The sequence below is a fragment of the Pseudomyrmex gracilis genome, unplaced genomic scaffold, assembly GCF_002006095.1.
Source record: "Pseudomyrmex gracilis isolate BER0280 unplaced genomic scaffold, ASM200609v1 scaffold_5, whole genome shotgun sequence".
In the NCBI taxonomy this organism is placed as follows: Eukaryota; Metazoa; Arthropoda; class Insecta; order Hymenoptera; family Formicidae; genus Pseudomyrmex; species Pseudomyrmex gracilis.
Genome location: NW_018020589.1, coordinates 634640 through 706728, shown reverse-complemented (window position 1 = coordinate 706728; position 72089 = coordinate 634640). Strand labels below are relative to the sequence as shown.

The window sequence follows — 72089 nt, the reverse complement described above, 5'->3', positions numbered from 1 at the left end:
AAGATCGCTACTGCGAAACCGTAATTATTGTGTATCGGATTTTACGATCGTAAAGAGGGACGCGCGCGTCGCGCATTTCAAATCGCCGATTACAACGCGCTCCTCGTCGCGTTACGAGGATGAGACCGCGGCGAATAAATATGACGAATTGAAACGTCGCGTCGTCGAGAACCGGCGGAAATGGTTTCATTTCGATTCCGCGGGCATTTAACGGCGATCGTCGTCCGTTCGTCGTCAGTTGTCTCCTGTAATTGGGAACACTCTTCTCTCCCTCCCCTCCCCCTTGGGACTTGTCTCATCGTGACAACTCAGTTTCTTCTCGTTTCTCAACGCCTCATTCATTTTAATACGCGACGCGCGAGCACCGCGCGCCGCGGCATTCAAAGTTCTCTCTTCCCTTCTTTCGAGATATGCCCTCTCGAGGTCGTTCTTTACCGTAATTTTTAATAAACGCGCGCCGCTTGCATTGTGCGTCCACATCTCGCGCGCGAGAGATGACGGTGCACGCCGCGCGCGCACGGATATACATATTCACGCCCGTCATTAAAATTCTCCACAGGTTTTCCGACCGAAAATTTTATCGCGCCGGCTGTTGGCTGCAAATAATAGCGTGTCACTCAACGACGCGACGCCCCAAAAAGAATTTCACGCGCGTGCTGAGCTCGGCGAGAGAAGCTCTCATCTCGAAAAATGGTTTTTTTTTTTTTTCATTTTTCTGTTATATTATACACTCGGTATATTGGCTAAAAATAAAACGCTTTTGCTGCGGCAAACGCTTAACGATCGGAAGTTTATTAATCAGTTTACAATGGCCACCCGAGCCGGTAACATAGCGACGCGTATTTCCGCGTCAGAGCAAACTGTGCGGTCGTGTTGAGCGCGTTTCCAGCAGGCTGGCGGTTTAACTATCGATATTTAAAAATACGTTTGTAATTTGTTTGTATTGGTACGAGACTCAAGGCGGTACTCAAGGGTCGTTCGCGAAGGAGCAGAAGTAACGCAGGTACACACAAACCCCGCGGTACGGGTCGTCGGTTTCCGCGTTCGGAGCAGACGAACCGCTCCGGGCATGGTCGAGCGAGGTCTCGGTATCCGATTACGTGTATATGAATGTCGGTATCTCTCTTCTCTGACCGATGCCATCGTGAGAGGGTCTCTCGCGCATACCGCGGAAGACGGCCGCGCAATATCTGCCTCTCTCTGCGCGTGTGTAAACTTTTAACATCCCCAAGCATTAAAATTCCACAGTTCTGATTAGAGAGTTTCCGCTTTATTTTGAGAATAGACTGGGAGTTTCTTGTGGAGTTTTGTAAAAATAAAAAGCGCGTTAAACACACCGGAACACTACTCGGAACTCTGATGACAATTTTTCGTCCTCGGAAGAATTAAGAAATTTCATTGTCGGGGGTGCTATAACTTCGCGCGCGTTCCCAGTGGCTTGCTGATTTTTTTGCCGCAGCAAGAGAAAAAATAGTTTCCTTTCTCAGCGATCGGAGCAAAACTCCGATGTGTGTACGCGCGTAAATCTCGACCCTTGAGCGTCGTCGTTCCGCGAACGTCGCCGGGAAATCGCGTGCGTGCTCGCATAATAGCACGATGCCGCGCGGATTCAGGAAATTCAATGCCCGACACGCTGATCTGGCTCTTTCAAAGTGGCGCGCTGGTACAAAGATGTTTAACTAAGGGTCTATCGGGACGATGCCTTTTACTTATTCTAAGTAGACGGGTATCGAATGTCACTCTGGCGAGCTGATGGTATAGGCACTACCGATTTCCCCTTTCGATGTACACCTATTATAGTTTACGGCGGTCATCAAGAAACATTGCGGACGTGTACAGAAGAAAGTGACAGTAAGCAGCAATTTCGAAAAGTAAAATAATAATTTAAAATAATAATATTTTGATTGAAATATTATTTTTTTAAGTATAGAAAAACATTGCGAAAGAAGTAAACGAATGAAATTGCGAGCGCTAGATGACACATTTCCTCGCGAGGTTATTTAATATACCGTACGCGGCGCTTTAATCTCGCGACGGAGATATGTCGGCCATTCCACTTATCCGCGGTTAAAATATTTCGTTGCACTCTATTGACAGCGCGTTCCGTTTGAATACAAGCGTTACACACGTATGTACCACACGCGCTGCACACGGCTCGGTAATGACGGACGATCGGGACGCCCGCGGGAAAAAAGAGGAAGAGTTGCGCGCTACTCCATTGTAGCGCCTACATATGCGCGATACCGAGGCGAGCAAGCAGATTTGCCCGGTGGTGGAAGGATGTGTCCGTTATGATGATTATCGTGCGTCTCGGACGCGGTTAATCCCGACGACACGGCGACGACGACGACGACGAGAACGTCCTCTTGTGCTCGCGCGCTTCTTTCCACGGTTTCTATGCAAATGTTTCTCAGACGTGTTACACTTTGCCCGGTATACTTTCGCGAATACCGTTTGAGAATTGATGTCGGACGAATCTGTCGCCGCGCGACCTTAGGGGCGGCACCATTGTGTTATGATAACGTCAGGACAATCGCATCGCACACCTGGTGATTAAAGTGAGAGTTGAATATAAAACGCGATGCGGTTGCGTGCGTGTGATATTGATAACAACTGTATATAGTACGTTATTAGAGTTTGAGAGATATAACTTGTGTACACAATGTGTGCGTTGCGCAAAGTAACGCGAAATACGAGGTGGTGGGTTATTTCAAGGACAACGTACGATTCGCGCGGAGACTATGTTTAAGGATTTCAAAGAAATTGTAGAAACCAAGGCCGCAATCTCGGCAGAAGCCATAGATCAAGGTGTCTCAAAATAACCGTGAAAAAATCGAGATTGGAAATTCCAAGCGCGTAAATGTGCACGAAACTCACTTCTTGCCGGCAAAATTGAAGGTAATAAATATCTCTCTCTCCGCGGTGGGAGACACTGGTGCGCGTCTCGTGCAGATTAGACGCCGGGACGCGCAAAAGCGGCCTAGTCACGCGACCGCAGGTTCGCCGAGTTTTCGCGACGAAATGTTTCTTGAACGAAATAAGTTAACGGCTCGCAGCGCGTTTGGCGCGTTTCCTCATTCCTCGTTTCCTACTCGCGTTCCTCGCGATATTACGTTCGGGTCGTTAAGTTCTCGCCGTGTGTTCGTCCGCGTTCGCGGGGCTCGTGCGCCTCTCCGTTCCTTTTCTTTCTTCTTCGTGGACCGCGCGAAAGAAAATGAACGAGCCGGAGAAAATCGACGGCTTAATACACAGCGCGCCTGGATGAAAGACCGCTCGTTAAATTGACGTTCCTCGCGCGCTGATCGGCCTGAAACTTTACGATCTATTCCATCCCTCGCTCGCTCGCTCTCTCTTTCTCTCTTTTTTCTCTTTTTCTTCAAGTTTTTCTCCTTATTTTATCGCCCGCTCGATTTTGCGTTAGGTTCCGCTAGGTATTACGATACCGGAGGACTAGTTGCATCACTTCCGTTTCGATTTTAACTCGCAATTACACTAACTGTACGTTCTCGGTTAAAAACTTCGTTGTGGTCTCACGAAATCACAAAAACGGAATTAATCATTTATTCTGAGATTTTATTATATAATTACATTGTTTGTGGCTGATTTTGTGTTAAAAAAATTGAGAATTTACTTATGAAAGCAAAGAAAGAGATATCTTATTGTGAATTACTCTTCCTATTTGTATTATTTAAAAAAAAAAAAAAAAAAAAAACAATACACCGAAATAGAAGAAAGCAATTCTGCAGACACTGGTGAGCCATTGTGTGAATAAACCATCGTTACAATTCAAGTACCGTAAGCAACATATCGATATTTCGATGTGCTCGTGCACCGAACTATCGTAAACCTCTTCAGTCCGTCCGCGACCTAGCAGCCTCTCGGTGAATTGCTGTGTACGGTAACAAATGGGTATCGCGGAGTCATAACGTAGCGGGAATTCGTATGATCTGGACCGTTACCGGAAATGTAGCGCGGCTGTACGGATCGAGGCGACCCGGGGTTATCGGATTACCGACTGCGCCCGACTCGGGAACGCGGCATAACGATCCTTGACTAATTGCCGCTTCTCGGCGACCGAAGATAACGAATTGCATTGGCAATTAAAGCGAGCGTTTGTATCTTCACTTGCCGCCGCCGCCGCCGGAGAATAATATTTTAATACACGACAAAAAATATTGTTTATTTGCAACAACAAAATTGATGGATGTTCGAGTTTATAAATCGTTTACTTTCCTGTCGCTGTCTGATCGCCAGACGAGTTTTTTGCGATTAAATAACTCGAAGACAAAATTCAACGATTTAACAAAAAAAGAGACGCGAAAACTATTCGACCTATTGTAAAAAACACGCTGCACGGTGATGTCTTGTGACTTGTAGATGCTCTATAAAGAACACGCAAGGTAAATGATAAACCTAACAGCGTAACAATGACGCTACAGAATTATGCAGCACTGAAAACTGGAAGGAGGTCGAGTTAAAAGCAACGTCGGTGTGTGTGTGGGTCACGAGGTTCGACGTAATGTCGTCACAGTACACAAACCCATTTCGTCGATCGCTCTTTCGACCTCGCGTTCTCTACATCTCGAACGTGTGTGCACACTTGTGCACACACGCGCGCGCCGCCGTGCAAATTCTTCGACAAACACGGCGCGACCTCCGCACGATACGATTGATTCCCTCCGCACACGCGAGTCTCTCCGATTCTTTTCGTTTCGCGGATTCTCTCGCACGAATAGGACCCGGCTGGAAAGTTGCCACTCTTCGGCCTGCTCCACTAAACAGAAAGGGAATAATCGAGGAATGAGGACACGTGGCCACGTGGAAGAGAAGAGGGTCTTAGACCAAGATAATAGTGTTTTGAAGATTTTAGTTGTGAGAATGATAGTATAGCGCCGTGCGTTCGAAGAAACGAGTTTGTCTCGCACCAAATTTTTTTATTTTTATTTTCCACTGAAAGTAAAAATAAAATTAACACACACGGGGGAACGCATGGAACACGTACGAAAATGCAAGTTTTCAAACAAGCTCTGGTGATTAAAGCGTAGCTCGTTGTTCGCGTGGCGAACTTGAAAGTCACGTTCGGAACGGTCGCGCATAATTGCCGAGTTTCTCCGGTTTCCTTCGCACGCGGCGCCTTAATTGTTGTCCTCCGGCCGATGTCGCCATTGTTACGTTTCTAATCGGTCGCTGAGCAGGGAAATTCCCAGAGAGAGATCTGTCTCTCTCTCTTTCTCTCTTCTCTCTCTCCCGTGCGCGTCTCTGTTCTTACATTGTCTGAAAAAAGAAAACAAAAAAAACCCGCGCGCGCGCGATTACCGGGCATTTAGGGAAATGCGCTTTGTGTAATTGAGTATAGTGCTAAGCGCAACGTGTTTAAATGTGTCTCCGTACTTTCGGTCTGGAATTTCGCACGCGCTGTCGCAACACGCATTCCACGCGCCACATACTCAACTCGCGCGAAATCCTCGCAAATTTTTCATCATTCGTAATTACACAATAAATAGAAAGTCGCGCAAATAAACTTCGTCTTCGCAAACAAGAATATATTAAACATTTAATGACTTCTGCGTAAAAATCGCGCGAATGTGAAAAAATTCTCGAAAATTTGGAATACACGTCAAATACACTCAACATTCGTCGCAGTCTCGACTCGAGACGGAAAGAGAATTAGAGAACGCGCTAATTGATAAACAAATTTTTCGCGAAGATTCGAAACGCGACACTCGTCGCTAGATCGTCACGGGATGCAATGAGATGACGCGGAAAGTCAACGGCCTTGCGGGAGAGAAGAAGAGAGACCTCGCCTATGTTTGTCCGACACACGCGCGCGCTAATTACCGTCTTCGCGCGTCTCCGTGAGTCTTGGTCTAATCTCGCGTTCGCCGAATCGACTTATTTCTCGCGCGAAGATAAATGCGCGTCGCGCAAACAAACGAGAGAGGAAGCGTTTTGAAGCATGAGAGAGACGACGCGATTAAGGGCAGTCTCTAATTAATTGTCAAGATGAATGACGGTGGGCCGGTAATTATCGGACTGCGATTATTAGCCGGTTCTCTCATCAGGGCGAACTAAACAACAACAACCGCCGCGTAAGGACGAGGGCATTCACGACCGCGAGCGCTCATGCGAGGAAGGATTAACTTCTTAGAAGAGAGCGTGGTCACACACAACACACACTCGGCGCTTAGGATTACGGCAAAAAAAGACACACACCTGGTATTCAGCTATGAGTATTTTCTTCGGTATCTCCGCGGCCACTGTTACTAATCATCGTTTTGCGCACAACCGCCGCAAAGGAAATGATGGATTCTCTTCTTCTGAAATAATGGACGGGTCCTTTCTTGAAACAACCCGTTTAAAAGTTGAAGGTCGAAAATAAAGTTAGATCGAAAATTATAGCCCTGGTCGTTTCAAGGATGCGCATAATAAGCGCGCAATCGCGTATATTCTTGAATTATATTTCGTATTTGATCACACCGTTGCTGCGGCATCGTCGCTCGGCGATACTAGCTCTTCCGAGTAAGCGATAAAGAAAATCCGAGGTGAAAAGAAACCTAATGAAAAAAATTATTCCGCATCTGAATTAAACGATCCCCGCACACGCGTTCTCCCGCGAGAGGAGAACTCTGCACATCTTCGCGAACGATCGACGAGAGTCCGAGGCAATTACGCGTAATTTCAGCATCGCGCAGTTGCATCCCGATCGACGTAAAAGATTCGACGAAAAGACGAGCGGCGGAGATCCAAATTAAACGGCGCAGGGAAGACCCGCAGGGTCTTTTTCGAGAACGATATAGGATAGAAAAAGAGAAGCGGTCTCGATAATACTAAACCTGCGAGAGATCACCTTTCGGCCATTCGCGAGAAAAATCGGAGAGATGTGCGGATTGACCAGAGATCAATCTCTCGCGTGTGTCAGTCAAGTGTCGAGTAGTAATTGAATCTAAAATAAGCGATATAAAAGGATTAACAAAAAAAATCTGTAATTTCGACGTGAAAATGATCGAACGTCAATTTGGATCGCGAATATAAATTTTTTATAAATTGCCGATACTCTTTTGGATCTCGTTATATGTTTTGCGGAACATATAAAACTTGAAAAAAAAAATTAGATAAAATAAAACTTTATTCATCAAGAATACAATAACACATTTTATGTAAAAATGTATTATTGTGTGTCCGCCGGTCAAGGCAAACACAACGCGATGAGTTTCGATCACTTTTGTATACACACATGCAACGAGAAGCGTTGAAGCGTCGAGTAGTTTATAATCTTTCTATTTTCTAACGGGCGGTACGTGCGCGAAGGACGCGCGCATATCCGCCCGAAGGAGGGAAAGCTGCGGCGATTGGGGGCCTCGTAAAGACAGTGAAATTCGTCGTAAAACTGTCAATTATCGGCCGGCGACCTTTAACAGTCGGCTCGGCAATTATCACTTTGAAACGCGCGCGTAACAAACGCAGACGACGACGCCGTCTGTTTCTCTTTCACCGATTTTCGAAAGTCGCCGCTCGCCGTCGACTTCCCGGCGACGATGTCCGACGTCGCGGCTTTCGCAACCGTTTAATATTAATGGAGTTTGCAGCGCGCGAGATTATCGCATCGTTGCATGCACCTCCTCGCTGCCGAGATTGCCTCGATCACGCATCGGATCCGGTGAAATTTCCATTTTGGCTCTCTGGAATTTAAACGACGAGAGAGAAGTCGAGAGGGAGCTCATCCGTACATGTGAAAAGCGTTTCGAAATTCTCTCGCGATATCGTCGAAGTATCTCGATCGATGTGTTAAAAACGCGATCGTTTGTTTACTCGACTATTTTTCTAATTCCACATCGCGCTGAAAAGTTTAACCTGTAGTAGGATTTAAAAAATCCCGATTAATAGGCTTCCGGTAAATAAGCGCTGATGATTTGCCGACAGCAAAAAGTCCCGATTAATTCCCATCGATCGACAAACTGCTTCATCACACGAGCCATCTATTTTCAAGCGGTCGCTCGGTTAAGTGTTTAATAGTATTTTCTCGAGTTTACGATTTTTTCTCATTTCCATTAAAGCGCAATAGAGGCCGCGGTTATGGTTACGATTATGAAACGCAGACGCATCTCGGCGCGGAGAAACTCACATAACGTTCGTCCGTTAAAGCAGCACGTGCCTATCCACCGTCGTAATGCATCTAATAGCGCTTCCTATTAAGATACAAATCGCTCATTTACTCGAGGCTACTTTTTAGGAGACGAGTCTTCGTCTTCGTCGTCGTCGTCTCGCGCAATGTCGTTGAGGGAACGTCCCGTGTGAAAGTTTCCAAGCGAGATATCGACGCACGTACGGCAGCTCGCGCTTGTCTCCTGCGCAGATATGGCCGCTGGACATCCTGCGGTAAAATGTACCTCCTGGGCATCCTTCCTAGCTAGGCGACTTGCTAGGCAAGGCGACGTATTCTACTCCGATAAACTGCCTTTCACACGCGAGAATGTAAAGCGACCGTATACCTATAAACAAATGGACGACGTAGAAGCGACTTAGAATCGAAATCGATTAGCGCTCAATCCCATTCAGCCGGACCGTCGATCGCTATCTAATTGACAGCGCGATTTCGAAAAGAAAAAAAGTAATTAAAACACATTAATCAGCACGATAGAATAATTTGATGAAGTCTTCACTTTTCAACTGCGTGCGAACGTCGTTTTCGCAATTACAATCGATTTATTTGGTTTATAATTCGACGGGTAAGTGTGGATCTATTTGTTTTTTTGTAATAAAAAATAACAATATTATTTTTTAGAAACAAAATATCTCTGTACGAAAATTGGATGCGTGGTTCGAGTAAATTTTTTTTTGTTACAAATTCTCGCAACCTCTCGCTATTGTTATCGTTTTATTTTGGAAAACTTGCTTGAATTTGATTGCACACGCGCAATCGCTTTACGTCGGATAAATTCGCCGACGCGCTCGATTCGGCGGAATACTTGCTCGCAAAAAGATCTGTACACGCGGTTCGCGCGCGTAGGCGAGAATCTCGCCGCGTAGGACACACGTCGCGCGTGGGCAATTCCTCTCGCCGTCGCGCAGCCTTGGCTACCTACAACTCTCGCACCGGTAGTGATCAACAACATTCTTTTTTTTTTTAATACGTGTCAAGTCTCGATATCGGTATGCGGTGGCGTGGTGTTTTGCCGCCTCAAATCTCTTGTATAAAGGCTATTTCACTTTCGACCGCGTTACTTTGCGTTTCGAAACGACTCAAAAGATACACACAAACACGCGTTTCCACGTGTTCGATAGCGTAATATTAAAAAAAAAAAAAAAACAAAAAACAAAAGAAACTTTTTTATGATCTTTTTAAGTCTGCACCTTACTTGACGTACATACGGAGTATTTGTGCGTCCAGCGCAAGTTTCGCAAAGCGGCGATTTGCACGCGAGAGAAACTTTATGCAGACAACCTGACGCCTTCACAATCGCGCGCGCGCGCTCATAAAAATGCAAAAGTTTTTCAAACTTTATTGTCGCGAAGAAAGAAAATCGCACTGATTGACCTCAAAGAGAGACGCCGGTACGGGACAAACACGCGCGAGGTGGGTGAAGTTGCGCGCGTTCATTGTGCAATCAAAATTTATGCCACGTTTCGCCGTGGAAGGCGCGCGACGAAAATGGTCGCGGGATGATGTTTTTGCTCGTTGATGCATAAACGTTATCTAAGAATCTGGTAGTAGTGTGCCGTTTGTCGCTCGTAAAGCGAGTGTACGCGAATATACGCACGGTTCTCTCTCGGAGCAGTGCCTCTCAAACGCAGTTATCTCCGCATTATCTTTCGGAATAAATATAATATCACGAATATATATCGCGGAAATTGAATTTGTCGAAAGTATACGTATATACGTTTGAATTTATTTATCTCGCAACAACTGGCAATTCAGTATAAATTTCCTCATCGCTCGCTAAGGGAATAACCGGAACGAACGATTATAGGAAGCGATATCCGTTCGTATCGCGCGATCAAAAATTAATTGAAGAATTATTTAATTTACCGCTCTCCCCCTTTTCCTCCCTCTCCCTCCATCTGACCCGATTTCTCCCGCGGTGATCGGTGCTATCGACACGCACGATTATCAATTCACATCGCGTCCCGCTATCGCGCGAACTCTCATTAACGCCTCATCACGCTTTACGCCTCGCACTAAAACTTCATTAAAATCGCATCTTAATAATTAGAAATTAATGAGAGCAGTCAGCGAGAAAATCAATTTGTGTTATTTATATCGCTAATTGTGTGTGTGTGTGTGTGTGTGTGTGTGTCTCGAGTTTTTACGGTCAGAATTCTCGAACGTTTTATATGCCGTGGAAAACGCGGTATAATCCGATCTTTGCGGTTGATTGTCGCAAAAGTCGTCTGAGTGTTCCTCTCCGAGATTACGAGAGCGAGCACTCCCCGGTCGGTTTGATCGCCGGCTATCGGCACGCACGGAACGCAATAAAACCCTATCGCTTAAAACCGGGCGGCTCACAGGCGGAACGACGATATTTTCTAACGTGCTTCTAACGGATGCGACGCGAAGATTTTGCCTTGCGTGACGCCCCGCACGTGAAACTCTCTCGCGAAGAGGCTTGACTCACTCGTAGGGATGGTCATGTTGCATGTTCACGCTCCAGTTACAGGCCCGGTCAAATATGTATTTCGCGAAGAAAATCCACGCGTATCGCGCTGCGATATCGAGTTTTATCCACGCGGCAAGCGGCGGCGGCGATCATCTTTCGAGATTTACGCCGCGCTTTAATCATATAGTTTAATTACTCCGTTACCGGATGTGTATAATTAGCCGAGTATGTGTAATACGATTAAAAAAAAAAAAAAGAAAGTATCTTATATTACGTTATATCTAAGTTGCTATTCCCGGTTGGAATTATCGCGAAAGGTTTCAATTAGATTTCGATAGAATCGCTGCACACACACAGCGATAACATACCGCATGCGAATAATATATATTTCTCTCTCTCTCTCTCTCTCTCTCTTTTTTTTTATTTAGAATCTCGTTTGAAATCTTCAAATTTAATTTACGCTGATTTCTCATGTCTTGAGATCCCCCATATGTTTGTAATCGCAACATTGTGAAATGTGTCAGAAATGTCATTACGCTCGCCAGTCGTACGCGCCGCGCGTGATTTCTAATCGCATGTATGCAACACGCGCGCTCGATCGTCACTCGTCTGTGGGAGAAATTCACGTCCTCGCGTCCGTGTCGATAATAACCTCCTGTCGGCTTATCAGCGATTTTTACACGCGTTATTGATCGTTCCTAATTCGACCGGACGACAATCGACCGAAACACCTCCCTGACGAATCGCCGCCGATGCCGTAATCGTCTTGTGTAGAAAGTTCCCGTACGGGAAACGAGACAACTCGGACGAACCAGTCTCTCTCTCTCTCTCTCTCTCTCTCTGAACTTTCTGATGAACTTTCCAATTCCACCTTGATTTCTGGCTAGTCACACGCTAATTAATTTTATCTAATCGCAAAAATAAACATAGAAAATAAATTTACACAACATTTAAGGTAGTTTTATTTTTAGACTCTTGTTTGCCTTTTGATTTCGTTACGTCAAAGTATTGCGGGTGATGTGAGTTCGCACGCAATAGCTTGGAATTTCGAGCGATCTATTTTAATTGACGCGCGCGCGCGTACAGCAACGAGCTGCTTCTTCCGTGACGCTTATCGTTAGTCGTTAAAACGTATACACTCGATAATTGAAGCCGTCTCCTTCGTTCTCATTCTAAACACGCTGCTTTTAATTATCGATCGCGCTTCCGGCACTCCATATCTCGCCTGTCGATACTCGACGATCGTCGACGACTGTCGAGCTACTTTTTTCGCCGATTCCTTCGTATACCGCGATCAGTTTCTTCCATCATTTTACGATCACTTTTTTCGAGACACACGTGGCAGGTGTTACTTATGTCTCTTGGTTCTCGATGTTACAGACCGTCTATCTGCCAAGTCTCAAATTAAATTCCGCTCTGTGAAGCACTCAATTGAAAATTAATTATGGGAGACAATGGTCTGTCACCCATTAATGTTTTACTGATGTAGGTTTACATTCTTCCAGAATTAATTAACACAAAACTATATTCTATTAAAAAACCTATGTTCTATATTTAAAAACAAATTCTTATATTTTATATATAACACAATTACTTAATTATATCTTACACATCAAAAATCGCGATTGAAATTATCCAAAAAAATAAATTAAATTAAATTAATTGCGTATTTGAACAATAAATGAGTATCGTGTACATGTATGGGACAAGCAACCATGTTTTACACAAGTGCTGTACTGAATTGTGCGACAAGATGTTTCATCCGACCCGATCGATCAGAGTCGCAACTTTCTACGTTGCGACGCGCCACAACGACGGAATGCGCCTGCAGCGTTGTGTACCGAAGGTGCTTGTCCACCTACTTTCGATCTAAAGCACGTCGCACGTGAATTCATCGGCCGTCTCTCTGTGTACCTGTGCGCAAAGAAAAATTTCGGTCATCGAAACACGCTGGGTGGGACTCGTGACGGGAGGGACGATGATTCCCGCGGGGTTCCACTCTCACCGTGCCGATCTCGGTGTTTCTCGAAAAGGACTTTCTTTTTCGCACGAGGTCCGCGACCTGAATCCACCCGACGAATATATATACCTATATCTTTTTTTGCTCGTGCTTTTTCATCTCGCTCCTTGATCAAACGCGACGCGCAAGTGGCCGCTTCATTTTTGCGCCATTAATTAAATTTGAAACAACCTCTGCGATATCGTCTCTGTAAACTCACAGGTGGATATTACGTGAGTTTGATCGATGAGGACGGGTAACTTCGAGCGATGCGCGATCGAAAGTTAAGTTAATACGCAACTTAGAAAGTAGCCGACTTCTCCCGTGAGGTTGCATTAATATTGCAAATAATAATAAATTTCGAAGATCTCTTGAAAAAGTTTAGATCAGAAAAAGGGCTTTTTTATAACGACACGTTTATCAAGAATTCTCAGAAAAATCTCTCTCATCGCGTGATACAAAAAGCGCGTTTGTCTTAACTGCGAATTACTGACGGGTGAATTCGCGACGATATCGTGTGGTGGCGAGAAATATCGAAAGCCCGTATTTTCGGTCACCGCTGTAGTTCTGCAATTTTTGTCGAGAGGCGAAAAAAAAACGCGGAATATATACCGCGAGATTACCGGGCGAGTTGCGTTAACGGGCGGAAAGTTGTTTTTTCACATACATCCTCGATCGTTTCGCATGCATTTAAAGCGCGACGTAAATGCGCCCGCCGGAAGGATCGACGTTACCGCAGGCGGCACCTAAGGCAGGACGGTCTCACGACGTTCTCCTTCTCCTTCCTCTCAACTCGTGACACGTAAAGGGGCAATTACTAGCGCAGGATGCGTGGACACGCATTTCGCATGCAAACACGCCGCTGCCAGTAATTAAACGATCGCCCGGCGAGCGTTTCGAAGATGAGCGCGCACGAGCGCTCTTCTAACCGGCCGTCGTCGTTTGCGCTGCTGCTCCACAACTCGTGGAACACGATGAAACAAAGTTGCACTTAAATGATTAGTCCGAGGCACGATCGTATGCGATTAAGTCGCGCGATCATGCATCTCGAACACGTCCCAAAGAAATCGATACGACGGGGTTTCAGCGAACGTGCGTTGCATTGAAAAAAATTGAAATTCCCGAATTAGAAATGCAAGGATCGAAAGGGAGAAAGGGAAGCGAAGTAAAATTCTGAAGGAATCCTGATCTGAAAATCAAATGAGTAAAATTTGAATTTCTAATATCCAGTTTTTTTTCTGAATCTTCGTTTTTCTTTTTGTTGGATCTTGTTTTTTTTTTTTTTTTTTTTTAATAAAATCTATTACAATGAAAAAAGATTAAAAAACAAAATTTATTGATTCCGCAATATTTTTCTTTGTACTTACGAGAAACAAAAAACGTCCAAACATTTGTGTGTTAATTGATCGATAATGATATCACGGGAAAACGTTTTTCCTAGAGCAAATCACGTTGCGCATTCATCAGATTTCTTTTCGTTTCTCAGTTTCGAACGTTCCCCCCCATCTCTCGGGCGCTACTCGATCTTCGTTTCCGAAGATATACTTGCGGGCCCGTAATTACCGGATGCCTTTTGCGCCTATTTGGCCGGCGCACTCTGTAATCTCGTACGTATTACGCCGGCACGATGATCGCGATCGCGGACGCGCGTACACGGCACCTGCGCGTCTTATCGCCGACAGATGGTCTAACGTTACGATTCCTGATTAATTAAAGCTGCCGAGAAGTCAGCGGTCGTCGCCGTCGCCGCCGCCGCCGCCGCCACCGCCGCGCGCTCTTTAATGAGCTCAAGCACTTCTCGATACGTACCCGATTCAGTAGCTATGACCACGTGCGATATATATTACTCGCGCACCTATGGCCGTGCTTAATAACTCGTTCTTGTGTCTTTCCCCGTTTCCCTCTTTCTTTCATCCTTTCCTCTTCCTTCATTCTAATGCCGGGCTCCTATCTTTCTCTTCTTCCTGTTTCGTCCCGTTGTTTTATTTTTTCGCTCAGTTCTCTCCGCATAGCTCCCTTCTTCCGACAAGGAAATCTCCCGCAAGAGAGAGAGAGAGAGAGAGGAGAGGAGAGGAGAGGAGAGGGAACGGCATCCGAGGGATCTCAGCGTCAATTAAGCAAGAGTTGCGAGACAGGCCTAGACGTTATACCTACTCGCACAATCTGCATTTATCTCTGCGAGCGAGTTACAAGAGCCGTTTGCTATCTACCGCGCCGTGGTATTATATACGTGCGGCGGGGAGGAAAAGTCAGACCCCGTGAGTTAGACACCGCGCTCGTCTCTTTCTCTCTCTCTCTCTCTTTCTTTTCTCTCATCGTCCGAACTCGTCCCGTCCGAGAACAGAAGTCTCCACGGCGAAAAGAGCGAGAAGCGAGACTCGTTAATGCTCGCTGGAGGAAAATTAGTCTCGCGCCACGAAAGTGCGACAATTTCGTTGGGAAATCTGTGTGGGTTTCTGTCGTGACCGCGCGGTTAACTTTGCGAGCAACCGAGCGGTTGATGATGCCACAGCTCGAAATTACATCCGCGTTGTTAATGTTGCGAAATACTGACGAGGTCAGGTTTTGATAGTGCGTTTAATTGCCGGGTAACCACCGAAAATGTGATTTAAAAACACGCGCACTCAGAGTAGGTCTTTATTATTGAAAAGAAATAAAATTGAGAATAAAAAATTATCATTTAAACTTTAATAAATTTCACAAACACGATCTTTGCATCTTCTGTGCAAATTTATTTTCGAAGCGTGTCGCGTAATTTGCGCTGCCGGAGTCTTTGCTAAAGCGGCGGAAAAAAAAATTCTCTCCGGCGCAAAGGGATGGTCGTATACCGGTTCCGAGTATGCCGGGCACGAGAGGGGTGCTTGCTCACGGGGGGTCAGAGGTCATACAGACGAGTCGAAAGTCGACTCTCGCCGCGACTCCGGCAACACGGCGTTTTTTCACCCCCTGCGCCGCCCTGCTGGTGCGTCCATTGTGCGTTCCATCCGATCATTATTACCGCGATCGATCCGCGGATCTAGTCAGGGAACGCTGCTCGCTCGCTCGCTCGCTTGCTCGCTTGCTCGCTGATATATGGCAAGATCGGGGGTGAGATAATATCTGCGGCACACGGGTTGCGTCGGTCGCTACTACGACCGGTCGCGCGGCATGTGGATTTCCACGGCGCGTCGCGGCGGCGTTATTACTTTCGAGCAAAATGTGAAAGTCGCGCCATTGTACAATGGCGTTCTTTCCATGTATGCGCGTCTTTGTGTTTTCCCACCGTGCGAGCAAACGAATATCGCGATTTTTCGCCGGTCCGCCTCGACGGCGAAACGTCGTTTCGCCATCGTCCCGCTCGTTAAATCAATACACATACACCAACCGCGCGAGTCCAGATGCGAAACGCGCACGCGAGAACTACATTTTACGTGGGATATTGTGTAAAACGATGTGTTGCTCGCTACCTCACCGTGGGTCTTGTGAGAAAAGAACGGTCGAGTCGCAAGTTCTTTGCGCGAAACGACTGCGCGAGATATCGTCACGCGTTATTATCTTTTGTATATCCGAACACAATGTACATTTGTTTTTCAAAAAATCTCACAATAAAAAAAAAAAGAAAAAGAAGTTTCTACAATTTCATGACTTTATAGATCATTGTTGGCTTTTTTTTTTCCATACTGTTCTCTCTACTCCGTTCGAATACACACACATGCCTCGCAATAACGTCTTGTACGTGCAAGTGCATGATACGCTGGTAAACTTTAACAGAATCGCGACGCTTTCGATGGGGAAAAAAAAAAAAAAAAATTAGCACGTCGTGTAACGAGGAGACGTATGTACACGAGAGATTATTTAGACTCGGCTTTTATTACACCGGGGATAAGCTCTCGTTGTCTCGCGCACAGTCCCGCGACCGGTACCGGTTGTGTCCCTCTTGAGCCCGAGGGCGCAACGGTTAAATTCCAGCGGGCGTTCTCGCGTGGCGGAATGTCTCCCTGCGAGAGAGATCCCCGAGCGCAGGAAGAGCCGCGGGGGCTCCTTAACCGGGAAAGGAAAGAACGCGAGAGGAAAGAAGAGAGAGAAGGGGGGAGGGGGGCTTGTCTGAGTGAGACCTTCCGGGAAATTGGATTGGCATTTTGTTCTTTACGAGCGTTCGCGAGAGCCGCCGCGGTTCTACAAGGTAGAGAAACGTTCCTGTGTTCGGAGGACGAAGCGGTTGATACGCGGGGCGGGACATCGCTCCGCCGCTGGCAAAACACACATTTCTGTAACCCCCTCCCCCGAGTGAGAAGATTCGATTTAACTTTGATTTATTTGAATCCGGTTCTTCGAAAATTGCATAACAGCAAAATTGTGGCGAAATGATGGCTTTAAATAATAAAAAGAAGATTCAGGTTTTCGAAGTATTTTTTTATATACTTTTTCCGAAGCAGGTTTACTACTTCAGAACATTCTGAACAAAACTGCAATTGTTCAAAGTGTCGACCATTACCTTTTGACTGAAAAAAATATCGAAACGTGTTGAAAGACAAAGTATTGCCGCGTCCCGTGAGAAATGACGGGAGGGAAGAGACACATTGCGATTGGAAAAAAAAAATTTATATCTATAATACGCGCGCTCTCTCATTTCGCGCGAATCCAAGGAATGTAATAACAACTCTCGATTATCCATTTCCGATCCGGACGAGCTCCCGGGCTTTATCCGGGCGTATCGATTCGTATCTCCGATCCAGATGCGATCCAACGTGCGGCAAATGATACTTCCGTTCCGAGTGCGGAACGAGCGCGAGACCAATCTCTAATGACAGATCGCGCGAGCGGCGATTCTGCTCTCGCGGCAGATTCGGACTCGCGATGTTTCCGATTCCTATACGCCGCGCCGGTTGTCTCTCTCCCAGTCAGCGTGGCATAAATCGCGCATTCGACGAGAGAGAGAGAGAGGACGAGACGACTCTCTTCGACTTAGCGTCGAAGAAATAAATAACCGTGAAAAACAAAAAAAGAACGAAGGAAAAGAACGAGACGAAAACCACCCAGCGCGCGCGATCCGATCCGATCGGATTGTCGGATCGCGTGGATTTTTGTTCGGCGCGTGCAAGCAGGAAGCGCATGATTTGTGCCGACAATCGCGACACGTGGGCGTATGTATATCGGCCGGGAATACAGCCCGGGTTTCGATTCGAGTTCCTCCTGCGCGATAGCGGCCAGCTGCCCGCCTCTCAGCCTGCTTCTATCCTAGACGAGCGAGCGAGCGAGTGAGCGAGCGTCGAGCTATCGCGAACGAGAGACGGCAGACGGAGAATCGTTCTTCCTATCCTTCCAAGTTCGATGACTCTCGGCGATGATCATCGCGAGGAGGCAAACGTCCTCCTCCCTCCTGCCCTCCCGCTTCCCGCTCGCTGTGGCTGTGGGTCCCTTCGCGCTTCGTCGCCCCCCTGCACTCTTCTTCCTCCTCCTTCTCTTCCTTCATCCTCCTTCTCCTCCTCTGCCGCGTTGCTCCCTTCTCTCCTCTTACTCTTTTCCCCGCGTATACCCTACGCTCGAGTTATCATAACCGCCGCCATCCGTCATGCATCACTTGCCACTTTGTGCCCCGGAGAATCCTCTCGCCGCGGCACGACAATCGCGCGCGAATCGACCGGGGGAATCGACGCCGGCGACGGACGCCGAGCGAGCGAGCGCGAGGGTATTCGCCGGGTGGTTAACAAATTTCTCTCAATCGCTCATATCCCGAGAACAAATTCGTTTATTTAAATAAACTACGTTGACTTGTAAGCTTGATGTTTAAAACATTAAGCGGTTTGTTTGCATAAAGCTATGGTTTTCGTTTTTTTTATCAATTTCTCTTAATTAACTTTTTGAATTAATATGACTTTTCAATTTTTGTTTTATTGCCGTTTAGAGGATCGAGTCACGTGCGTATCAACAACAAACGACTATGAAGCACGTGGATTTCAGACTATTACATTGTCGGAAGTGAAACTGTGAGAAACGCGGTCTGCGTTTTTTCCTCCTCCGCGATATCGATCAATCGGGTCCCCGCCGTTGTTTCACCGCGCGTGTGGAAGTGAAACGTTCCTCAGAATCGAGCTCGTGCTTTTCCGTTCCGGAAAACGCGAATCATATAGACGCGCGCGGACGTGCTCATATATACGTACACACATACCTACATTACGTATACGATGCATACATGACAGCTGAACTATCGCTTACGCTTGGTATTCATGATGGTCAATCGGTCATTTCATACCAATTCTAATTTGAATCCTTTTCATCGGAGCTGTCGCCTTTTGTACGATACGTCGGCGAACAATGTTATTCGAAAGCGATATATCTCTCCGCGAGCGGATAATTTCGCTCATTCACACGCGAGATTTTTCGTCTTCAATAACTCTCTCGCGTGCGCCCGAGCGGCCGCGCGTCGTCGTTCGCTCGACGATGCTTTTATTTTTCACCGATCCGAAGAAAAGGAAAACCAGTTTTTCACGCGCGCTATCGCTTGCCTCCGTACCGTTGAATGCGAGAGACGCGTTAATAGGAGCGCGCGCGCTTTCTCTCTCTCTCTCTCTCTCTCTCTCTCTCTCTCTCTCTCTCTGCTCGTTTTGCGCCGTTTACCTTAACGACTTTTCACGTCGTCCCGCGCGACTTTTCTCGAGCGCATTTCGCAGTGGGTAGCGGTACTACCGGTCGCGCGATCGACGCGGATGTCGGGTCGCGTGTGTGCAGGTTGGGCACCTGCTCCCGGCACCGCCGGGTGAATGGGGAGAGGAACTTATACTTTAGAAAGACGCGTTCTCTCGAATCCCCCCTCCCCCTCCCCTTCCCGCCCGTTCGCCCTCTCTGTTTCTCTTTCCCGGCGTCCCGACACGACTGACACGAGGTTAAGCCACGTCTAACTGTAAGATAACCGGCCTGCCCGGATCGTCGGCCGGACTCTCGCGTGCGTTTGAATCTTCTCTTTTTTTTTTTCACCCCCTTGCCCTCGTACACGCTCCTCGTTCGTCAATGGCCGGGGCGAAGCGTCCTTCACGAAGTGTTGGAAAATTATATTTCTCATGTGTCTTCCTCTTCTTTGTCTCTTGAATCCTTTGACAAATTTTTATTGTTTTCCTTTCCTAAGTTAAAAAAAAAAAAAAAAATGGTTAAAGACTCTTTTAGAGGAAATTTTAATCCGTTAAATAAGTGCTGTATACTTTGATATATACTTTGTCAGTGATTTCCGAGGGAAATCGATTTGAAAGAACTCCGATATCACGATCGGATATCACCTCTTGACTGTTAATCTTCGCGCGGACCATGTGAATCGATTCTTGCGGAAATTCGATATTTTCTTTCACAGAGAAAGTTTATATCACGTCGTTATTAAGTGAAATTGATGGTATTTTGCATGCTGTGCTTGTCGGAGGGAAGCAAGAGAAAAAACGAGTATAGAACTGATTTTTTTTACACTTAATATCCGTGCGTGCGATTTTGCGTTAATGGTATCGATCGGTTGTTGTGGGATTGGCCTATAAAATATACTTTTCGCGAAGACAATATTAATTAGATGTATCGCTAATGCAAGCTAAGTTATTATGCAAAAGTAGCTTTATCGAAGAGTATTTAAAGCGGACTTTGCAAATTGATCTCTCTCATTAACGTTTAATTACGTTCTTATGCAAAGCGTTTCGCGAGTTAGTATGCGCAGGCGTACTTTTGACGCTGGCGGTTTGAGGGAAATTGCAAGCGGGTTTGCAAATTGACCCTCTTAATTGACCGTCATCTTACAAAGTATTTAAATCTCTGCATTATATGAATATTTACATCCAGTTGTTTCATTTTTCAGCATTTGATGTTACTTATTTGTCTCTCGAGATGCTCCTTTCATATTTATCATTTTATTCAAATTCCATTTTCTTATAATTAGCGATTATATATATTGATGGGGGGGAGGAGGAGGGGCGGGTATTATATTATATCTTTTTAATAAAATTTTTTACGCAAACTCATTGCGAGTCACAACAAATCTGTTTAACTATAATTATTTTCCCTTGAAAGTGGATAATATTATACTTTATATACAAAGTTTCGTATTGCTCGCGTATAAAAGTCCTAATTCCCGAGTTTATGTGAGGATACGTTCACCTTGGCGGATCCAATTAGCGTCCTCCTCAGTATCGTCCAATGGGATTTTCAACGAACGCGTTTTATAATTGGTCTCTCTCGCTCTTCGCGATACTTTCAGATGCAAGATGAATGGCGAATCGTGCAATCCATAGAGACGCCAGGCCGGCATTGAAATGGGCAACAACGGCAGCAGCTCCCATCAATACTGCGCGTCGTCCAACGGCCCGTCGCAGGAGATCGGCGGCCGCGGGTGGACGCAGTCCTTCCCGCGGGAGTTCGCGAGGCATCATCCCCAGCAGCCGGCGGGACACAAGGTCCTGCCTGAGCCGCCCAATCAGCGGCTGCGCGCAACCAATAATGGAAGCATCATTCACAACGGGGGAACCATAAGCGGCCGCAGACCGCCGGCCCTCACGCTTCCGCACGATCTTAATAAGGTAAGGATTCGCGGCGGCGGCTTTTCGAGTCGCGCTGATGACGTGGCGTGCCACGCTTCGCGAGCCGATCCCGCTGCACTTGCGCTGATTCGGAGAATGAAGATATCCCGGAACAGTTTAAGAAGTGCGTAACTTCAGGCTGGCCGCAAGAAGTTCGTCGCGTTTGAAGGCTTGTATTTTAAATGAGGATGAAGTTAAGTTCCAAGAAAGTTTTTTTTTAATTGAACGTACAAAATCTGGTTTCCACTTAGAACACAACGTTTTTTCGTTATTAAGTTGCTCGAACGTTTTTTCTATAAATTTTTATTAACAACAAGTAAATTAGTATACGTGAAATGCGCGCGTTGACGAAATTAATAGCACGCGCGATGTCTAATTTTTATATGTAAAAACCTCAAGATTCCTTTCGTATTAAATTTAATCGTTGCAACTATCAAATGTGTACACGGAAGAGGAGATAATTTTTTTTTCTGCTCCGAATCTTCGACGTGAAAGTTCGTAGCCCATAAAATCACCGCGTTGTACCCGAAAAAGAACGAATTTTTCATTCCGGTTCGCTCTTCCTGAATATCAGACAGTCAGTTCTCGTTCTGTCCGCGTAGAGTTTCCGTCGTCTAGAATTCTCACACGCGCGCGTTCGTGCGTAATTTGTGCGCACAATTTCTTTTTTTTTTTTTGGACCGGTTGCTATGTCAGTAACGTAACCCGGTTAAGAGGGTATTTCGCAGCGAGGCTTTTCGTTGCGAATTCGCGAAATGTATCACGCGGCCTTCATCGAACTTAGCATCGTTGCCGACGTTTCGCACACAAAGACGCCGCTATTTTCTCATCCGCCTGCTTTGTCACAGAGTGCTTCGTTCTCCGCTTGTCACACGAATCAGAAGGAAGTCGCGCGCGCGCGCGCGCGCAATTCTATACTAAATCACGCACAACGAGATGTTCTGAAGAACAAACGTAACGCACTTCACCCGTGTGCCACCTTTATGTAATACTTACGAGACAAAAAAAATTCCTTCAACCGTTACGCATATATAATTCGAACTCAGCTTAATGAGTTCTCCATTGTGAGAAACAAATGTAGATACAAAACAATAAAACGCGCAGATAAATTTTGCTCGCCTCACGCGCGTGCGAAACAGACCGTGTAAATGATAATAATAAATAAAAAACATTATTCAAACGCCGGCCGAGTGTGTGCGTGCGTGTGTGTGCGTGTGTGCGCAGCAGAATTGAAATTGGCTTGGTTTTCAAAGCGCGTTCTTTTCTTCAAATCTTTCAGCAAGGAATATTCCGCAGCCGCAGTACTTCGGCATCGAATATCGGCGCGTCGCGCAGCCGCAAGCTCGGTCATCATTGTTGCCATCACCGCAACGAGTCGAGTTGCTGCATGGAGAACGAGATGCAGGAGATCAAAAGGTTCGGCAGCGAGCCGGACCTGCGGTACTCGCCGATGGCACGGGAGGCGGCGGCGCGTTGCAACGGGAAACAGCAGCATCAGCACGCGATCACGGAACAGCGGCATTGCGGAAGCGGGCATTATCCCGAGCGGGACTGCAGGGAGCGCGAGAGCCGATACAAGGGCAGGAAGAAATACAAGGCGCCGGCGCCGCCGTCGAACGGCGTCATCGACGGGTCGTCTCCGGACTCGTACAAGTGAGAACGCCGACAAAACGCTTCGCTGTGAATTCACAGCGTTTTTTGTCGTCGATGCTTGAGCGCGTTTTTTTTTTTTATATATTTCACAAATTTCTCTTAGATAAAATAATTAACATCTCAAAAAATGTTTGAAACAAAGATATGATATAAATGCAAAAGTGTTTAAGTAGAAGATTATTAAAAGTAGAAGCTACTTCGGTGAACGCTTATTTAAAAAAAATTTTTTTTATAAAAGATGTATATTTTTTTTTTGTATTTAACATCAAGACTGTTTCTGTTGAGACTATTTCTCTGATGGCGATTCGAAGCGTCGGTATCACGGTCTCGACGTAAAGGAACGATTGTTGTACCTGCCCGCAGGTACACGGAATCGGGTCAGGATCGCCGCGGCGAGGGAGAGATTCAGCCACCTCCGAGGCGATCGCGGCTCTTCAAAACGCGAGCGGAGACAAAGAGGGCGCAGGTCAACTGGATCTCGTCGTCGCAGACCCACGGCGTCGCGGATCGTTGCGAGAACGGCGGGTTGGAGAACGAGCGGAGATGGCGGGGCGAGGACAGCCGTGCCGCCAACAAGGAAAACAGGCTTGTCTGGCGCGATCAGAGCAGCCGTCTCCATCAGGATCGCTGGTATCGGGACGAGTACAGGCGCTCGCGAATCTTCGACGGCAAGAACACGTTGCAACGAAGCATGAGCAGTCCGGAATTTCAGGCGGAACTGATGCAGGTCGCCCGAAAGGTACGTAACAAGCTCAACTGCGGCGGCAGATCGGGATCAGCAAATTTGGAACGCGGCAGCGATACCGATCGGTGCGTCAAGGAGCCGAAAATCGAGGAGACGAAGAGGCCGGAAAAACGAGCGGCGAGGAACGAAGTGAGTTCTCCGGAACGCGCGATCGAAGGTAGGATCGTCGAAGAGAGGCGGCTGATCGACCGCTGTAATCGAACGGAGAACAAGCTGAACGGACATGAAGATCACAAGGGTAACACCCGCAATTCCGGAAGAACTAAGGACTATGTAGACGAAAGGCAAGCAGAAGTGACATCGGGCGGTAAAAGACGTATCGTTGAGAAATCGACGACGCTCGACGAGACGGCACACTCGAGGGATCCTTTGCGGAAAAGTTCGAAGGATCGCTTGGACGCGGTGGGACAGTCTTCGGCGGAGAGGCTATCCTTGGAGAAACAACGCAGGGACCTCCTCGAGGACTATCAGCGAGCGAAGAGCGTGAGCAAGAGCCGGAAGTACGAGAACGCGACGGACCCGGCGAGAACCAGATCGGAGAGCCCGGTGAGGCCCTGCGTGAGAGATCCTCGGGGCCAAGCTTCCGGGAGGGAGAGCACGCCCGAGCGAACGAGCGAGGCCAAAGAGAGAGAGAAGGAGAGGGATCCCGATCGTAGATGGCGGAAAAACGAAGCGGCCAGAACAACCGACAACACGCTGAACGAGGAGAAGAGACGGGCCTGCGAACCTGTTCCTCCCGCGACAGCCGAGAAGGACGCGAAACCCAAAGAGAAGCTTGCGAGGAAACCAGAAGTCAAGGAAGTCCCGCGCGAGAAAAATTGGCACGTGTAAGTTGCTCTCTCTCTCTTTCTCTCTCTCTCTCTCCTTTTCTCTCATCTCCCGAGATCGATTTATCTTGCGAATATGCGCGCGAACACGCGTTCAGCAATTCCGTTAATTATTTCCTTTATCAATGAATGTCACGTGCATGCGGAGATAGAAGTAATAAGCGAGCGAGAGACTCATTTCTCGATGTTAAGAGATGACTAATTAGCATTCTCCGCTCTCGATCACCGAGCTCTACGTTTGAGTTGTTGTTCTCGATCGTTTCTCCAGATTGCCATCGCAGGAAAAATCCGCACCCAAGACGTTCTACTTCGGCATGGATGAAGCGTTGTCAAACGAGTCGCGGAATTGCGTGGATCAGCATATGGAGCAGATCCAGTCCAGGCTGCACTCGAAAGAAGTCAATGGATCGATCGATTGCTTGGATTATACGGACGATGTGAGTAAAATTTTTATAATAAAATTTTTGCAATTGTTTTTTCTCTTTTTAACATAATTATTTATTATAAAAACTGAATATACATGTAAGTAACTTTTGTGGAACAACTGACGTAACCCTTCAGGGTAAGAACGGACCGGAAGATATTTCGTTAAAATTGAGACCTACGTTACCTAAGAAACAACTAGAAATCCCGCGATTCTCACCATCGGCAGCGTGGAGATTGTTATCAGCGCTGGAAGCACCTGGACCAACCATGAGCACGGCAAGCGAGGAAGTTCCGGTAAGTAAAGATCTTCAAATGATAACTCAATAAGAAATACACAAAAAATACATATATAACTAAAGAACAAACGGATTGTTTGAGACTTTTTCCGTTAAGTTAACGTCTAATGGCAGGTGATGTTCGAGGAGCGTATCGAACGTCTGTCGAGGCCGCCTCCGCCGCTCATCGCGCTCGGTCCGCGCAGCTCGCACGACAAGTCCGGCGACTCTGGCATTTCTGGCGACGCCGGCGCGGCCAATGATGACTCGCTCGACGTCAGCACTAACACCAACAACAGATTGAAGACGCCGGCAACCAGGCCGACGTGGACGCCGCAGCAAGATCTAGGTGAGGAATCCAGCAGCGACGCCGGTGTGGACTCACCGCCGCCGATGCCGGCGCCGATCAAATTCCCACCTAGAGCGCACGTATTCTCGCTATCACTGCCACGTGATGACAATCGCATGTATTTGTACAATTCGGATCCGAAAAACAAGGAAGGTTCGACTTTCAATTCGCTACAGAAGCTGAAGAGATCGGTATCGGGCGCTTTGGGACTTGGACTTTTAGATTTAGAAAGAAAACGTACTCGCGACGTTCTGGACGATAACTGGATGTTGTCGACAAGTGCGCCGACTTCGCTGCAACACACGCAGATCACGGACGCGACGCGATCCTCGCCACCCGGCTGGAAGCCCGGTTTTGATGACGAAGACGACGACGACGAGGAACTAGAAGAGGACTCGGAGGATCGCGGCGACTTTCCTGTAATTATGAAACCGCCGTCGTTCTCGTATCTCGCTTCCGGTGGCCATGTTATGTATCTGCCCGAGTCGAACGACTCCCAGTATCAGTCGCAGAATTTGACCTACAAGAGCAACGTAACCGCAGATCATGAAAAGAACTCCAATATCAATTCCGGGCCAAAGTATCGCAAGAATAATATAGACGAAATCAGAAAATCAAACAAAGACATCGAGAAAACAAATAAACATTCCAAAGACTCGGCTATTCTGAAAGACAAGTCGTTCGCGAGCGACGGAAAGGTAAACAATAGATTTTCCAAGTCGTGCGAGAACATCTCCGAGATGAAACAACGAAGCGCTTCGCCGACCGGAGTTCAACAGAATCTGCAGGACAAAGAGGTCGCGTCGGAGGTGAAGCCGTTGCTGAAGAATAACTCGAAAGGCCGGAGATTTACGTTTCAGAGCACCGTGCGACAAATCGAGAGACGCAGATTGGCGGAGAAACTGTCGCGGGAAGCGGAAGCCAAGGAGAGACAAAGGAAGGGCGAGTTGGAGGCGATGCGTAAAGTTGAGGAAGAGTTTCAACGAAAACGAGCCCGGGAGAAAGCAAACATTAGGCAACAACTTCGCTTGTACAACATGGACGAAAACTTGAGGTAATGATCCTGAATTATGTCAAAGAATCGCAGTCACAAATTCATCTCATCTTTAATTGTTTCCTAAGGCTCCCGACATCGCGAAATCCATTTGTCACTTGTTCGTTCTAATTGCAGTAGTTTGCCACCTGCGTGGGATAGTTCGCAGTTGTCTCGCGCGGATCCGGACGGCGCGCCGTCGTCTTCGGCGTCGTCACCGACGTCGGTCCCACCGGCGAAGCTAACGACTATACGGAAGAGCAGCGTCAGCAGCGACGAGTATCTGCGCAAAAAAGGACCCAGCGCGGAAGCCAGACAGCAGCAACATCAACAACAACCGAGAGAATACAAAGATTATCGGCCAAAATATTACGACTGGGTGCCCGCAGATTCGTCGTCGCATTTGGATTACAAACAGACCACCGTGCATCCCAAAGTGGTCTGCGACATTCCCAAGAGCTCACCCGTCTTTGTGGACGCGCATATAAATGCCAACAAAACCGCGAATCTCAATTCCACGCCTAGATCCGACAATTACAGGTAAACAACAAAATTTGTAATTAACTCTTTGCATTGATTAACTCTTTGATTTGTTTTCACGGAAAATTGGTTTTTTATTTTCTAAAAATACAAATTTGTCTCTTTCGGCAATCTAAATGATTTTTATATTTAAAAAATGAGTTTTAATCCTAAGAGAAAAAGAAAAAAAAAGAACGAAAGATCCAAATGTTATTTCATCAGTCCTCTTCAAGTATAACACATTCTCATATGCTACACTCTCTAGACTTGTGCCTAATGTTACTTTTCATATTGACCGTCGACCGAAAGAAAGTGAGAAGTCGATGTACGCTACGCAAGGGTTAAGAAGGGTAAAGGTCTTCTTCGCGTCGCGCAATATGTGCGCGCGCGTACGAGAGACATCATTCCGCGGAGTCTTTGAATTCACTTTCACTCACGTGCCATGTTAGGCCGCGCTGTTACCCGCGATTGCGAGACGAAACCGCTAATGGCAAATAATCCCCGCATTCTGTTACCTAACAGGAAAGATTTTGCTCACGGAGCCGTGGCGGCGAGATCCTCCTTAGCGAGCAGCGACAGCGAGCTATCGCAACCGAACACAAGACCGCATTCCAGGCAAACAGGCGGCAAAAGCAAGCCCCTACGTTCTAGGTACGTTCGATATAATCTGACTCCCTTGATTTCCGCTTGAGGTAACGATTTCCTAAGAATGTCCCAAAATAATATAGCGACGCGCACGCGTGCGAATATTTTCAACTGGATGGTTTTTTGCAATGAATCTAAAACTTCTGCCCTATATCGAGGCGAGCTTGTTAAATATAAATTTTGCTTGAATCTCAAGTTTAATTTTATTAAAAAAAATAAATAAATAAAAATAAAACAAAAACAAATTAATAAAATAATTAAAATCACATTTATTTTTTAAGTATTTTTTTTTTTTACATTTAAAAAGATTTTATTTTAAATTTACAAATCCGATTTCCGCGCTCGCCTCGATATTACACAGAACTCAGTAGTATTCGATCTTATATTTAAGACCGTCTTAAGTGCATCTTAAAATGCTGCGCGGATCGTTTTACTGCCTACAGTTGCATTCGAAGATGAACTTAAGACGGTTTTAAATATGAGATTCGACTATATGAATATCAGCCGTAGCGCGAACACCATAGACCATTATCGCGATACATTCGACGGCAGTAGCTTATATCTCGCGTTGCCAGTTAATAAACACGAGTATTAATGTCAACGTTTACAGAAAACGTGTAGTGGTAATTAAATCTACTAATCGCATCTGTAGGCAAGAACTCGCGCAGTATCGTGCGACTATACTAATTTTTGGCTTTTTGATTTTTTATCATGCGCAGGTCTTAAGGTGGGCGTAAAAAGTACGTAGTCTTAACACCTCTAGTCATCTAACAACGCTTCATTAAATCAAGCCAAGCAAAAGTACGTTCGCGCGCTTCTAACTACGTATTGGGCGAGTATAACGTTTAATAGGTGGCGAGAGAGAGAGAGAGAGCGTTTGTGAGCGGGTAAACCGACGCGTCACAATTGTCAAACGCGCGTGTTACGTCACGTTACGTTTGAGAGAAATATTGTCGCTCCGCGATACTGCGCCTTGGTTTATCTTCCGACGCGTTGAACGTCCTCCAAGTCTTCAGGCGTGTCTATATAAGGACTATGCTAATATTTTACTAGATCCGCTCTCGCGGAGAATAGATGTTTGCCTTGACGTTCAGCGCGTTGACAAATACAGCAGAGGCGTCACGTGTTTCTCGAGCGATCGCAAAATATTGATTCTTTGTCGACGAAGGTGGTTTTTATTCAAAAAAAAAAAAAAATAAATAAAATAAAATAAATAAAAGAGAAAAAGAATTAACGTGTTTAAAAAATTCAATTTCTGAATAATGGAAAAGTGAATTTTAAATCACACACTTTGTCGTTTAACATTTTCTTGACTGCTTGTTGCTGCGAGCACACGGTGACGAAATTGGTCGCGTGGTGTTCTCTGCTGGCTGCCTAAAGTAGGAAGAAACGGGGGAGGGATGATGTCGAAACCGAGCGAAAAGAGTAAGAAACGGTTAACTAGGTCGGCTAGTCCAGCGCGCAGCGAGGAAGTCGTCAGTACGGAGGACGAGAACCCGGTGGAGCCGATCAAGCAGGAGCGAAACCTTACGAACGGTTTCTTATTGAACGGAGTGCAGCCTTTCGTGAGGGAGAAGAGCTATCGACCGATTTCGTTCAATCCCCAATCACCTCCGCCCATTCCAAGTTAGAAGTTCCGTTTCGTGGATCGTGAGAGAAGATACTTTAGATTTTAATGAGAAAGAACTTACGCGCAACAAAAATTCCAATTCGCACTTTTCACACATCTTTCGGTGTATGTAAAAACGCAAGATGTGTATCATCGAATTTGCATATTTGCGAATTTCCGCAAGTGCCACGTTCTACATATTTATTCGGTGACCGAAAAAATTATGAAAATTATTTAAAGAAAAAAAAACATTGACATTCGGTGTGTACATTGACTGAACACACACGCGCTTAAAAGCCAACGCGCATACTCGAAAAACTTTTATAAATAGAGATGTTTTTTCTATAAACGCGATTTACAAAGAAAATAGTACATATATATATATATACACATGCAATTTAGAAAAAATATATTCTTCGAGAAACAAATTCGTGTACTCTAAACTAAATGAATGTATATAACACTTGTAATAGCGCGTGTACAAGATTTTTCACGCAGTGTTAGTATGTACGTGAAACTAATGTTCATAGTAATAACTTTACGATGTGTAACAAGTAACACGATCTAACTCCTAACCAAATGTGTTCCATTATATATGACTCTTGGTACGTTCACATATTTACTATTTATACATGTCGTCATAAGTGATTAACAAAAGAGACAACAAAAAAAAAGCGGAATCAAAGAATCGTAAGCTTAACAACATGCGCGATGTCGTTTCATAAACTTACTTTACGAAACCGCGTCGCGTCGACAATAAAAAAAAACAAAAAAACAAAAAAACTATCGGGTATAACGCATTACTCAACAGGTTTAGGGCAAAGTATGTATTTTGTAATTATGTACAGATAACAATTGCAGGCGACTGCAAATATTTGCTCATGTAATGTAATCAAACAAACGTTGTTATTGACTGTGTGAGTTTCTTTTCTTTACCCTTTTCCCAAGAATCCCCTCATCGAACGAGCTGAAGTTGCGCACAGGCCAAGTTGAAACGAACAAGCTTGCAACCATCGATGTTTTTTTTTCTGTGTCTCTGTCGAGAAAATCCACTTTATTTTATGTGAATTATTTTACTTAAATTTACGTGAAGTATTTTACAAAAGATTTGTTTGCACAATTGTTATATTTTTTTTTTATTAACACTGTTGCGCTATTTTGTTTCAGAATTACATGTTATTAGAATTGTCCAGATTTTATTTGCATTTGACTTGAAATCAATCGCATAATTTGAGATTATTTTTTGTTTGAATGTTGGGAATTGTGTTGCTTCGTCGTAGCTTTCGCACATTCCGCGATTGTCGCGATTCGAAAATTAAAACGTACAAAATGAGCTCGCCAGGTTCTTCAAAAAATATCGTGTCCACTCCTTCTCTGGCCAACATGTAAGTTCATTATAATTTATTTTTTTACGTACAAAATTGTGGATTATTTACTCTTTCTTTCGTCCGCGTAGTTTAGTACATATTTCGTGATGTTTTAGACAAGTGCAATTCGAGTCGATATTGAACGAAAGTAGTAGCGACGAAGAAGAAACTGCGCAAAATATACCGCCACAAAATATCTCAAAGTCACAATCAGATGTGACGGTGCAAAAACAACGGAGTTGCAGTACAACTCACACCGAGATCTTTACCGATAGGGATGAGGCTAGTACAGTTTCGAAAGATCAGCATGTTTTTATTCAAAAAGAAATCATTCAAAATTATCTTAACATATTTCGTTTATGAGCAAACGTTCTTCAATTGTTTTTGTTGTATTCTTTATTTGTTATTTATATAAAAACACAAAATTCTAGAAAATGATTACGCGGAAAGTCAACACAAATTCCGACACAAAGATTATTTTATATGAATTATGACATTTCGCGTTTTATCCATGAATTCAAGAATAAGCCGCGAGTCGCATTCTTTGATCTCGCAGATCATTTTGGCATTGATCTGGTCGAACAATCAATTGGGCGCGGCGTACTATAACATTCTCTCGTACGAATTGTTCGTGATGGACGACACGTACGACGACGGCGTTCACTTCAACATCATGAAGGCGCTGTACAAGCAGTGCCAGCCGCGCTACGTCATCACGATCACCGGCACGTCCGACGAGTTCCTCACGGCGCTCGAGGCCCTGGTGAAGTCGGAAACGTCGTGCGATTCGAACGAATCGACAGGCAACGCCGGACCGACGCGGGTCTCGTTCAGGGTGATGCGGAAGAGGGAACACAACTTCGACAGATGCTATCACAGAGTGCGATGTCTCAAGTTGCAGTCGGAGCCAACGAATGCCAACCACGTCGAGAGGCTTATATTTCTTCAGGGTCTGTTGAATTTCAAATCGATGGCCATGATCCACGCGCTCGGTCTTCTCTTGATCTACATCGATCAGAGTTGGAGCAACATCGCGCTGGATCCTTTCGGCAGACCCAGCTTCGTATCTCTGTCCAGCGTAACGTTGTGAGTCTCTCGCCGATGTGATATCGAGATCTCTGTTACGTCAAAACGTCAATGATCACTTTTTCGGTCTCGATTTCGTAGACGCGACATCGTCATGGTGGACGACGACACTTACGAGGGATTAAATATCGTGCGCGCCAGATATCACCCGAGTCTTTTCAAGTGCGGTGACGCGAATTCGAAGAAACAAAGTGGCAGCTTATTCATCCTTCTCAATCGTTGCCAGTCGCGACTTGGAGCGCAGTTTTTGTGGCAAGTGTTGCCATGTCGTTATACGATAATATTCTCATCTTTATGACGTATAATTTTAATGCGTGATAATTACACAAGACAAAAAACAATTACAAGTCTGTATTATATTCCCACTAAGTATGTATTTTTCATCAACCACGTGTAGGAAAATATTGCGACATCCCACGAGAAATGCCGATGTTCTCAATGAAAGATTCGAAGTCATCGAATTCTGTTTGAATCCGGAAAACCAGAGTATCGTCGAAAATTTGACATCGTGCTTGAAACACGTTTATCGTTTGACCAACGTTATTCTGGATCGGCATTTGGCGCAGCAGACCAAGGTTTCCGACTGGCGGCGATTGCACAAGGTTTTGATCCCTTTTTTTTTTTTTACTGAATTTTTTAATTAAACAATTATCATAATGTATTCGCTATGTTCACGCGCATTAACGCCGTAGACGATTTCTTCCGTAATCTACATCGCCGATATATGCGAGAAGCACCGCGAAAAAGTTAAGCTGTTTCGTAAAATCGTTGATAGCGTGACGAACGAAGTACGTTACGTCAAGTATTTCATCGAGTACATCGTAGACTTTGGCGCGAAACGATCCGAGAACGATTTCATCGTCCGAGCGAACGTGGACTCGCACTTGGACAAACGTAAGATAATATTTCTCCGCGTAACATTTAATGAGTGGCGTATATATTGCAAAATACGTATTTTGTTTTCACAAATGAGAATTAAAATGCAGTGCATCACGTGAGAAGCACATTGCCCGAAACTCTGACCGAAATGGGAGAGAAAGATATGAAGGAGCATCTTCCACCGTCGGTGACGACCTGCAAAATGGTGTACATACCGAATATCGGATATCTGTTGGCGATAATCGGATGGAATCCGTCGCCAGCCGACAACGCGAATCTGCAGAATTTAGAATTCAAATTCATCAGCAACAACATACGTTACTACAAGAGTCCTAGCGCCAAAGGTTCTTGTTATTTTTATTGGCGCGCGATTTAAACTAACTCGTAAAAATGACGCGCGTGACGATTTTTTTAATAAATTGAACGATGATTTCAGAATTGGACGATACCATAGGTGACATAATGTTGAGAATAAACAAACGCGAGAGTTACATCATACTGAAACTCGTCAAGTACATAAACAAGCACGCTGCGTCGATTTTCAACGCGATTCAGTTGTGCGCTGAATTAGACACGTAAGTGCATGCGTTATATAAAAAAAAACGTCTACGTCAAATTGATGACGTTAAGTCGAGAAAAACGACCAAGCGACAAAAAATTCGATATATAACGCGGTATTATTGATCGTTGCAGATTGCTGGCGCTTTCCGTGGTCGCGCGTGAATATAATTACGTGAAACCGAATATGGTGACGCGACAGATTATAGCGATAGAACAGGGCCGACATCCCTTGCTGGAATTTCTGACAACGTTCGTTCCGAACGACACTTATTCCGGAGACGGGAAGAGTCTCGTAAAAGTTCTGACCGGTCCAAACGCTTCGGGCAAGAGCACTTATATGAAACAAGTCGCGCTCATAATTTTCATGGCTCATATCGGCTGTTACGTACCGGCGAAATCGGCCACCATAGGAATAATGACTCACATCCTGACTCAGATCACGCATACAGACAGCGTAGCTCTCAATACGAGTATGTTCTTGCAAGATATACGGCAGGTACAGATATGTTTATTGATTTTTCGCGGTGCGTATCAAGTTACGCCGTCAATAGTTTCAAACTTGATCTCCCCGGGGGGGTTTTATCTTCGTTTTTAGATAAATTCTGCTCTGTACGCGTCCACACCGAATTCCGTCGTTATTCTGGACGAGTTCGGTAACGGAACGTCCGAATTGAGCGGCTTGTCATTGCTCGCAGCCATACTGAATCATTTCATTGAACGAGGCGAGTCTTGTCCTCACATTTTTGCGGCTACGCATATTCATCGGGTCATGAGCACGTTGCCGCGAGATCCGATACTCGAGGAACAGGTACGATAGATATATGCTCAGGTATAATTTAATCCTTCACCGCCGATGTGGAGAACCCAGATTCATTGGCTGTGAATGTTGGAATAACTTTCAATTTGTAAACAAGAAAAAAAATACAATCCAACTTCTACAATAACGAAAACTCGTTGTTAAAACTCTCACGAGTATACGAGAATTTTTTTGAGAATTTTATAGTGTTCGAAATCTAAAAATCTGCGAATCTCTCAAAGATGCAGACTGCTGACGGAAGATGTTAAATTACACGTTGCCGGCGAAGAATTAAAAACCACCACTTGTTATATCGCTGATTTCTTAGTTCCTTAATTATTTTTACTCACAGACTTTCGAGTTTATTACAAACGACGATGGTTCCGTGGCGTATCTTTACCGTATAATTAGCGGACATGCAACACGCAGTTTCGCACATGAAGCTGCGCGAAGCGCAGGATTGGATGAACAAATTGTGAAACGAGCATTGGAGGTAATTAGAAATTTTCTTGTGTGCGTAAATCAAATTAAAGTTTAATTATGCATTAAGTTAAATTGTTTTTTTTTTTTTTGCGAATTACTTCCTATGCGATATTTTTGCAGGTGTACGAAAAATTTAAAGTCGGCGAATTACCTACACGTTTGCAGGAAGCGCAAAAACAAGACAAGTGAGAATATTTCAAGTATTGTGAAATAAAATTAACTTTCATGTGTTTACACATACAGACAAAATATTACGCTTTTAAATTTATAATTGTGCAATTTACGAATTTTTAGAGCAACGAGCATTATTGAGAGATTGTTGGAAGAGAGTGAGAATATCGATTTAGAAGAATTGAAATCAATGATTCGACAAGTCACAGATTAGTCAAATGCGAGATAAATACAGAAATTAAACAAGGTTTCTTTTTTTAAAAGAAATTTACTATAATATAATTAGCGAAGTAATTAAAGAAGAATATTTAATTTTTAAAAATAATTACATATTTTTTCACTAATTCAAGGATCTTAGCAAGATTTTAATAATCGATAGTTTCCAGTGGAACAATAACGCTAAATATTTAATATCCTAAATGTGTACAATATTGAAGTAAGTTGCAATATAAAATATAAAGCGTTTATCAAGTATTTTGATTATTTTCAGGAAACATCAAAAACACTATGTGTAAACGCGATGCAGCAACACGAAGCGCACGTTTTGACTACATAATTTATGAATTGCTAGATACCTCTCTTCATTTTTCTTCAGAAAGTCTGTAGCGATGGTTTTTCGATTCGCACGCGTCGTTGCAACAGTGGACTTTTAAAATACAAAATGAAGTCCGAATCTTCTGTCATGAACATATATTTTCACCGTGTGATATCTACTAATTTCTACCACTTGGTCGACGAAGGCGCTGTTAATCTGCATTACAGCATAAAAATACGGAGATAGCAGTCCATGGTTATATGCACTTAAAAGAACGCGATGCAATTTTTACCTAAAAAAAAAAAATATGCATCTTCGTTGCATTTCTCACAATTCAGACTAGATGTCGCAAATAGTCACCCTGTGTCAGTCGCACCTGCACGGTCGCGTCGCTAGATGTCGGTACGATTGGTGCGCGCCGGCCGGGAGTTGGCGCTCGCAGTCTTTCCGTTGTCAATAACGGACACTGGCAGTGTATCCCGGTACGAAAACGAAACGGTTGTACCTCGGCGCCGATAGATAGATACTCCGAAGTAACGGCCGAGTCGCGGACGCGATTCGACTGGCTGACGTGAGGACGTACAATCGTGGTCGTGTGTGGGCGTGTGCGTGCGCGGTCGTTCGCGCTGCCGACTGCTCTCGCCGTCTCGTCCACGAAAACGAGAACAACGACGACGAGGACGACGACGACGACGACAACGACGACGACGACGACGACGCGGTGCGAAAGCCGCGAGCCAGAATACGCACGGGCACGCCTCGAAGAGAGGGAGAGAGAAGGAGAAGAAAATTCCCCCGGGACAAGGAGAATCTGCTACGGGGGACGGAGAGAAGAGAAGAGCGTCATCGTCGACAGAAAAGGAGCAAAAACGGACAGGACGACAAAGAGCGAGACGGCAGGTCCCGACCGGTCGTCGCCGCGCGGAGTTTGAATGCGTACGCTTCTTTAACTGTCAACCGTCGTCGTTCGCCGCGAGTCGATATCTCTGTCTTTCTCTTTCTTGCGATCGCGCACACGTTCGAGTCGATTAATCGGCCGCGTGCGAGTCTTTTCTCTTCCGATCTCGCGCGGTGGTTGTTGGTAACGGTTTTGGAAGCCGGTCTTATACGCGTTTTATGGTGCCGACGGAGACTGACTTAATGACCATGGATCGCAACACAGTCAACATCGACGTCGGCGATAGCATAAACATCCAGAGAACCGACGGTAAGTGCGAAAATAATCCCCTCTTTTTGAACGGTATTGCCGTATCGTCGCTGCATGTGCGAGAAACGCGTTTCGCCGTTACAGTCGCTCTCGGTTTTGCTTCTTCGTCGCTCCTGTCGTTGCTTCCTTCTATCTCACAAACATCTTTCATCTGTATTCTGTTCCCATCCGCTCGTCCTCGTCTTTCTTTCGTTTCGTTAATCTCTATTATCCCGTGTTCTTGTCTCTCATAACATATTTGTGTCTCCTGTATACACCACACGACATTCGTTCGTATAATCCTTTTATTATCTCGATCGTGGCGTGATCATGAAATTCTTCGTCTGTTCTCCCGCGTTCGTTTATTTTCTTTCCCTTAGAAAGACCGTTTATTTGCGTCCAGTTACGTTTTGCTCCTCCTTCACTTTCGTGCATTTATTTACGCTTTTTTCTTACTCGTTCTTTTTGTCTCTATTTACTTCACGCTTCTTTTTTTTTTATTTATTTTTTTTTTATTCTCTCGGTGTTTCTTCTAACGTATTTCTTTTTATTTCCAATTTCCATTGTCCGTTCTCTCTGTTCTTTCTCTCTTATTCTCTCTCTTCCTTTCTCATTCGCTCTCACTCGCTTACCTGAACTCGCTCACCTGGACTCGCTCGTGCGTCTCCGTGTTTTTCCGCGATCGCTGTCACGCGGTCGGGCCCCGCAAGTTCGAAACGCAGGAGAGCTGTTCGACGTGCGATTACTGCGCGTGGGCCTAAAACCGTTCCTATCGGCGTTGACCGAGATCCCTTGTTTTCCGTATGTTCAAAATCGCGTTTCCATATACAATATGTTGTACGACCGCAATTTGCTCAAATTTCTTTACACGTATTTGTTTTTCTTCTTTGTTGATATTTTTTTTCTTGTAGTGTTTTTGAACACATTGGTTCGCGCTGCTACATGAATTATCATTAAGAAAATTAATAATTAAGAGCACGTGAGAAAAACTCGATATTATTATTAGCACACAAATTGATTGTTGAAGAAAACGCGAAGAGACATTTTATACTATAAAGAGAAATTGATTTTGTTTTTCATTTTCTCGTCATAAAAATTATCGTGTATTGTAGAATTTATCTGGTGCATTGGTAGCTTTGATGTTTGAGAGATATCGCGAATCTTGACATTCAAGAGAAATTGAGTGTCAAGGATGACCGTGTATCAGACTTCCTTTATATCGGAAAATTGCTTCTAATAATATCTCATCAATCCGAATTCCTCTTCGAGCAAATGTAATAAAGCCAAAAACCGCACACGAAAAAAAAAAAAATCGCGATAAGATCTGAGTGTAACCGACGTTTTAAAACCGCCGATCGAGCCGCAAGGAGGCGCTTCCTTTCACCACGCTTGTTGTTTCCGACATGTAGAACGAGACCGAAAATCTCACGAGCGAGTTGCGTTCTCATTAGCGTAATCGAAGAACGGAAGTAGCGTCACAAAACACAGACTGCTGTAAATTAAGTTTTCGAACACTTGTAAGAAACACTTTATTTGCCGTCTGTGTACCACAATTAAATATAAGCGTTTTTTTTAGACTATATTTGTTTAGAAACTATACTGTCTAACTATATTGTCAGTAATCCGAAAGTTTTAAGGAAGAAAATAGTTTGGAAATGTCTGGAAAGAGAAGAAAAGTAAAGGTGAGAAAATTTCACGTTTGTTTTAGTGCCAAGACTTCAATAGTTCGGAAAACATTGGAAAAACGAGAGCTCCTCAAGATTGCATTTGTGCCCCTCTCTTTCTTTCTCTCTATCTCTCTTTTTCTCTCTTTACTTGAGCGAGTTAATCAAAGACGAAGATCTATTATGTGATCGCAAACTTCCCAAGCACGAACTCGGTATTCTCTCATTCACGTCGAAGAAACGGGAAAAATATATATGTCAAATCCAAATTTGACGTCATTGATATACCTACGTTTTCTATTGATCTTGCAATTGTTTATATATATATATGTGATACACTCGGAATCGATCATCTGACTGGTTGGCATATGTTGGCAGAGTATAATCGCGTCTTTCAGATTGCTGCGAACTGTGCTGATATAAATCTTTACACTATCGTATAAATACTCACTAAGAAAGATGTTATGAGGAAATTTAAATGTTACAATAATATAAATACCATTATTGTAATAAATTAATTAAATATTTAATTAAATATAAATAATTAAATAAATATTTAATTAAATATATATTTAATTAAATAATTAATTAAATATGTATTGTACTGTCATATTTAATTAAAATGAAAATAAGGAAACAACTGCTAATTAAGAATTCTGATAAACTAAAAAAGAGATGAAACACGAGAAAAATGTAATCGTTCACACCAAAAAAAAACAAATATAACGGCACGTGTATACGCATTTAAAAACATTTATGTTTAACTGCCGTAAAAAATATATCGCAATTTTTCATCTGTTCTCAGCGAAGAGTCAGAAATATCTTCGAGCGTATAAATCACTCGCAAGTTCACCCCTTAAATTCGGTTCGTTCTCGAGATAGTTTTTTTTCTGCGGAAAAAGAGTTAGGAGCACGTATATGTCGGTATATCTTTCGATATTTAATTCAAAGTGCGAGCCCGTACGACCACGGGAACTTATCAACTATGAACGAGCGAAGTTTCGTTCGCGGTGTGCATGTCTGCACTTCGGATGCGCGCACTCGTTCGCTGCCCACACCGCACCGTTACGTTCTCGCGACGCGGTGCAACGAGCGGCATGTTACAGGGGAGGACTGGGGCATAATTGATCCGGCAGAGAGCACACTCTCTCGCCGGACAATACTTACCTTTCGAGCCCTACGCGAAAATATTCCTCATAAACTAGACAGCGCAATAACGAACCGCTCGCCGTGTCGACTCCCGCGTCGTTGAATGCTTATCAGGGCATTCATAATTTGTGAGGAGATTCAGCCCGAGTTGCCTGTGTGCGAGTTCACCTCCTTTCTTCTCATCGTCTGAATAAGCAAGTTTTTTTTTGTTTTTAACGTCAGAATACGAAATTTGTTGAATGTCTGAATTGTAAGTTCATATAATATATATATACATATATATCTCGAGGTCGCGCAATTTTTTTATGTATTAAAGAGAAACGCGTACACACACAAAAAAAATATTTACAAAACTTTTAAGACATTATTTATCGTATTTTTGTTGATTTTATCGAACGTTGTAACATCACTTAGAGATAAAACTATAAGCAAGATTTGAAAATTACAGAGACTGCAAAATATCTCTTCAGGATTCGTACACTCAGAAATCTGATTTATTATTCTCTGTGTTTCTCCATTTGTTAGCATAAGGATATATAAGATCGGCTGCTGCAGATCTTTTTCACGTTTTTAATGCGAGAGCCGCGTTAGCGCCCGATTCGTAACTTGGCACTAAACTTCATTAATTATTCCCGTACATCTGTATCGCGTAGACGGCGGATGTGAAGCATTTCGTATTTTGTTGATGAATGCTTACCGGGGCGTTCATAATTCGCGAGATGTTCTTAAAGACCGCGCGGAATTGCTTTATTGTTAACCACTTTGCGCTGCGGTTCGCATGGGAAGAGATATCGCTGCGCTTTCGAGCGTTGATCCTCTTGCGCAGTGCTTCCCAACCGTTGCATCGCAATCGTCATTCGTGATTCGTCGCAAGAACGAAATGATGATTGTGCGCAAGTATATATATATATATTGAAGATATAGATAAAATATAGATATAGAAAAAAAAAAAACTTACAAACAATACATCTACTTTTAGATTTTTCTTACTTAGGTTTATCTTATTGAAAAATAACACGTTAGAAACAAACGGTTATTTGTTCCTAGTAGCGTAAAGTGTATCGTGCAAGACGGAGAATTAACCGAAGAGCGCAACATCCGCCGCGGATTACGCGCGCGTTATCTCGAGTTATCGCCGTTCTCACAACAGTTGCTACGAGTTATCGTGGAAAAAAATCGCTAGACGATGTCACCGTTGTTAAATGTGCAAACTTACGGCTTTATGAAAAAAAAAAAACAAAAAAAACAAAAACGAACGGTTTCTTCGATCAGTCAAAATTTCTCTCATTCCTCAACCAAAACGGAAGCAAAGCGTTTCTCTCAACGCGAAAAATTTCGTATTCGAGTTTCTGCGGCGTCACGTTCTCATAATGTCCACACCTGGCCCGCCAGAAACACGATCGTGTCACGAGTGAATCAGACATGTTATCCACCCTCGAACACTACGGACTCGCGTCGTTCACGTAGAACATTGCAAAACCCCGATCGATATTAGCAATGGGTGCTTCGTGGACAGCCTCCTACACGTTTAGTGTATATAACGCGCGACTCTCTCTCTCGAGAGTCATTTTTTGCAAGCGCAGAAGCGAGTTTATTGCATTTTCTCACGTTGCGCGCTTCTTGACATTATTAATTCTCCGACGAATGCTCATTGTCACTTGCCAGAACTCGCCGCGAATTTTGTCGGAATAATTTAAGACAACTTGACCCGAAAGAATGTGACGTTTATCATGATAAAGTCAACTTTTTTTTTTTTTTTTGATAAAAATCTCTAAGATCAGCACGTTTTGTTGCCTAACTTTTTTCAGTTTTCGATATTAAATTTTCTTTTAGCGAAATATAGCGATCTCGTTTAACGTTACTTTATTTTCAGAATTTTTTCTGCCGCATTTAATTTAGAAGACCAATTCGTCTACAAAAAAAACCTCTTTGCATGATCACTTATACAGGCTGATTTTAATTTTAGAAGACGGTGAGATATTACGATCGACTGTGTGTGTGTGTGTGTGTGTGTCGCGTTATTTCATCGTAAGATGTTATTTATAATTCGCTGTAACTCGCTCATTATACGCGGTCTGGGAAACTTCGATTATTTATCATATCGCACGCGTCGTGCACACTTTGCACAATATTTGTCCGCCAACGCGGAATATTTCTAAGGTTTCCACTTGTCCTTGGGATTCGAGTTGTGAGACGGGCTTTATCGCTATTCATTCGTGAGAAAAGCAACTCGTTGACATTTCGAATGTATTCAAACAAATCGGTGGATGACATTTATGTCACAATTTATGTTAATAAACAAAGCGAAGAATTTAATTACGTAGATAAAATGCAATAATAAGCTGTTGAAAGAGCGGTAAATTAGTAGCGGTCGGATTTCTCGGAAGATGAGTTATGTTTATCAATCAATTATCGCGCGAATGAAAAGAATGTATCTTACGCGGTATGTTTTCAGAACATTTGGGCACTCGAAAAAAAAAGAATTGGTTAATTTATTAGTTTAACAAAAAGAATATCAGCGCATTGGTAAGAGGCGCCGACATCGCGTGTCTTTTGTGGTCACGCTTACAAATCATATTACATTTAAGATGTGCTTTCTGTGATATTCCCGCATTCACTTCGCGTGTTGGTTAGGATATTCCGCGACGAGAGTCGATCGACTTCCGGCTGACCGTGTGTGCAAGATCGAAATTGAATTATACGAGCGTCGCGTCAGCGCGGCTCTCGTGGCCGAGCGCTTCGGAATTAAAGGGAATAGTTCCGCAACGATGCTCACAATCCGTGTAAATTCAACAGCTTTGTGGCGGGAGCACATTAGATCCGTCAATATTTACGTAATAACACCGTTTGCCTTCACAATTCCTGTCTCGAATCTCCTCATCATATATTCGCGCGTTTGTTTGCTGAAACATTTTGCCGCGAAAGTGCAAAACAAAGTTTTTTCCTTCAATCCATCTGGCTTCAATCACCCGTATCACGTTTTTGAGTGATGTTTCAAGTGCGAAAGAAGTTCTCAAAAAACTGTTATGTCGGTGATGTAACACGGTAATGTCAATAGTCGATAATAGAAGATATACTTAACTTGTTTGTGTGTGATTAAATTTTCTTTAGCGGAAGTATCAGGAAAGGTCGTTGCTTTTCGTGATACCACAGTTTTAAAGTCTTTTAATCAAGTCAAAGTCCGTTCGAAATTAATTAAAAAGTACTCTTTCGTTATCTACTTGTGCGAAGTTTGCATTAAATTGTCACTCACACAAAGACGCGGATTTCGCGTTGCTCCGCAATTTATTTATTTATTTATTTTTTTTTATTTCGACATCGATACCTTTCAAGACGTTATCGCGGCCGCTCTTTTATGAGACAATCGGCACGGTTTTGATTTTACGCGTTTCTTCGCCGCTGAATGAGTCAGACCAATCGCCAAGAAAGGCGAGAGTTTACCAACGGCCAACTTACCACTACACGCTCGCATAGCTCCACACGCATGTGGCCCGTGCTCGTGTGGTTTAATACGCGTTAAGGTTTTCATCTGGGCCGCGTGTTCGAAGGCTCGAATCAGTCACTTCGTAATTATCAATAATTGCAGCCTGGAGCGTGTTTCATTCCGCCGGAAGCGCATCGATCACGAGGCTTATCGCGCGAACCGCGCGGTCGCTTATCTGCGCGTTCACCCTGTGCATACGCACATCTCTTCTCCACTCGTCGTTTTTAACGCACCTGCACGTTGCCGGCGATTTTCCTCGCTTGCGAGGAGATTTGTTCTCGCAATTACAATTTACAATTAATGGCAATTATACGAGAAAACAAGTTGAATCTCTTACTTATTTGCGGCCACTATATACGCCTCGCAGATTATCTCGCAACAACTTCATACGTTTTGTTTTTTTTTTTTTTTATAACGTGTCTTCCTAAAGAAGCTGTTCGAGGTCGTGAAGTATAATTTCCGGCGCTTCGACGGATCGTGCCAAGTTTCGATCCGACCTTCTCCCAATTAGCGGCTAATTCGTTACGTCACCGCGCGGTCTCTGAATGAGTTTATCGAGGTCCGGAGGTAACGAACGTTTCAGCTCGTTAGCAAACCCATCGACGAAGGCTATTAATTCGCGAGAATTTCTGACAACAATTGCCACAAAACGCACGAGGTTCTATTTTTTTTTGTCTTCTTCGGAGAACGGAATAATATCGCGCTCTCACGCATAAAACGCAAGCAAGATGGTTCGCGATATTCTAAATTAATGTTGGAATGCTACGAGAATCCCGTGCGAGAAAATATATAATATATATGTACTGGGGAAACTGCCGAGACGCGCGCGTGTAACAGTTTTTACGCAGTATGATCAACGGAGAATGCGTCGTTGCGGGACGTACATACATTACATCATTGCTTTATGGCACAAAAACGATCAGTGATGCACGAGGATGTAGACATATATTGCTCGCTAATATACAAAGTGCTCTTTTATTCTTAAATAAAGAAGCATCGCAATTTGTACTTGACCTTGTGAAATTTCAAAATTTATTTCTGCGAAACTAACCGACGAGTTAATCGACGCGAAGACAATCGTGGAACAAAAATTGGACTTGCATCCGCGCCATTCGGAAATGCACAAAGCCTTCCTACGCGTCCCGCTTTGCATTCAACCTGCCAATCGGCCGAGTTGCGCCTAACTGCGTAACGCGTTTTCCTATTGTCCATATTTAAAGCGTCTGTGACCTTCGCGACCTGAAAAAAAATAGCAATATCATACGCGTGCGGTTCGATCGAGGAAAAATGCGCACGTTTTGTGCGCATTATAAAGGAACACCCAAGCGAGTGCCTATTTGTCACGTATGATTCACGCGTGAATCTCATCGTCTTGGAAAAAAAACTGACAAGAACGTCGAGTTAGATCTCAACGCTCACAATCGACCGGTCGTCTAAAAATAGTGACGATTCGTTACAATCTCAGCGCTTATCGTCCGGAAGCCTATTAATCGGCTTACCGCCATCTTATACCGAGGTCAGTGTTCTCTGTTCCCGCGTAAAAGTGCAGATCTCCACGAAGTGGAGATGTATCTGTGATACTCGCACTCGAAACGCTGAAGTAACTTACGTTACGTGTAGGTGCGCTCGTTGCAATTTCTTTGATCTCGCGCATTAAGGGGCATTCACGGGCAGCGCGCGCGAGCGCGTCTATTTTCGCCCGCGCTCTATTTCGGCCACGGTATCTGGAGCTCGGTGAGCGACAGTGGACAGATATTCCGCCAAGTAGATGCACTTAAGAACGGCGCGCCGAGAATAGTGCGCCGTCGCAACGCAGGACGAAGCGCGCGTTTCATCAGCAAGTGGGACGCGTTCGTCAATTACGCTAGGCGGCGTTTAATATTAATTATATCGCGCCGGACGATGGTAATAAAGCGCGCGACGCGATCGCACGTGAAGTATAACACGGAGAGATTACCGCAAAAGCAGGAAACGAAGCAGGAAAGAAATGGAATATAGAAAATATATTTTATTTAAAATGGTTTTCTCTCTCTTTACATTTGAGATGTTTGCAAAAAAAAATACCTGACAACTTTTTATCTTGTACAAATATCGCGTCGACTTATTTATGTGGAATTAAAGTGTTTTTCTTTCGTTTTTAATGCGATGTGATGAAAAAAAAAAAAAGACCGCGCGCTCGTCGTTCCAGTAGAATGCGAGCAGATGCGCTTCCAGGAACGACTGAAGTTGCAAGATGCGTTTCGTTGATTCTTACCGCGGAAATCTTTTTGCGATTTGACGGATTACGTCGTCAAAATTAGAAGCGATCGCGCGCGATACGTAGGTAACTCATTGACGCAATCGTGCGTTTCAGACGCGATGCAACAAGTGGCTGACACGCATTCTGTGCGTAATCCCGCTATGCGCCAACAAAGATCCGTCTGAGCGGGAACGATGTCTCGGTGATGTTCGCGACGAACGGATAGCGAAGTGAAAAATATCGATGACTAATTCGTGTAGACGTATACACGCCGGTTACATCGCGATCAAGTTACATATCTCAGTGTCGGCCTTTTTGGCAGCTCGTCTCTCATAGATGATAAACAATACAATTTCGATAGCAAAATACAGAGTTTTCGCTAATGTAAAAATAAGAAACTTAACCTACATTTTAAATTACTTAATCAATTTATATATGAAAAAAAAGAAACTTTCCGATTAGTTCTATTTATCGAGACGATAAAAACGAACGTGTGATCATCGATTTGTAAAATCGACCGTGATCCGTCGATTTTCTATGCTGGAATGCTGTTTAAGGTACGTACAGAGATCGGTCGCTTATACCGTGTACGTAGCCGACGATAAAAAAAAAAAAAGAATGCAGAGATACTTGTAGAGTCCTTGTCCGAAAGCGCAGCGCGAGTTGTCGAGAGCCGCGCACACGTGGGCGCCGTAACCTTATAAGGACGTCCGTAAGGAGCCTCACTCCGGCTCACCAAACCTCACCTTGTCTTATCTTATCTTACGTCATTTGCCGTCCCTGTCCGTCGAATCGAATGCTCTAGTGTTCTGCATCCCCATGAAACAAATCATTCGCTCGCTTCATTACTGCGTGTAGCCCAAATTCCACTTTCCCTTGTTGTCACAATATTGCTACAATTTTTTTTATTTTATCACACATCCGTATACACGCTGAAACGTCCGCGTTTGTTACTCTTCGGATCCTGGCAAACACATGTGTTCGAAATCAAATAAATTTTATTTTATTCGAAATAAAATTAGTGTTTGTTGAAAAAAAAAAAATGTGTGCGCGACTTGCGTTTAGTTTCGCACGTGGATCTGACGCATTGAAATTTTTATGTGACTTTAATATATTTTCTTCTTTAAATATTTTTATTTCCCTTTCCCGTAATTTTTTTCTAATAATTTAGATGCTTTTGTACATCGAACATTCAAATTTAAATAAAAAATTCAATTCAACTTATTATCTGCTCTCAAAGTTTGGAAGAAGTGCTTCAACAATCTGAAAACTTCATCCTCGACCTCGTACACCAACTTACTTAAGAGATCGCTTCGCTTCGCTCCACGCTTAATTTCCTCTTATGCGCCTACGCGTATATGTTTCGATCTCTCAAGCGCCTCGAGAGGAGGAAAGGTGATTGGCGAGGAAAATTTGCGTACGCGCGTGTGTCCTCATAGGTGCCGCCTACGAGTCCAAGAGTGTTACACGCACGAAACTGGAACGACCGCGCGATAGAAAGTAAATCGCCAGACCGCCATCACAATGGTCAGCGTCTTTTCATATGCGTGTTATTTTTTTTTTAATCGATAACCGGCGAAACAGGAAGCGAAACTGTCGATTCCACATCCAACGAACGATTAAAGCTATGAAACGCTCACACTCGCGTGACACACCGACTCTGTTTAACGGCGTGAATGTGTTGGTGACGCGCATCGATCTCTCTCGCTGCATATCGCGCGCATCGATTTTCAGCAAACTATAATTTTTGCCGGACGGAAAATTCCTTCGAACGCTGCAAGCGTTGAGTTTTTCACTCGATTTTCAATTGAATTCCGATCGATATCGCAAATTGCGGCTTTTATTCAAAGTCAGGTAGTTTTGTCGAAAAATGTTATCGTGTGACATAGAGTTTGGGATCGGGAGATATAGAATGTACTTTATATGCGCAGTAGCCGCGTGCCGAGCGGATAGTCATTCATCCTCTCTGTAAAATGAAGTATATAATTTTTTTTTCCAAGAATATAGACTCACTCCGCGGCGGATGAAACTCAAAGAAAATTACAGACGTCACAGAGAGACGCGAATATATTAAAGATCGATCTCGTTGTAGATTTATATATCGCGTTGTAACGCGAGAAAAGCGACACCTTTTGCTTTTGGCGTTTCGCCAAGGCGTGCTCGACGCTGGTCTTCATCGGTGTTGCGAGAAATATGATTTCTGAAAATTGCAAGCGCCACTTTGTAAAACGAAAGAGTGTTTCGTACACACAAAACGCGCACAATAATGTTGTACAATCTCGTGACAAAACGAAACGGGTGCTCGAAAACGCGATAATTGTTGCATAGTTACGCGAAGCACCGTTCGTTTCGCAGATAAAATTACAAATTATGACGGCGTCTGTGTGTAATTACGCACATATTAGTATGCACATTCAAAAGTACTGTTACGAATTTACTGTTACTCTTTATGCTGGTACAGACACAAGATAGTTTTCGACAATGTCATCTTTGTAAATTGAGGAAAGAGCGCAAAGTTTTAAATGATGCGTTTTTATAAATCTCAACAAATTATTGTTCAATCGAGACGCGAGCAAACACGCGTGCAACAACAAGATTTGTTTTTGTCAGAATTCGTATTCACGCGTGGTCTTCACGTGCGAATGTGTAATTGTGGACGCGGATTATTTTTAAAACCTGCGTACGAAGCAGGATGACATAATAACTTTTGTAACTTTTTGTTGTGTGTGTAGCGCGTCCTGAAACGGCGTTATTTATTATTGAAGGTATGCGAACATATACGTAGACCATGTAACCTAGTCCAATCTCGCCGAACATAAGAGCCAGCTGTTCGGTGCTAGTGCCGTTGGTAACCTAGCTTAGCCGAAGAAATTGGCTTTGTCTGGTCGGTAACAGGCTTGAGTTCTCTGGTAAGTGGCGGTCCTCCGTGCCGTTGTCAAGAACTAAAGAACGTCGAGGTCGGTTTCTTGCCCACCCACGTGATATCTGCTCGCACATCTCCGTACAAAAGAAGCGAATTTAGCGCGAATATGAACCAGAGACTCGAGATTATTTGGAAAAAAAAAAACAGTCGGATGAGATATCGCTATTAAAATTTTTATAAAAAAAAGTAAATTTTCACATGGAAGTAAATTTTTGTGAAAGTCTTACGTCACATTTGTTCACTTACACATTTTCTCGTTCAAATTGTTTAACTTGCGAACTTTTGAACAATTGTTAAAGATTCAAATATTTCTTTCTTAATTCAGCTTCGAACTATATATTGTGTGATGCGCAAAGAAAAGAATTTGCAGGACACTTTGTGTAATAATTGACTTCTTGTAGTTATTTTATTTCCCCTGACAATTTCGCGGTAATGTTTGAAGTACGCGGACGAAATATTATTATTCCTTCTGGAGCCTGTTTTGTGTATATCAAACGATATAACACAACATCCTCCTTGTTCGTTTTACATACGACGGATCTGCGCGGCAGGAAGCCGCTGCTTAAATTTAATGTCCAATAGACCGAAGCGGATCCCCGAACCGAGCATTTTAATGCCCCGTTTAATCGCGACGCGACCGAAACGCATTTGAATCGAAATCGACACGTGCCGTTCGCGTCTCGCGACCGTTTATATTTCCGCAATGTTTTTAATCTTACGCGCGTGGAAATGCACAGATGATATTTAATCGCGCCGGAAACCCACGCAGTTAATTAACGTCAATCAGAATCAGATTGAATCGTCATTTTTGAGTTCAAGTGACTTGAAAAAACGTACGTATTCTGGCTTGCGCGATAAAAAAAACTTGCAATTTTATTTAAAACAAATAACATCGAACACACAAAATGTGTTTTTTTTACGGGGCTGAAGTAAGATAAAGACGAGGTTGAAGTAAGATATAAAATGAGGCAACCTCTTTTCTTTTCGATGTAAAAAAATGTGTAGGAGCTGAAGTCGGCGTTAGACGTGACGGGGAAGAAATACGGCGCGATCGTACCTGTCGAAGGGGCGAGCATTTCCGCGATGTAGCGGTCATCTGCATGGAGGACTCGACTTCCGAGTAAATAAATATGGGCTGGTACCATGTGGTCACGCATCGAGTGCCTCGAGTCACATATCGCGAATACTAGATGAGCTCCTCGGTGTTAGATATACATATCCTATGAGAGATCGCTGCCGATCGATCAAGCTTGGAGACATATTTCTCCCTTGAAGCTTGAAATCTGTCAACGTTTCTTTTACGTGTGACATAAGATACACCGTGAGTTACTTGGCTCGAACATGTTTGAAACAAAACGGTTTCTCTCATGGAAATTGAATATACTTGAAAAGCTTTTAACGAAATAATGTATCAATAGTTCAATTTTTTAAACAAATTGATATTTTATTTGTTATATCTTAGATATTTTTTTTATCGAGATATTTTTGTTTATACGGGACTGTTGTATGGTAAGTTACAATTAGCAAGAAGTGATTTGCTCAAACATAGTCAACTTGTTTTCTCTGCCGAAGAATCTGCTCTCGTAACAGATTTTGTACGTATATGTACATTTGTACATATTCCTGTAGGTTTTTTTTATTTCCCGTTTCTGAGTGCACCGAGCCAAGAAAGTCAGTCGCGAAAATTCGCACATTGCTGTCCGATCATTAACGAGGTTCCGTTAATGCTTCCTATTATCGTCCGCGGTGTAATTGACGATTCAAATCGGTCGCGCGTTGTTCAGTTCACCTTCAACCGACATCGCGCCGGCACGCTCGATTCCGCTCGCGAATCTTTGGGGCAATTTCTCGTCCTGAAATAACCCTTGAATTATTTGCTGTGTACGGTCGCTCGGGGGACTCTGCTGTTTATCGATTCTTCGAGTCACATTCGTGCCACGAGTCGCCGTAAAACACCACGAGTCGATCGCGACATTAACCTTGACGAGGGAGGCTGTAATTTAGACAAATTATCTTCTATTTGTTTTGTTATTACGTGAAATTTAGTTTTACACTTGAAACGAGGTTGACGTTGCAACTGTGTTTCTGATCGAATAATTCGAACGTGCGGATCGGGAATCGGTATCGCAACCGATAGTGCATAACGCACGGGTTCATCGAGGCGAGTCGAGAAGTTGTTAGCGGACCCCGAAGGTGGGGGGGCCCCGGCAAAAAATTTCTCGACCGGGCGTCAATAATAAATGCGTTTATGAAACGCAGCTCGGTGAACGTGTCAGTCGATTGGGTTGCGCCGACCGATGCTGATACCGCGAGAACATGGTGCCATCGTCGATTTTTCCCGACCGGTCGGTCTTGTTCAATTTGAAAACGCGTGAACTTTCGGCGGACGTTAATTATCTCGCCCTAGTTTCGCTCTATTAACTATTTCTCCGCGTTACACGCTTAGTATAGCGAGACTCCCGTGCCTGGATGTCACATGAGTGTTACACGTGCGATGAAAAATGTGATTTAACGTTCGCAAAGCTCATACGGTGTATAATAAAAAACTTAAAATTTTTATTTCCTATTTATATCTTGTTGTAATCGCGCGAGTGCTTGTAATAAAGTTGTTCGTTTTATTTTGAGCTAATTTCAAAAAAATTATGAATATTTTGTGGAACACATTATCACTTAGAATCAATTCTTCGTTATTCGGCTGTTATCGTTTGAAGATTACAAGTGAAACGTACCAGGCTGCCCTGCGTGTGAAAGTGCGTTTATTCTCGGATCCCGAAGAGCTGTTCGCTTTGGGGTGAATATGTTCCGAAGGATAATCGCGCCGATCGCGTCGAGGCAGCGCGGAAAAAAAAACGATCGCCACTTGCGGTCTTAAAAGCCTCTCTCCGCTTTTTTAAGATCGGGACGAAACGAGAATTCGACGAATTTACGCCGCTCCGTGTTTCGTGCGCGAAACGAACATCATTGTCCGGATTAAACCTGCACGTTCCTGAAGAGAGTCGAATCGATCGCGCGCGCGCGAGTCGTCACAGTTCGTTGCTGTCTTCGATGTAGTGTATAATATCTTCAGTGCTGTCTTCCGATGATAGGTTGTTTTTTTGTGCGAAATATGTAATCGCGTAAGGAATATAAAAGGAGGTCGTCATCGACGAAATGGTGTGAAAATCGTCGTATCAATCTTTCCATTGACTTTAAACGGGATAAATGGAGCGTGAACTGATACAGTGGCATTAGAGCAGATGGATATAACGATATATAATCTGTGAGAATCGGCAGAAAAAAATAGCGCACAGATATCTACCTTCTAAAAAAAAAAAAGGAAAAAAAAAGAAAATCCAATTTTCCTGACTTCAAGATAGATAATACGGTAAACTCTCATTATGGATTGGCTCTCTCTTTGCGTCTGTGCCACAAAGAGCGACGACGAGAAGCCGAAGAAGAATGAAAAACGCAAGAAAAAAAGCAAGAAATATAAAAAGCTTTCCAAGCAAAAGGAGTCGGACAAAGTGCCGTCGCTTTCCACTGACGAATCCTTACGCAAATCGCAAAATGAAGAGAAGGAAATCGAGAAAGAAGAAATCGCGGAAAAGAACCGGATGAATCGAGAAATTGTTGATCGCATTGGCGATCGCGCAAGAAGTGATCAGATCGATCCGACGAAAATCGACGACTCGCCGATCGATTCCTGGTCTTATCGATCCGATCGCGACGATTGTGAAAATTTCGACGAATCTTTGAAGGAAAACAGTGCGAATGAATCTGAGCGGAACATCTCACGTGGTATCGATTGCAACACGATGCATTTGACGTGTGCATCGAGCGCAGCTGACGAAGATGACGAGAAGCGGGTCAAGTGCATCTCGGATGAGAAGGAACGTGAGGAAGAGACCAATCTAGATGAATCCATGTCGAGATCGGTGGTCTCTGGTGAACCTGAAGACTCTTCATGGACGTCGGAAGACAGACAAGACGCGGTCGTTGAATCGAGTCTTGATAGGAAACTCAAGGAGAGAATCTCCTCCAGAATTAATTTTCCCAATAAAAACCAGAAAAGAGAGAGTCTTAAAGGTAGAACTTCGTTGAAAAAGCAATCCAGAAACGCTCTCCCGCCGATCAAACGAAGATCCGAGGAGACGCGCGGTTGCATAGATAGCGAGGAGATGGGAAGACACAAGGAAATGAATAAATTTGCTTTTAAGAATAACGCGCTGTTTTGCGAGCAAAGTGAGATTCGGCGGAAATTAAACTCGTGCAGCTTTGAAATTCGGCCGTTCGAAAACGAGGAGCGAGGAGAAAAAAAAATGCGAATCCGGGACGTGGGTTCCATGATACCTAGACTTTCATCACCCAGACAGGGGATAAACTCGATCAAAACCGACGGCAAATCGGAAATTGTGCAAAACGGTACATCGATTGCGCACCGCGAGTTTTTGTGCGGAATGCTAAATAAACACACACAAGTTAAAAATGTCATTCGCACACAAATTGCGTAATTTAATTACATACAAACAAACAACAATATTTACATTAAAATTGCATGACAATATTCTATTATTTCTTGCAGTTTATACTCGCCGTATTAAATATAGAATTATTTCAATTTGCTCCAAATACATGCCTTTTTTTCGATTTAGACTTCAATTTTTNTTNTTTTTTTTTTTTTTTTTTTTTTTTTTTTTATTTACTTAGAAACAGCGCATGTGCTCGCGATCGCTCGTATTATTACAATATAAATACATCCGCTTTATATCACTATTAGTTTTTATATAAATAGCCATGTAAAAAAAATTTGTGTTACAGGTCGCATTCACTCGGCAGTCGTCTCCGGTGTCAATTTAGATCAGCGCACCGTAACAGTAGAATGGTTCGAGAAGGGAGAAACCAAAGGCAAAGAGGTAACTACATTCATCAATTATTCAGTTCAATTTCAATTATCTCGGCGCATAAATTATTCCGTTTAGAAACAGAAAATTTTGCGATATGAAGAGAAGAAGTCTCTACTCAGTTCAGAATGCGCATCATGCGTCAAATGCATTTTCTATTTGACGTTTATGAAAAGAAAAAAAAAACGAACTGTCGCGCTACACATCCGACTGACTCTCTTGTAGTCTGTCTCCCTGCGTCGAAACTGCAATATTTCAATTCCGCACATCCGTAGGTCACGGTTATTTAGCTATTTTCAATTCCGAGCTTATGCAATGCCACGGGGCTTAACGTGCAGCCCGCTAATGGGAGCGCGAATCTATTTCCGACAGGCTTGAAAGTCAGGTCTACCGTCAGTCAAGCCGGTTCGGCCGAGCGTGGCTGCTTTTGCAAAAAGTCGTAACGCAATACAGCGCAACGATAAGACTTGTGAATTTCCGATCGCGAGTAAAATTATATTGCACAACACAATTTTATATATCTCGTTATTATCTTAACACTTCAAATTCCGAAGATAGCGCGAATTTTCGTTGCGGTTTGTTTCGCAATTTGTTGATAAGTCATAAATATAAATTTCAAGTAAAAAACAGTGTTGATTTTTTAAAATCTAGATTTTATTTTACAAAATTCATACAATCGCGAGATCTTCGATCTTAGTTTACGAAGTATGCATCATCAAAGTCTTATTCCACGTCGGAAGGTAATTTATTATAATTAACATAAGAAAATTTTATTTATATTGAGAACTGAAGAAAAATTGTATCACACACACACTTTCAAGTTATTTGTTTATTTTTTTGTATATTATATATTTTGTACACAATTTACCTAAAGTATATTCCATGAGAAAAAAATAATAATTAAATATTATGAAAGTTGAACAATGTGAAATGAGATTAAAACCGTGAATTTGTGTATCGTTTCAGGTGGAGATCGACGCGATTCTCGCTCTGAATCCCGATCTGAATCAAAATCCCGAAGTAAATCATAAGATGGGACCACCGGCGCCAGTAATGAACAACCACATGTTAGCGTCTTCGAGAGCAAGGGTACGTGTAGTTAAATCGATTTTATCAAAATAACAACAAATATTCGTAGTGTCAATTATCAAATCGAATTTTGTAAAACGAACTTTTTACACACTTTATGTATTTTGAGTGGCAGAAACGTAAAAGTCAGAAAGCTCGTATAGAAAAAAAAAAAAAAGAAATTAAATTATATAATTCTTCGAGATTTATATGTAAAAGTAGATTTGTATAAGAGCCTGTAGAAAATTTTACATCGAAAGTTACGTATAGATTTTGGACTGTAGGGAAATCAGGAAGTAAATGCTTCTCATGATCTGATAAATTCGGCGTAACAGCAGTACGTATGTACTACAATGGGCAAACTCGCGAAATTCTCGCAATTATTCAGACGTTGATCCGCGTGACGGCGCGCGTGCCACTTGGTTGGCGTGGAGTTTAACGTGTCCGCGCGTAAATTCCCGGTCGATCATCGACTGCAAAATTCTGTTTACCCGGTTGCCCGGGCTACGTGGAATAACCTCGCTCCTAATATGGAAAGAATAATCCGATCTCGCGTCTCGTAACGTTCACACCGCGATAGACATGTTCCAGTACCTGTACGTCTTCCAGGTAGGAATCCCCCCGTCACTCGTTAATTAGCCTCGTACGGGTCCTCGCACAGGTCCTCGTACATATTTGACGCGACGATGACACAACTGTCTTGATACTGTCATCTCATCTGCGGTCTTTTTGTCACGTGGAGCGTCAAAATAAAATTGTTGCAATTCTCATGAAATTTATGTCGTGCATTTATTGCTTTTTTCTGTTTGTTTTTTATTTCTGTGAAATTGAACGGAGACTCATTGGAATAGAGTTCTGGTTCTTTTTTCCGCTGGAGGTTATATAGAAGTTTGATAGATTTATAGTTCACTCTATCTTTCTCTCTCTCTCTCTTTCTCTCTCTCTCGTAATACTTGCGTTGACACATGACGGTCACAGTGCGTTCGGCATACAAGGTGTTTTCTAAATAAAAATTGTGAAAATTTAAAAATTAAGACAAAACATTGACACATTAAGATCGACTTTTGCAGCACTTACGTAAATTTTAATTAAATTTTAATTAATTTTATTTTAATTAAAAATGGGATATCGTGTCTCACCACGTATATCAAGTTGATGTTTAAAAAATGACAAAATCGATCGCAAAACTCGAGTTCGGAAGCTCGAGAGAACTCCCGAGAGGATCTAGAAACTATAAATTCTAGATACAACAAACGTTTCCTCAAAATAATTTTCGTAAAAACAAATCGACTGACAAAAGTTAAACAAAGTGTCGCGAGTCATTTCCACTCTACTAACATGGTGACATTTTTTCCCCCATGGACGCTGCTCATAATCACCGGATCTCGTGTCGACGATGGACCACCGACAACCATCCGGTCGATAACAAACCGAACTCGAATACGAAACTCACGTCGTCTCGGTCATCGTTCATCCAAAATTGCTGTCTTTCTTGAGGGCTTTCCCGCTCATCGATCCCCTCGACAATCGCGAATCAAATCTGTCCGCGTACGATTTACGTGAAAATAAAAAAAAAACAAAACTGACTGCGATAAGGAGCCGGACTCCTCGGCTGAGGAGGACGAGGGGGTTGACGAGTCGGAGAACCAAGAGGAGGGCTCCCTCGGACGCCACGGCGGTCACACCGCAAGAAACGGCCTCGCATCCGCAACGCTTCCTGTACGAGTCACATCTCGTCTCTCGGTAACGCGCACCTCTTCCTCCCCACCCATCATCGCAACAACAACAAATAACAATTTATTAACCGTAACACATAATCCCTCACAGCAATAGCAACCGTCTGCGATCCGAACAGATCTTAGCATCTCTGAGAAACACTTGGACGTCGACTTTTGTGACACCTTAACAATATCCCATCGCGACTTTTATCGCACTTTGAATAAGGAAGTAGGGGTGCACGACTAATTTATAATTTTTACGAGCGTTTTTCATTTCTACAAAACAGCTACATAACATTTTTACTATTGTCCAGAAATTCAAACGTGAACTACTTAATTTTACATACAATTGAAAAAATATTTCGTTAAGAATATTCACACAAATTTGACATTTATTTTGTCCCGCCGATCTTGTTTTCGTCTTACGATCTTTGTTAATCTAACTGGAAACACATTTAGCTGTTCTTGTCTGATTTAGCTTTCTGATCTGTGCTTCTGTCCCCTTCACTCGACACTTGCTAAGTTTTCTTTCCTTTTTTTTTTTGTATCTATATTATACACGAAAGCTCTGCTGACTCAAATACAACTTCGCACCGAATTAGCTTCGTCGGGGCACATGTAGATATTTCAAAAGTGACAAAGATATATATCTCATATTTCAAATACACCAAATAAATTCATTTTCTAAGTAACATATTTTGTTTTAAGAACACACATGAAACTGCTGAATGATTTGATACTGTGAACTATAATTTGCGCAAGCTTTTTTTTTTTTATATTATCGCTGAGAGCTTCGTCGCACGGAAAAAAGAGCGTACGCTTTCTCGCACCTTCTGTCACGAGTCGAATTTCACAAAATGCCAGAGCACCAATCGAACACTAATCTCTCTTCATCTCTTCCGCATTCGACCGGAGTCTCAATAGACGATCGACTGACAAGTCGGCGGAACTAGTTAGCGAGAATTCGCTACACTACAGTTTTTTTTGGTTACTTTTTCGTTCGCGTTTTATAACGAACGAGATGAAAAAAAATTGCGCGGTGTTTGCTCAGCAACGAGAGTGGGTCAAAAACCGTGTTATTATACGGATCGATATGCAGAGAGAACGCACACGCGGACGTGATTAACGGCCAGTCGATATAACGACTCGTATCTTGTCTTGAACGTCTGTCGGAACGCGTCAGATCCGAGCGAATTATTTCAAATACTCTTGTTGACAAGAAAAAAAAAACCTGTATCATACACTCGGCTTCGAAGGAAGCACGGTTTTTTATTTTTTTTTCATTTGCAGCGCACTTCTTTAGACGTAAGTCAGTTACTACACCTCTTTTCTTCGTTGCACGAAGAAATCAACAGCTATTCTCTTTAATCAACCGCTTGAACGTGATCCGTTTTCTTTTATTTTCAGCACTCGACCAGACCGTCTATTCCAGTGAAAGGTACGTGGCAACGACATATCGGCTTTTTCTTGTTATCCTGTTACATCTTGTGTTAAGCAAGCGCGTTAGTATAATATAGCAAGGCGTAGTCGTCGACGGAATTGTAATATAAAAATCAATCGTATTCGTAGTTTTTCATGTTTTTGCTGAATCTCGCGGAGAGAAAGAAAGAAAAAAAATAACAAGCGATGTCTGTATTTTCGTTTTTTTTTTTAAATAAAATTTACATTTTAAATCGAATCTCTTGCAACAATTTTAATTGCAACAATAAAACGCGTTTTAATTGCATTATCGAGAGTCGATGAATGGAATGTGATGAAACTGGGCTAATCGCATGCGCGTCTTACTTTGCGCATATTAAAGCTCTTCGAATCTCTTGTTCTTTGCGTTCGTCTTTATTGCATAAAGTTCTTGAAAAAAAAAAAAAAAAAAAAAAAAAGAGAGATTGATGAAGACCAATTTCTGCGGTCGCGCCGATAAAGCGTGTGTGACAGTTCCGGCGGTTCAAGTTCCGCGTTCAATTTCGTGGCTGGACTTGGTATGTTGCGGCGATCGCGTGTCGTTGTTATTTCACCCAGATAAAGCCAAGTAGCGACGAGAGTCACTGCACGTGTGTACGGTCGGACCGTGACTATCGATATTCGTGTAGCACAAGGGCAAGGACCCCTAGAGACGCGGAACGTACACCACTTGCGCGAGCTTCGGGGGGGTTGCCGCTGACCGGTCACTGTTCGATCTACCTGGCAGTGTGCGGACGCAACGTAACGTACGTAACTTCTCGCAAGAGGCCGATCGGTTTTTAAGAAATTCAAGAGATATCTCGCGCGCGCTCGCGTGTGTGTTGACTTCAACATGAGATTCGACCCGCTCGGCTATTGCTTTCGCAGAAAGAATAAGATCCGTGACTGCGAAAATGCAGACGTCGACAAACAGATCTTACCTATTCGGATCGAGGACGACGACGACGACGCCGGTAACTCGATCAATCTCATCTTTAAAGATAATCTAGAATGTGATTATTCTGCAATTTTTATCTTTTAGAATCGGAAAATAAATAAAAAAAAGTGCGCTATGTGAAAATTGTTTTTAAGTTTTATTATTTTGACATTTGAAGGACGATATTTTACTTCGGATCTCAATCGAAAGCCGAGTCACAGTTTTAAAGCTTAAAGAGGACAGTGCAGACGACATTAATCTTCGCGCTAAATGTTACAGCGACCTCGAACAGGCAACTGTCACGTCCGTCGGGTCGTCCGACCAACATAATGTCACCAGCTTCGTCTGTCAACGGTCACGGTGACGCGGTTGCTGGACTCACGGGACGTCGAGAAGTCGAAAACATACCACCGACACCTACAGCAGCGGTGACACAGTACAACCTTACCAGCTCGGTGCAAAATCGTCAGCAAAAAGCGCAACAGCAGCAGCAGCAGCAACAACAGCAGATGTTGTCGCAGGCTCAGGTGGAAAACGGTCGAGGTAGACGATCGAACGTTGTCAAGGAAGTCGAGAGATTGAAGAAAAACAGAGAAGAAAGAAGACAGCGACAGGCGGAGCTGAAGGAAGAGAAGGAAGCGCTTATGAATCTGGATCCTGGCAATCCGAATTGGGAGTTCCTAGCCATGATAAGGTTGGCGCGATTTTTTCTATTTGAAATACAAGCGTTTAAAAACTGTTCGAGTATTTTACGCGCGTTGGAATTACGTTCTTTGATAAATAATATTACATTTGTTAAGATATAATATGTTTCTCGTAGTTAAGATATGAAATATTGACGTTTTATTTATCGCAAATTGCACTTCCGCAGAGAATATCAAAACAGCATAGAGTTTAGGCCGTTGAGAGAATCTGACCCCGTAGAGGATCATCAAATTACCGTGTGCGTGAGGAAACGACCGCTCAACAAGAAGGAACATTCGCGCAAAGAGATTGACGTGATCAGTGTGCCTAGCAAGGATCAGATGGTTGTGCACGAGCCCAAGTCCAAGGTCGATCTCACTAAGTATCTGGAGAATCAGATCTTCAGATTTGATTACGCATTCGATGAGACATGTAACAACGAGATAGTCTACAAGTACACGGCCAAACCGCTGGTACAGACGATCTTTGAGGGTGGCATGGCTACGTGCTTCGCGTACGGTCAGACCGGTAGTGGCAAGACCCACACTATGGGCGGCGACTTCAACGGCAAAACGCAAGATTGCAAAAAAGGCATCTACGCCATGGTTGCCAAAGACGTATTCAAGTGCCTGAAATTGGCGAAGTATCGGCCCCTGAATCTGGTCATTTCCGCTAGTTTCTTCGAGATATACTCCGGCAAGGTATTCGACCTTCTGGCGGAAAAGGAGAAACTTAGGGTTCTAGAAGATGGCAAACAGCAGGTTTGTTTTTATATCAAGAACAGAAAACTTGAATTAATCTCTTTTTTCTTTTGATTTTCGTGTCTTTAGCCTCGTGCACGAATAGTTTTCGTCAGTTGACACACACATTATCTCCGCTTGTACTTTCAACGTATTTTTCACTTTTTATTGTATACGGCACTTTATCTTTTTGTACGAGGCAGCGAGATTCGAACCTGGTATCTCAACCAGACCAGCGTCATAAACACTGGCGCCAAACCACATTCTCGCTCCTTTATAAATTAATCTCAATCAGAAATAATAGTGTAAAACATATTTTTGTTATTGTTTATCATTTTATAATATTCCAAAACTTCTCTATCGATAGGTGCAAATAGTTGGATTAACAGAAAAGGTCGTGGAAACTTGTGACGAGGTATTAAAATTAATACAACATGGAAACAGCGCCAGAACAAGCGGTCAGACGAGCGCTAATTCCAACTCTTCGAGATCGCACGCGGTGTTTCAAATAATAGCGCGCATCCCGGGCACACACAAGGTGCACGGAAAGTTTTCGCTTATTGATCTTGCTGGCAATGAAAGAGGTGCTGACACGTCGTCTGCTAATAGACAAACTCGTGAGTATAGACATATATTCAATTGTCAACGATAACAAAGACTACGACAAAATACAGTCGTATAATCAATAGGACAAGCCAGCGCTTTCACGTAATTCCTGTTGTTATTGAAATTTTTAGGAATGGAAGGTGCTGAGATCAATAAATCCTTATTAGCGTTAAAAGAATGTATACGCGCGTTAAGCCGTAAGGGTACGCATTTGCCTTTTAGAGCGAGCAAACTGACTCAAGTGTTGAGGGACAGTTTCATCGGTGAAAAATCAAAGACTTGCATGGTAAATCATTCATTAATTAACATTGTCACATTATTAGAAGAGAAATAGAGATTAAAGCAAGCATAATTTTGTTTATAGATAGCGATGATTAGTCCCGGAATGAGTTCTTGCGAGCATTCCCTAAATACGTTGAGATACGCGGATCGAGTGAAGGAATTGGCGGCGACCGATCCTACAGAAATAAAAGCCTCACCGACGGAAGACGATCGGGGCATGAAGATCGAGGAACAAGCGAACAACAGCGTGTTATCAGATAGCGATTTGGCACAACTTCGATCTCTCAATGTGAGTGACAACATTCTCAGATGCATAAACATATGTTGTAAATATTTATATATATTGAAAATTGATTAATGATCGTGTAATGTTTAAATTACAAGTAATCATGTTTTTATCATGCAAATAAATTTCTCTTTTACAGGAAGGTGAGCTCTCGCAAGACTTGTACACCTTCCACGAAGCGGTGTCTGCTTTGCAGATGCTCGAAGAGGAAGTGTTGGATACGCACAAACTGGTCATGGATAACACGACCAAATTCCTCAATGACGCGCACAGCGTGTTCAGCGCGACTCATGAGGTGGATTACGACCAAGAAGGTGAGAGAAATTTATCGTTTGCACGTTTATTATGTTTTTCTATCGTTTGTTGCCGCTTTCAATTTTTTTTATACTGCATTGTACTGAACAGTGCATCTCTTCTCGTTATAAAAAAAAGACATAAAGAGACAACCGTTTTTGAAGTATTTTTTTAAACATATTATAAAAATCGGTTTTCAAAAACGGAATATTGAGATTAGAGTAGTTTGAATGCTTTCAATGTCGGATTATTATGCTTGCGAAACTACAAGGTAAATTTATAGGTCTGGTTATAAAATATGAAAAAAAAAAAAACTGTGTATATTAATCTATAAAATATAAATCGTTCTATAAAGGCGACAATCGCGTGTCGCTTTTTCGCACTTTTTGAGATTATTCTATCATTAACTTGTAGTAGAGACTCAAAAAAGAGTGCGAAATATTTTACCTGCCGGTATCACAGTGCATGGCATTTTATGACAGATTCACACAATAAGACTAAGGCAAATTCGATCGTCACGTTAAACCGCCAACGGAGAAGCAACGGCTCGACATTACCGATAAACAGCGACACAGACAGCGTATCAGACGCGGGAACAGTATTAAACGCAACAAAAATAGATTCTACAACCAGGGAGAAATTATTCAAGTCTCCTTGGGAAGATGAGATAAGATACAATCGTAGTTTAAACGACATCAAAAGAGATACGGATAATAGTTCTCCTCGTACTATAATTGTCAAGCACAATAAAAAGAAAAGCATGACACCCGGTCGAATTGTCGAAAAGAATTTAAACAATAAGGATACGATAAAATGCCCGATTAAGAAATGCTATCAAAGCCAACGGAGTAAGTTATCCACTGGCAAAAAGAAATTACAAAAATATAATTTGACCGGTACTTTTCATAAGAAAACAAACCTGGTTCCTAAAGAAACAAATCGTCGCAGCTCGTTTTATATATCAAGCGACGATTTCGTTACGAGCTCTGAAGTAGATGAAAATGATGAGCGTGATATAATCGACATTTGCATGAACAAATTCGATGGATCTAATTATTTTAGAGATTACGATATCGAACAAGATAAATGGGCATCACCGATAGCGTTTTCTGACGTTAACGTAACTTTAGAACAAAGAACGATGTGCGATCAGGATACGTATAACGTTGATTCGCATACGCGCAGTAATGTTAATAATGAAGATGAAGATAATTTTTTCAGCGGAAAGAAATTTGATACTTTTTCCATGAATAAATTTGATAGATCTAATTATTTTAGAGATTACGATGTCGAACATGATAAATGGGCATCGGCATTTTCTGACTTTAATGTAACTTTAGAACAGGAAATGACACGTAATCGGAATACGTACAACGTTGATTTGTGTGCAATCAATAATATTAACGAAGAAAATGAGGATAACCTTTCTAATGACAAGAAATTTGTCGATTCTTCGATGAGAAATAAAATAAAATTAAATTTCAAAACTCTGATTAATGACACAAAAAACACACGTCCGCTAGTTTTCTTGGGAAGTATTATTTTATTTTTACTGCTGGAATATATTTTATTGAGTATATGTTTTACTTATATAATGGAAATAGAAAGTAAATAATACATATAAGCGTAAAGTTATATTTTTTACGTTATCGGTGTATAAGCATTTATTTTTGTGATAGTAACATATTGAAAGTCAGGTTTTATGTCGCGTATTTAAAGAAATTATTATGTTATTAAAAAATCTTGCTTGGAATATTAACTATATAATTTTATTTTCAGTGAGAGAGTGTACATTTTTTCGAGTTTGAGCACTTGTGTTTGAGCTTGACTATGCGCACGTTTTTGAAATGTCTCTCGAATACTAATACTATTTGTGTGTGCTGTAGTGATATTATGTTAAATATACTTGCAATTGCATTTCTTCACAAAACGCAGAATTTATCGACATTTATCGTATTATTTTTTTTCTAAACTAATGATTTTTTAAACAAAAAAACTCGTTACAACATATAAATGTTACTTGTACATATCACGAAATCTCGTTATTTTATATTGTATGATAATTAAAACAGCGACTGATGTAAAAAAATCCAAATATGTATATATAACTTATAGTAGCATAGCAAAACTACTATTTGTTTTACATTGTGTTTTTATAATTGAACAATTTTTAAAAAACCGACGCTGTATTTGTACACCTATGAGAGAAATTTGATGTAATACGAGAAAACCTTACAGATTTGAGGCGGAAAAGAACAAAGTTTGAGTCACCCTACCTGAGGAGTTTCTCGTTGCGTAGACGTCTTATAGAGAGAAAACTATTTTCCGACGGTACGACAAATTATTCGATTAACAATTCTATAAGATAGTTTCAGAAAAGCAGCTTTTTTTTAATATGCACCATACGTATACTAATTATATGCGCGTCACATTATTCTCTCACCGATATCACACGCATTTCTCTTGTCAAATCTTATATATATTCCCAAAAATAATATTTTTCAACAATATCTTAAATTCTGCTTGAAGTTTGTGATCTATACTTTATAAGTTGCCACTATTATCAAATATAAAACTAGTGTATTGCGAAATTTAATGAAGCAATTGTGCAAAGTGCTTCAATTATTAATATAGAAAAAAAATATATTTGGAACGTACATAGTTTCTTTCAATATCTTACTCGCGTACACCGATGTTACCGTATAAACATCTGATATTTTTACACCATACTTAACAAAAATATTTTTACATATTATATTAAAATTTACATATCTTCTCTCTCTATCTTACATATTTTCCATAGAACGCAAACAAATGTCCTGGGAGGGTAAACTCAACATTTTTCTTTTCTTTTATTGATGTATATTGTTTATTGTGGTTATATAGTATTTGACTAAATATTATATATGTTATCACATAACATACACAGTTGTGTTAATAAAAATCAAATACTTTTGTACATATGCGCGTGTTATAAAAATTAAAGAAATGAATGACTTGACACATCGACAGTATTATTATATATAAAATATGATTAATGTGTTATATCAATGGAAATGTGAACACATAGCATTTTATGTATGTATGCACACAACTTAATTGCCTGTTACTAAATATTATTTTTGTGGATTATATCGAGCTAATAATACCAGCGTCATGTTAAACATAATCACATATAATTGTGTTTATATAGTGATTTGTTGAATCTGGCTTATGCTTAGCTTAAGCTTTAAAATGTATGATATATTTTATGTTTCATACAAGTCTCACACATTTTTCTGTAAATCCAAAGTGCTTTAAGATCAGCTTGTACATATATGTGCAATTATACAATAAAACATTAATATAGTTCTCATTCCAATTATTGATAATTGCTTTAATGTAACTTAGCAGCTTCTATTTACAGCCGGAGACAACATAGTTGTTGGGAGAAAGTAATTTAGATTTAAGCTGCTTCCACAATTTTATTATTATGGTTTAAATCACTCTAACGATTATCTTTCAATTATAACATTGTAATTCCTGTTCTCTTGGGTTTCATTGTCATATCGTAATTTTAACGAGATACTTGATATTAAAACACACAATATATGTGAACAATAGTTGGCACTACAGTTAAACGAAATAAACAAACAGCGATGACAATGAAATTCATCAACAATATATCCGTTTGTTGGCTAGGAGATTTAAGGAGATACTGTAAAAACTAAATGTGATGCTGAAAAAAAAAATAAAGCAGGGAGAATAGCTGTGTTCATTCGTATAATATGTCATCTTTGTGTATCCAATTTAATCCTTAACTATGCTAAGCCAATGTGTCTAATGCTCATTGGGTGCTCTGACGGGTGTGCGTGTTATCTGTTGCAGCATATGCCCAAAAGTGGGAGCAGCTGCTAATACAGCAACGTGACACTCTGAACGCCGCGCTCGACCAGGTCAGCCAGTTCCGCGGCCAGCTCCTGCAGGAGGAACAAATCAGCCAGAAGATGACCCGAATGCGCAACGTTTCCACGCGGTACAATTAAGGACGTTACTTTAGCGTACGCGAACAAAAAAAAAAAAAAAAGACAAAAGTAATTATCTTTCTCTTTCAATTCAATCTTTCTCACCGGTGAGAAAAGTCCGCTTCTTCTTATGTGTGTACGACAGTTTGATTACAAGCGCGCGAAAGGCAGATTATATATATTATATACATGACACTAGTACGACATATGGCAGTTATTGGTTTTGCAAAATGTAACAGACCTTCGTCTTGCCTTTGAAATTGCTACGAAATGTATATCAACGAGGAAGAGCAGAGTGCTCGACTCGTACGCGAAAAAAGAAAAGAATTCACTCTAGCGACCTTGTACTATATTATTATATAATGATTTTTTCTGAATGGTTCTCCGTAGCGCAAAACGACTGAGTATAAGAGGATAGATAGAGAGTGGAGAGAGGTATTTAATAAGCAGGCCAAAGTGTAGCAGGAATAACACGCAACAAACTTATATAGAAGTTTCTTTTGCAAGCGCGAACAAATTCTCAAGCTTTTGTTTTTTGTTTTTTTTTACGTATTGAATACGTCTGTCGTTACTCTGTGAGAATCGACGATAAAAAAAAGTTTTAGTATTTTATGGCTCTTTTTTTAGCATTGTAACTGTAGGAAATTTTTATGTGAATAATACACGGCCTTGTATACGCAAAGTATTAAAATACATTTACACGCATTTTATTTAAGTTCGAAACAAAGTTTTCACCAACTACGTATTTTTCGAAAGTATTATGATTTCACGCGCGGTTTACGCATACATTTTTCCGGCCCGCACCGAGAGACTATCATCGCAGAAATCTTTAAAGCCGTCAACGACGTCACATCGATTGCTCCATGTACCATTTGTCCGTCTTCGAAACACACAATGCACCACGCCGCGATTAAACATTTGCGTAAGCTACAAAATTGGATTAACACATATTTTTTAGGCTAATAGAAACGTATTGTCACAAGGGACCCGGTGTGCTATCGAACTGAAGAAAAGCCTGTAGTAATAAACCGATTTTTGCTAGGAAAGAAGAAAATATATCACCGGCAATTACTGTGTACACAACACTCATATTTACGTATATACACATACACACACATACAGGCGTAGTGATCGACATTCGTAAACCAAATAACGACTGATTTCGAAGAGAATGTAACTCTTAGCTCGTAAGAAAGAAACTGCACTGCGGCGCTTATCTGGAACCAGGATATTTAAGTTTTTTAGTATTAATATCGTCGACGGCGTGAAACGGTCATTTCTTACGTCTTACGTTATTGAAAGTATGAGATTAAAATTTTTATTTGATTTGTCACAACGTATATAATTCTTGTGTTTTCTTCCTCACTCTATTTAATCAACACATTGACAGAGAGCGATCTCTTAACGTGCGTGTAAGCTTCATTGCGAATACGTCCTAGAAAATACCGTCGATTTTTACCGGGATTTATAGTTACGGGGTAACATTACGCCCCAACCTTAACGCTCTATGGACACATCTTGTCTAGATAAAATAAAAATAAAAATAAAAATAAACGCTTTCTACAATCCGAAGTAATAAAAATTCTACTTTCTGATATCTTTTTACTTCTCTAAAGTCGCGATATTTAGTAACCATAGAGAGTTAAGAATATCAGCACGCGTACTTTTCTTACACATCTGTTTTGAACACAATTGTTCTAAACGCTCATGTTTTTCTGACGTACGCGTAAAAAATCCTCGTGCGTGGATTCGCCAATCAACAACAATAATCACGTACAATTTTAAATATATAAATGTGTATAGAGAAAAAACCATTTATCTTCTCTTCTAATTACAACTCGACACATTATTTTGTCTTAAAAAGCTTTTAAAGAAAAAGTCATTAAATAACGAGAATAATACGCGCAAGTAGAAATAAATGAGATATTGATATTTCTCTCTGTTGATCCGAGGTACAATTTTTATATAAATGTATAAAAAATTATTCGTCTATATATATTTATATATAAAACGCTCGAAGTTGTAAAGAAATCGTTTAAAAATTACTGTTAAATCAAAAGCAAATGAGATAGTTTATATATCTGCCGCCGATGGCACAGTTTTTACTTTAATTTAGCATACTTTATCAAATATTTATTATGACTCGAATCTGTGTGTATCATTATTACTTCATTTTTTCTATTTAAAGAAAAAATTTACGTTCTTCGTTACATATCCGCCGCAAATCAATCACCGCTAAATATGTGTGTCGCCTTAATCAACAAACATCAAACGTTGATGTAATTTATAACTACTGTAGCTCAAACATATAGACTAGTTCCTTCGTGGAGATTTATAATTGGCCAAGAACTTTTTTTAGACTGAAAAATCGCGTTTTACCAAGTCAAATATAGTATTTTTTTAATAGTGGCGTATAATAGCTCAACATAACCGAAGGGTATTAATATACTTCTTATTTTTTATAATTCAATAATTTTTATGCGAAAGAAGATGCGAATGAAATTAAACACGAGACAGACATATTCCTCGTTCCCGACCCCTCATCCCATTGTATGTGTCGTACTTAGTAGTCCCTGAATTACTCTAATTCGATGTGCACAGAGATTTTGGGTACGTGTGTGTGGGTGTAAGAGAGAGAGAGAGAGAGGTTTCACGTTGTTGCTTTATGAATGAAATAAATCAAATTGAAAAATAAATATTACGCTATACTGCTACATCCTGATCAAAATACAAAATTTGAACAAGTGTCTTTAGAAAATTTTTATAAATTTGCCAAAAACCCCACACCTAGTTTTGTTTCTATTTGCGTTGCGTCGCATTATTTTTGTTTCGTGAGTGATGACGAGAGGAGAAACAAGGGATCGTGTCATACAAACGTACAAATGCGAATCGAGAACCATCGTATTTAATTGCACATGGATTACACAGGTAGGCTATTAATTTTATTTCGTACTTAGAGCTGCACAAGACAAATGATTACCAAAAATGCATGTGTAGACATCATAGGCGTGATTAAAACGCGTTGTCCGTTGAGTGTGTGAATGCATATAAATTTTATATATCGAACAATACACAATCTGGTCACGAATAATCTTATTCTAAGAATCTCTCCGGGATCTCATACACACATTTACTGCCGAGCATCTGAATGTTTTTTTTGTCGAGCAACGACGATAAAATCATCTCTTTTTATACATTTAGCATACAGGGTACTTGGTTAAATAAATGTCGAAACACATTTAGACACATTTCCGCACAATAATGAAGTATACCCTGTACACAGCCTATTCAACTATCTATGCTAGGTTTTCGACAAGCAACATGTGTCCCCTTACCGTACAACATGTTACACATATAACACAACTATTCTTTTTCTTTTTACTACACACATTATACACACACACACATATATATATACATACATATATATATATACATATATATATATATATATATATATATATATATATATATATATATACATGATTAAAATATCGTTCTCTGTACATGTCTTTTTTAACGTAAAGAAAACAGAAACGTTGCGGCAAGGAAATAAAATGTATTACACACCGTGCTTGTGCGGCCGCGCGCCGAATTCTGTTTTAGTCTTACTCTATCGCGTCTCCTACAAAATAAAATTATTCTCTCACGGAGGAGGTGGTGGCTGTACAGATAGAGAAAAAATCTCGTGTGCCTACGTTGCCGCTGTCACGATGCAGCCACATGAGCGAGAAATTGTGCAAAGTGGGAAACTAATTCAATCATTTTCCCTAATAGGATATAACGTGGAATGGATTTCGAAGACACGTGTCGCGCTCTCGCACGAAAATTTATATGTACAGTCACTGAGAAATATCGCGAGCCCGTTTTCAAATCCTCTTTTGCGCGCGCGCGCGCACACACACACACACACATACACAGACACACACACAATCGCTTTATCTATTTATATATATTCCTCATGGCTCTTCTATAAAAGGAACCGAGCGCTGCTATATATAGACCCGATAAACAAATTTTCTAAAATCATACTGCGACATGTGTGAAAATAAAATTTATTTGTTTCACAAGTAAAATGTGTATATAATTAGTAATGTATATAATTTGATCAATTTGTATTAAATATATATACATATATGTAAGAAAAGTTATGCGTTTGTTTTTAATATATTTGGTTGCGTACAAAAGCGTTCGATTTCTTTTATAAATCTTTGCAAGGCACGCGAGAATTTTCGAAAAAGCTTCAAACTCAAAACCTGATTCTAACAATTTATACATTGAATCGCGCCATCATCGCGAATAAATATATCGGACAACTAAGAATCAACATTAGGCACAACGTTCAATGCTAACTCGTACACATAGTGCGCACAACATATTGTGACGTTACAGCGTAAAAAAATTCGAAGCTGTATTATATTTATTTTTCAAATGAACATTTTGAGATTTCTACAATTGTTTCCCGATAAAAAAAACTTTGTGCGCTCCTAGATACAATATTCTTGCTACTTTTGTACACTCGTCAGAAAAGTCGCATTATATATAATAATGTCTTACATGCATAACTACGTAATGTAAAAGGCATCCAAGGCACGAACTTGGGCGGCAACAAAGCAATGTTTCATCTTTGAGAAGATTACGCACGCACGCACGCACGCAGGCACGCGCACGCACACATACACACACAAACATACACAACTATTTCAGAAACATCGAATAAGTCCCATTTCGAAGATCATGTTCTAAATATTAGACAAGATTGCTTTGTAAACGGGCTTCGCGAATAATTCACAATATAATTCACTTAGCAAGAAAATAAAAGACGACGAGAACATGAAATAGCTGTAAATATAAGCTGTAAGAGTAGTCTTGCATATGAGAAACTATACACATATATGTATACGCACACTTAACACTACAGTAATGCATCGTGCTCGTGACAAAACTCAATGAAACTGAACAAATGTCACATTCTTCGTTGATTTCGATAGTTCATCGACAGAAATTACGACGCAGAATAATCGCTATGAGACTTTTAACTTCGTATGTTCGTCTCAATGAAATTCTCATGCAAAATTTGATCACATCTCGCAGAAAGAAATAAACCGGAAAACGAATCAAAATAAATCATCCAGCGGTGTTTTTCCGCTGCCAATTTTAAATTTTCCGTTTACGGAACGTCGAGTACCGATTCTCTCAAACAAGATTCGACCCAAGGTCTAATTACTATTGCATAAAACAATAAAATTTTTATCGCACTTATACCAAGCAGAACATATTTAATATAATATCGTATCTTTTGTTTTTCCGTAATTTTCGATTATTGTCTCCTCATTATTTATATAAGTAGCGCAAGTACGCAACACTTAGAAAATAACTTGATTAATGTTTGTACCAACCATTATTGGTAACTTTAGAAATTTGAAGTCAATCTTTTTTGTTTCACAAATATATATACATATAGATGTTAGTATAATCTAATATAATCATATATAATCCAATTCTCTCTAAGTTATATTTTAATTTCTTTTATCATTTTGTTTAATTAGGCAAATACGCATCTCTTATTTCCTTAGTACTTTCTTTTGTTTATCAAAACTTTCTTGTTTTTTGTTTTATCAAAACTTTGCTAAGTTAGTTGAATAGCAAACGCCGCGTTCAATAGAACACAACACACGTTGTGATGTTTCTCAATTGTTAAACGTTTCGGCGAATGAGAAAGAAAGGCTAATCAAGAAACTCCAACCGTTGAGAAACATTGCAACTCCCGTTGCGCGACCAATGATTATAACTAGGCACGTCGGTAAACAAATGACAGCAAACGGCAGTGAAACAAGGTAGTATATTGTCTAGTTTTAGGCACTGTTTAAATACAGACCTGATAGATTCTTGCAGTTTGTTGTAAATCGATTTTATGGCCTAAACTCCGAAAGTGGTCCGAAAAATTCTATCAGCTCTGATTTAATATCTGACCGCTACTACAAAGACATCGATGTACTTTCCAAGATACCACTGATTGCACTTTGAGAACACGATTGCGCACAAAACAAGAATTGCAGTTTTCTGATAAAATATCACAATGCTTAAAATTAATGTATGCAAATATTCTATTCTCTTTTGGCACCTTTTGTAATGTAAAAAAGTAATAAAAGTGATATCAACTCCAATTAATTAAAAATGAAAGTAACTCTTTTTTTTTAGTCAAGCAACACACTCTTAAATCGAGCTAATAACATATTGATCGACGACGTCTTCGTTACACATATATATATGTATGACACAAATTTTCTTATATAGAATATATATATATATGTACATAAGATTTTAGTTTTACATTAAATTTTATATATAGTACGTATACACACATAAAATACATATTATATATACATATATATATATATATATATATATATATTATATAATACATGTTATATAATTTATACATATATATAAAATATATATGCGTGTATGTATAAAATTTGATATTTTAATTTTTGTTTATAACACGCGAGAGAGATTATCTAATTGAATATTTTCAAGAATTAAAAAATACAAGAAAGCATCGTATGAATTGGTGCGCAGTATCAGCTAAATTGAGAAGAGTACAATGCAATTTATTCTTACGCACAGATGGAGCAAGCGTGAATCATCTTTCTACAGATTAATGTACTCGACGTTTAAATATATCATCGGACGCAGTTAACTTCCGGTAGTCAACGTGAGATCAGCATCCGACACATTAATTGAAACATAGATCGCATTGTTTTCAATCATCAAAAGCGCTACATCATGCGAGTAGTTATTTAGTAATAAAAATCTTGACTTATATATAGATCTATGTAGACGTAAATGTACTTTTTGAAACACGCACACACATATGTAACTTAACAGATACATAATCATTTACACTTTTCCGTTATCAAGAAAAAAACTTTTTTTCCACATAATTTGGAGAACTTACTTTCTTTGTCAAGCAGCTGTAATAGTTACGATTTCGTTCTTTTTTTTTATCGTTACAATAAATCTTAAAATCATCTAATAAACGATTTGCAAATAAAACACTGACAAATATCTCTATAAGTCTCCATATAAAATAAACTATTATATAACTAATGCATAGAGATTTGAAAAATATTTCTTCTTATGCACATATATAATTGTTATTATCTTTATGTAATGTTTTCCTAGATAACAGCCAAACAGTTTTATAGGTTCTACGCATGGGTAGATATAATCGGCACTCACGATAATTCCCAGAGATCACCATGTTACATACTATTTGTGCACAAGTTTTTCTTACAACTTTGTATACTCTTTCTAAATATTTGTCTCAATATATGTAATTATCTCTTGTTTTTATAGCTTTTATGTAAGCATTACATATCTTACAGCTGTAACTAATCTTGTCGAGCATAATTATGTAAAGTCTC

At 41.8% G+C, this 72089-nt stretch overlaps 4 protein-coding genes across 10 annotated transcripts in view; 3 read left to right on the top strand and 1 right to left on the bottom strand.

The window, feature by feature from the left end:
- The first annotated feature begins 20966 nt into the window (after positions 1-20966).
- LOC109858019 lies at positions 20967-30113 on the top strand. Its single transcript, XM_020434907.1, has 9 exons — positions 20967-21119; positions 22399-22772; positions 23136-24344; positions 24613-24781; positions 24906-25064; positions 25181-26448; positions 26566-26967; positions 27469-27597; positions 29036-30113. Exons 2-9 carry the CDS (start codon positions 22507-22509, stop codon positions 29220-29222), a joined length of 3789 nt encoding a protein of 1262 aa, XP_020290496.1. The 5' UTR covers positions 20967-21119; positions 22399-22506; the 3' UTR covers positions 29223-30113.
- A 965-nt stretch (positions 30114-31078) lies between these two features.
- On the top strand, positions 31079-34757 carry LOC109858014 (mutS protein homolog 5-like). Its single transcript, XM_020434893.1, has 11 exons — positions 31079-31653; positions 31735-31914; positions 32051-32255; positions 32346-32547; positions 32640-32876; positions 32969-33107; positions 33226-33589; positions 33689-33901; positions 34242-34382; positions 34493-34557; positions 34667-34757. Exons 1-11 carry the CDS (start codon positions 31079-31081, stop codon positions 34755-34757), a joined length of 2412 nt encoding a protein of 803 aa, XP_020290482.1.
- Positions 34758-35521: 764 nt separating this feature from the next.
- Positions 35522-64892, top strand: LOC109858043 (kinesin-like protein KIF2A). Of its 7 annotated transcripts, XM_020434928.1 has the most exons (13): positions 49997-52124; positions 52521-52615; positions 53570-53692; positions 55268-55414; positions 56797-56827; positions 58043-58457; positions 58635-59208; positions 59555-59804; positions 59925-60079; positions 60158-60364; positions 60501-60675; positions 62894-62986; positions 64523-64892. In XM_020434928.1, the coding sequence occupies exons 1-13, from the start codon at positions 51101-51103 to the stop codon at positions 64678-64680; spliced, it is 3447 nt and encodes a 1148-aa protein (XP_020290517.1). In that variant the 5' UTR covers positions 49997-51100; the 3' UTR covers positions 64681-64892. The 7 variants fall into 7 exon arrangements, with proteins under 7 accessions (XP_020290525.1, XP_020290509.1, XP_020290508.1 ...); XM_020434936.1 differs by lacking the exons at positions 49997-52124; positions 62894-62986; positions 64523-64892 and adding exons at positions 35522-36285; positions 61138-62886; XM_020434920.1 differs by lacking the exons at positions 62894-62986; positions 64523-64892 and adding an exon at positions 61138-62886 and having other exon boundaries at positions 49995-52124; positions 55268-55390.
- Positions 64893-71143: 6251 nt separating this feature from the next.
- The window catches only part of LOC109857564 (protein mothers against dpp), a 4860-nt gene continuing 3914 nt past the window's right edge, over positions 71144-72089 (bottom strand). Inside the window, exon 3 of the mRNA XM_020434011.1 lies at positions 71144-72089. This exon is cut by the window's right edge and continues 279 nt beyond it. The gene's annotated coding sequence lies outside the window, so the exon portion shown is untranslated.

What these genes read in the sequence shown, in the direction of transcription:
- LOC109858019 (XM_020434907.1), top strand. Translation starts at nt 22,507, where the DNA reads ATGGAGAACGAGATGCAGGAGATCAAAAGGTTCGGCAGCGAGCCGGAC. An exon ending in TCGTCTCCGGACTCGTACAA is followed by an intron (nt 22,773 to 23,135) that starts GTGAGAACGCCG and finishes ACCTGCCCGCAG; the next exon opens with GTACACGGAATCGGGTCAGG. An exon ending in CGGCAAGCGAGGAAGTTCCG is followed by an intron (nt 25,065 to 25,180) that starts GTAAGTAAAGAT and finishes GTCTAATGGCAG; the next exon opens with GTGATGTTCGAGGAGCGTAT.
- LOC109858014 (XM_020434893.1), top strand. Translation starts at nt 31,079, where the DNA reads ATGAATTCAAGAATAAGCCGCGAGTCGCATTCTTTGATCTCGCAGATC. An exon ending in TCTTGCAAGATATACGGCAG is followed by an intron (nt 33,590 to 33,688) that starts GTACAGATATGT and finishes CTTCGTTTTTAG; the next exon opens with ATAAATTCTGCTCTGTACGC. An exon ending in ATCCGATACTCGAGGAACAG is followed by an intron (nt 33,902 to 34,241) that starts GTACGATAGATA and finishes TTTTACTCACAG; the next exon opens with ACTTTCGAGTTTATTACAAA.
- LOC109858043 (XM_020434919.1), top strand. Translation starts at nt 51,101, where the DNA reads ATGGATTGGCTCTCTCTTTGCGTCTGTGCCACAAAGAGCGACGACGAG. An exon ending in GAGAAACCAAAGGCAAAGAG is followed by an intron (nt 52,616 to 53,569) that starts GTAACTACATTC and finishes GTATCGTTTCAG; the next exon opens with GTGGAGATCGACGCGATTCT. An exon ending in GAGTTCCTAGCCATGATAAG is followed by an intron (nt 58,458 to 58,634) that starts GTTGGCGCGATT and finishes GCACTTCCGCAG; the next exon opens with AGAATATCAAAACAGCATAG.